Source organism: Diceros bicornis, chromosome 16 (assembly GCF_020826845.1).
Source record: "Diceros bicornis minor isolate mBicDic1 chromosome 16, mDicBic1.mat.cur, whole genome shotgun sequence".
In the NCBI taxonomy this organism is placed as follows: domain Eukaryota; kingdom Metazoa; phylum Chordata; class Mammalia; order Perissodactyla; family Rhinocerotidae; genus Diceros; species Diceros bicornis.
In genome coordinates, this window is record NC_080755.1 from 55,761,620 (window position 1) to 55,822,567 (window position 60,948).

A 60,948-nucleotide genomic window follows, 5' to 3' on the forward strand; every position below is an offset into this window, starting at 1 on the left:
GACAATGTCATGCAACTCATTCAGTACATAGGCTATTTTCCGCCAGGTCTTGTACTTTTATATTGGCAACAGGCTGGGAACTAACTCTTATTATGCGATGGGGGAAAATGAGGGATTGTCAGTGTTGGTTCTGGGGAGAATCCCTTTAGAAGGCAGCTGCCCAAGAGAGTAATTTAAAGATTTTTCAGGTAGGGAAAATCTGGTTCCCTCAGATAAAGGGGAGACAGACTGCTTCCACCAGAAAGGGAGAGTCTACCTAATTTGAGAGTTCAGTTGCTCAGCTTCAACAGGCCCATACTCAATATCAAGGTTTCAGTTTTGCCCATCACCTTTCTTACTTTAGCATTACCTTACCTGATGGAGATGAGCATTTAATTGGTGCTACAATTCTGCAACCTGTGAAATCAGACCTCTGATTTCTGTACTTGCCTGACCCTCAGTCTTATCTTCCGCACAGAGATTTTCTCGCTTTGCGTCCATAGTTTGAGTTAGACTTCCAAAGTCGTTATTTTGATACTTTTTCTATGTAACATTTCTAGGGCCAACAGAAGGAACCAGCTTACCCTACAATCCTTATATTTAATATGATCTCCTGAGCAACTAAGTGCCACAGCCACTTTATCTCTAGACGCCTTTATCTGTATCCCTTTTTCTCCCAGCAAGGAAGACATCAGATATGTCAGCAAACCCATCCCATAAACATATTTGAAGGTCTGTTTCCTGGTGCAACGCTTGTTACTATTCACTGTATCAAGCAAGGTCTCAGAAGGTGCTGGTGGTTGGGGGACAGATGTCACACTCAAGCTAAAAATGAAAAGAGTTTAATAAAGGAGCTAATTACAAAAGTATACCTAGTGTTAAAGGAACCCAATAATAAAGGAACTATTATCACACCTAGGACTGAAAAGGAAATAGGAGAGAAAAATGTCTGGAACCCAGAAAGAATAACCACAGATGAAGGGCTGAACTACCTCATAGGAGTAGTCTTGAGGAAAAGAACATAGTATCTGGACAGAGAGAGAGCCAGATGAATAAATTCCTCCTCCCACAAACCAGTCTCCCACTGACTGAACTCAATTGAGATTTGGAGCTCCTAGGAGTCCATAAAGGCTGGTTTCTCAGGGCACAGAACAAGTGAATGGTGGATAGTGGATCTAGAGAGGCAAACAGAAAGTATCCAGCCCCTACAATTAATTCTAGGATCCAGTCCATGAGAAGAGGAGAAGGAGTTCCAGAGGATAAGCAATGGCTTTTAAAAAATCATCCAGAATGTGAACACATTGATTCCTCTTGCATCTCTTTGGTCAAAATTTAGGCACATAGTCATATCATTTGCAAGAAAGACTGAGAAATGTAAATTCAAGCTCGGTGGCCACATGTACAGCTAAAACTTGGGGGTTTAATTACTAAAATAAAGGAGAAAATGGATATTGAGGGAAATTTAGTGAATTCTGTCATAGTTGATTGTCAGGAAAGGTCAATAATAATTATCATCAGTAGTAGTATTAGTGGCAAAGACAAAGTAAGATAATACGACTGGAATGTGATTGAATCAATCATTTAACACATATTCATTTATCGTCTACTTTGTGTCCAGAACTATGCATTTGACAGAGGCCTACAGAGAGATCTCATGAATGATTCTACCTTGCTGAAGTTGGTTGACTACCCATTCCAGCGACCTCTCTGCCAATAGTATAGATCATCTCTTTGGGGACAAATACAAGAAGTAACTAAAATATCAAATGTATTTTTATGGCAGGAAAAGGGAATATGGTGGTGAGGTAGAGCAAAGGTAATAGAATCTCACCGAATTGGCATGACATCTGCTCAATTGGTATCATTAAAGCCCCTATAATGTGCCAACAATGATGATTTAGCAGTTAATGAAACAAAAATCCTGTTCTCTTGGAGCTTATTTTCTGGTTGGAGTTACGGTAAAAATACATATATTTCAGGGTGAGAGATGTAAATGACATTTTAGATAGGACTGTCAGGGAAGTTCTATCTGAAAAGGCAATACTTGAATTCAGTGTTGGGAAAATCCATAAAGATCTGTGAGAACGTTGAAGGCTGAGGGAACAATAACTCCACATGCCTTGAGACAAAGGTATGGTTGGTAGAGACAACAGCCAGTAGCCCAGAAGAGGAATGAGTAAATAGAGAATGACAGCAAACGAGGTCTGAAAAAGCAGTGAGCCTGACCATGTAAGTTCTTGTTGTCCATTAGAAGACTTTGGACTTTATTATGAGTGTGGAATGTATTTTTTAAAGAGGAAGGTGGTAAAACATAATTTTCATTTCACATGCATCATTCTGGCTTCTGTGAGAGGATCAAGGAGGTGTGGGCATGATTGTGGTGGTTGGTGGTGAGATGAGAAGTGGTTGGATTCCAGATGTACTTATAAGGTGTGGCTGGTAGAATTGACCAGTGTATTTGTTTGGGATATTTCAGTGAAAAAGAAGTTAGGATGACTCCAATATTTCCCAGCTAAACAACTGAATGGCTAGGTAACACTGAGGTAGGATTAAAAACGGGCAGGAAAATCAATTATTTGTTTTGGTCACGTTAAATTTGTGATACAGTTATACATCTATGTTTAGACATATTTAATATCCCATTAGATATATGAGTCTGATGACAAAAATTGGGGAATCTTCAGCCACAGAACTGGACCATATCACATTGGGAGTAGTAAGTATAGATAGAGAAGAATACTATCTTGACATTAATCATTTTGAGAACTGCAAGTTAGAATACAGGTAGCTCTGGTTTATGAAACACACACACATATTGCACGTGTGTGTGTGTGTGTGTCGGGGGGGTAAGATGCCTGCCCACCTGATCTCCCCTGTCCTCCTGATCCTGTCCCCAATCAAAGACCATTTTGTTTTGAAAACAACTTGGCACCTTAGAGTATATCTGTTTGGTCAAAGTTAAACAATGGTAAGAAACTAGGTAATATTTACCTAGGAAATTAGGAAAAGAAAGAAAGACATAACACTCCAAATTTTAGAGTTATTTAATGTCATTCATTCCACTGTCAATTAACCTAATTAAAGATTAATTTATATTAATAAACATCTCTAAAATGCAAATGACACAAAGGGGTTCAGAGATTTTCAATATTTACACTAGTGTTAATTACTACAATAACTTTATTTTTCTTTCCTTGCAAACCTTTTTATAAACGAGCTGCACTGAGAAGGGGAATTTTAAGTAATTAGAGTAGAAGAACCAGGAAGGTAAGTGGAAATTATTGAGAAACTTTCAGCATAGAGAAGTTCTGAATGGTTTAAGACACAGTAATAGTCAGAGCAGCATAATGTATCTAGAAAATTGGTAGATGCAGATTTAACAGTCACCAGCATTAATTATAAAGGTTAGAACCACGAGCATGGCTAAGAGGGAGTACATGTAGGTTGAGAAATTCAGAGAGCCTTGGACAAAATCCCAGGAACACCAGCAAAATACCTTCTCTTCTACTTCTTTCATTCCATTTCCTGTTCTCAAGATTGAGAATCCCAGAGTCATTTTGATAGTATGATAATATATTTTCTTTATTATTTAATGGGATTTGTAGGCTAGCTTGGAATTCTACTTTGTATTTCTGTGGGAATATCTTCCATGTTCTAAAAATAGGATTATAGGCTTTAAAATAACAAGCTATTGGTAAACTTCAAAGGGCCAGTCAATTCTTTACACATTCTTTTAACGTGAAAGAAAATTAACTTAGATTTAAATACTTTTTTCCGGATTCAAGGATCAGGAACTATGAATATGGGTCAGTATCTCAATTCTGAGGAATTAACTTAACCAAATAGTCTGAAGTTAGCAAGATTAAAGAAATGATTTTATGACATACTATAATACTTCACGATATCATTGAATATATATTCTGACATTAGCCTGCATGCTTAAGTGTTAATTTCAAAATAGAAAAGAAATAAAATGTAATAGTCCAATATTTAAATAAATACATTTTAACTCATGCAGTGTGAGTTATTATAGCCATTTTTTTCCAGCTAGGATTGTATAAAAAGTTCAAACAGTTGGACATAGATAATTTCTATGAAAAATACCAGAAAGAATATTTCCAATGCATTTGTCTTTCAAACTCCATGATGAAAGAAAAAGTGGTAGCTTTTTACTGAAAATATAATACTGTCAATTACTAGCCTTAATTCATCTATTTTTTTTAAATCATTCAAGTTCTAATGAAAGATGAATTATTTCTCTCGACAGATATGATTTCCTAAGTCATATTTATGTTTCAAAGAGGTGAATGGTTCAAGAAAGGTCATGGGGGTGAGCTCATGTCTTCCACTGTTCTATTTTAGTTTATGTTTTCCACAAAAGACAATGTTCATATATTTGAAAAAAAGAGGGTAATTTGACTGATTTGGGTAACAGAACTGACATCAGCTTAAATTCTTTGGTGCTCAGTGATTTTATATCCTATATTTTGGTTTTACAATAGTATGAATTAATTCAATTTGTAAGGTGCTATAATAGAACAAAGGTAATTATGAAGAATGTGTCAGCTTGAGTTAAAATATTACTGTTTTAATGTGCCTCTTGAAAAATATTTCTTACCGTAATTGTGGTGAAAGAAATTATATTCGTTATAAATCTCTTTTTGGGGGTAAAGCATATCTAAAGTGCATGTTGTTACACAATAATATGCCAATAATAAATAAAAACATGCAAAATAATTTTCTACCTTGCCTTATATGCAATCAAAGGGAGTAGGCAGAGCTGTAGATTAGTCTCATTGGAAATAGCAGATAGAAGTGAAAAAATATATATGTAAACTTATTTATACATGTTAGAAGGTATAGCTAACTGCAGAAGCACTATGTAGAAATAAATTTTAGTTTAAGTGCTTAAAGAAGTATAGAAAATACCCAATGAAGAAACCTCAACACAAATCACTAACTAAAGGAGTTTAATTTCAAACATGTGCTCTTCTTAAAGAACTCATCTTTAAATATTTTACTACATATTCATGAAACACACACACATATTTTTTCCTCTACACTGATTCTCTATTTCCAGCCTCCATTGGCTATATCATGTTTGTGATTTTGCCTAAACAAAATCATAAACAAAAAAGAAATAAAGTAAAACCAAATCATGTCCATTGTTAGTGGTATATATTTAAGGCTGTGAAAATGAAATGCTGGGTATTTACTTATGATACGATAAATATATTCCTCTGTGATTCTATTATTTATGGTTTTGTTTTCTAGTTTCATTAGCATAACTCCTATCAATCGTGAGGTTTCAGGGCAGAATGTGTCATCTGTTCACACTTCTGTGAAGTGACTCTTGCAGGAGTTAATCTCTTCTTCTTCACACTTTGCTGGAGCCCTGGAAGTTAGTGATTCTGGATATGTGTATCTGCTATGCTAACCCAAACTTGACCTTGAGCTGTTCCAAACTCTAGACATTGGTGGTGTGGGGGGGAGGGTGTGATTAAGAAATTCATGTCCACAGAGCCAAGCCACATTCCACAATGCAGCTTTAACAGAAGTCAGGATTTTATTTTGATTTCAATTTATTCTTTTTCTAGTTATCTATTGCTGTGTAACAAATTGCTTCAAGATTTAGTGTCTTAAAACTAAAATAGCAAATGTTTTTCCTACTCCTGAATCTGTGCTTTGGGCAGGACTCAGGGAAATGGCTCATCTCAACTCTACAGAGCATCAAGTAGGGCATCTCAGAGGACCTGCGGATCTACTATCAGGATGGCTCCCTCAAATCTTTGGTAATGTGGTGTTGGCTGTCAACTGGGAACTCAGTTGGGACTTTTGGATAGTTTGTCTCTATGTGGGCTTTTTTTAATGGGATTCTACATACTGTGGTGCTTGCAATTCCTCATAGCACGGTGGCTGGTTTCCAAGATAATGTGCTCCAAGAGACTGGAAGTGAAAGTGTACTAGTCAGGGGTCTCCAGAGAAACAGAACTAATAGGACTGATATATATTGGAAGGGATTTATTATAAGGAATTGTCTCATGCAATTATGGAGGCAGAGTAGGCCCACGATTTGCCATTTGAAGCTGGAGAACCAGGAAAGTTGGTGGTATAATTGACTCTGAGTCTGAAGGCCTGAGAACCAGGGGAGCTAAGGGCAGGAGAAGATCAACGTCCCAGCTCAGCAGTCAGGCAGGAAGGGCTGAATTCTTCCTTCCTCAGCCTTTTTGTTATATTCAGGCCCACAATGGATTAGATGAGACCTACTCACATTGAAGAGGGAAAACCACTTTACTGAGTTCCCTGGTTCACATGCTAATTTCATCCAGAAACACTCTCACAGATACATCCAGAAATAATGTTTAACCAAATATCTGGTCACCCCTTGATCCAGTCAAGTTGAAGCATAAATTAACCATCATAAGAAGCTACTTGTTTCTTAAGGCCTGGACCCAGAAAATGGCAAAGCATAACTTCCACCATATTCTGTTCATCAAGTAGTCCCAGAAGCCCATACAGATACCCTGGGAGGGGACACAGACCTCTATCCTCAATAAGAAGGTACAACATTTGCAGCCTTCTTTAATCTGCCACAGTTCTCAACTCACAAGGGAATAAAAGAAGTGTTCTTTTTCAGGTGCCTGACAATATCATCCATTATTAACTCTGGTATTCTTGTAATATAAATTGGTCAATAATAAAATTAATGTTTTGTTTATGCTTTTCTTTATAAATGGTGAAACTAGGGCATAAATGATTAATTTACTCTATCTAGTTCTCCCAATGAATCTGTGGCTCAAAAGCAATTAACATATTAGATTGTGCTCTAGAAGATTTCAGAAATAAATTAAAAGTACATGTTTGCTTAATTCAATTAAAAAAGACATATATTGAAGCTTTATCATAGATTTTATGACATGCACAGCCAGAAAGACATGTGACTTCAAGAAGCTGATGATATGGGGGAATGACTCGTGAAAATACCCATAATAAGGCCTAAAAGAAATAAGCACTACATTCAGCTGTATTACATGATCAGGGGTATTATATATTTGTATTTTCAAACAGAACACATGATAAAATTTATTTTTATAGTTTTCATAATGATGATGGAGCTCCTCAAAGACCTTTTCTCTTCTCACTTTTTTTATTTGAAAATCCCATTCATGATGCTGCTTCAACAAACCAATGACTCTTCAATTTTTAACTCCCGCCCTGACTCCCTGCCTTAGCTCCAGACAATTTATAGCCAACCACCTACTTAATGTTTCCACTTCGAAGCCTTAAACACCCCTCAAATATTCCCAAACTCATTCACGTTGTTTGCCCCCAAACCTGGTTTCCCTCCACTGTTCCTTATCCTAGTTCCCATGGGATTGCATAAGACAAAATTAGGAATTATCTGTGTCAATCCTCTATCCCTCAATCTCCATACTATATTTATTTGTCTCTCACATTGTAAACCCCACAAAGCAAACCCCATGAAGACAAGGATTATACCACCTTTTGTTTATCATTGTATCCCCTGTGCTTCGCACAGTGTCAGTGTTCAGAATATTTTGCTGAATGAAATAATTGTCCCCGATTCTGTCTTTATTTTAGAAACATTTTTGATGAATTCATAAAAGAAATGGAGTTCTGAAGTGCATATGGCAAGAAGCATGTAAGAATCTATTTTCTTAAGTTTGAACATTTTTAGGTATGAATCAGAGTGTAGTAGGAATTGTTAAGGACAGAAATATATATATATATATTTGTGGAAAGAATTACATCTTATAGATATTGTGGGTAGTTTTAGGATTCTTTAGGGACTGTACAGGCTTTTTCCCAAAGGAAGTACTAAATTTAGGACATCTCTGAATTCACATCACAAAATAGTCAGGAGATTTTATAGTTCAGTCACCAGCAGAGAGAAATGGCAAAATAGCACAAAAGACTGTTTCTCACACAGTGTAAATCATGTAGCAAGAATAAGATTTTCTGTTTTCTATATTATCAATAGAGCTGATAGAATTTCCTCTGAGACAGGTAACACAGAAGTAGATAGGCCATTCAGATGCCATTTAAACTTTAAATACTGATGGGCCAGGTACTATTATTGCTTCTTTTCCCATGTTTCAAGTTTCAAGTAACCTCATAATGTTTTTATCCATTTTCGTCAGAGAATCATTTCTCTAGTCTCTTGATAAAATTTCTTTACTCCTAAATTCCTTTAAAAAGTGGGCTTCTGTCAATTCTTTTTCATTTGTCCTCAGTTTCAATGAGTTCTAATGATGCCTCTAGTTGAGAAATAATTTTCTATTTACTCTTCTATTTTCCCCAATAAATTATCAGGTTTTTAACAGTGAATATTGTATTTTATATATATCCTTGTATCTCCAGTGCTTAACACAGATCCTGACACACTTAAGAGGACTAACATATGTCTACTTAACAACAACAACAACAAAAAAGGAATGTGGCATCCAGATAAAATTTAGGAGGTGAAAACAGAAAGCTACTCCTCTGAAGGAAAAAACAGAGAATGTTACCATAAGAGGAAAACGATAGGGAGAATATGGAGTCCAAAAGCTCGTTAATGATTTTGCAAACTTTCATTTATTTATTTTTCTACTCTAGTTTTAAGAAAATAAGCTCATCAGATATATTTTCAGTTCATTTAGAGTAGTGTTTTTCAAGCATTTTGACCACAACTTAATAATGCATACAAACTCAGTATTCAAATACACACAGAGACACACACACACACACAACTGAAAAAACATACATAAGCCTATGTCTGTTTTGTGAATTGATTTCACAGGTCATTAGTGGGTTGTGACCTGCAGGTTGTAAATATGGTAGAGGAGCAGTGTTCTGGAGGCACACATTCAAGGCAGCATGATGGTGTGCAGAGCATCTATAAATAACAATTGGCAGCGGCAGTTAACCCTGCAACGTGGTTCTTCATAGCATCGGAGGTGATACAATAGCTAGGGAGGCGAAATGATGAGCCCAAGGTTTCTAAGTGTCCAGGCTTTTGTGGAATTCCGCCTCTAGCAAAACCACAAGAGTCATATAAAAGGACTTCTTGACTCATTTAGTCATTTATGTTTAAGGTTAATAATTTAGGTAAATGACTTGAAGTCAACCTGTCTTGAATCAGTTCAAAATATTTTAGAGAGGAAAAAGGACGTATTTGACTAATGGCTGATTTATGAAGATTAAACAAATATTTTTCTTTTCTCATCAAAAGGATCCTTTTTAAACCTAATCTATTTATCGTGGTTAAATTCTACCTTACTAAATTTCACAAATTGATTTTATATCACAAAGAAAGATTTTATGCATTTATAGTATAATAGAATTTTTAACTGAAACCACTGTCAGACATTTTACTTTTTTCAGATAATATTATTGATGTAAGAAAAAGTCAAAATTTTTTAGAGAATGTTTTCTTTATTTATTTATTTTTAATTTTTTGTTTATTGCAGTAACATTGGTTTACAACATTGTATAACTTTCAGGTGTACATCATTATACATCTATTTCTGCATAGATTATACCATGTTCACCACCCAAATACTAATTACAACCCATCACCACACACATGTGCCGAATTATCTCTTTCACCCTCCTCCCTCCCCCCTTCCCCTCTGGTAACCACAAATCCAATCTCTGTCTCTGTGTGTTTGTTTATTGTTGTTATTATCTACTACTTAATGAAGGAAATCATATGGTATTTGACCTTCTCCCTCTGACTTATTTCACTTTGCATAATACCCTCAATGTCCATCCATGTTGTCACAAATGGCTGGATTTCATCTTTTCTTACGGCTGAGTATTATTCCATTGTGTATATATACCATATCTTCTTTTCTCCATTGTATGTTCTTGGCTCCTTTGTCAAAGATTAGCTGTCCTTAGATGTGTGAGTTTATTTCTGGGCTTTTGATTCTATTCCATTGATCTGTGTGTCTGTTTTTGTGCCAGTACCATGCTGTTTTGGTTACATTAGCTTTGCAGTATATTTTGAAATCAGGGAGTGTGATACCTCCAGGTTTGTTCTTGTTTCTCAGGATTCCTTTAGCTATTCGGGGTCTTTTGTTGTTCCATATAAATTTTAGGATTCTTTGTTCTATTTGTGTGAAAAATGTTGTTGGAACTTTGATAGGGATTGCATTGAATCTATAGATGGCTTTAGGAAGTATGGACATCTTAACTATGTTAATTCTTCCAATCCAAGAGCATGGAATATCTTTCCATTTCTTTGTGTCTTCTTCAATTTCTTTTAGCAATGTTTTATAGTTTTCCGTGTACAGCTCTTTCACCTCTTTGGTTAAGATTATTCCTAGGTATTTTATTATTTTTGTTGAAATTGTAAATGGGATGGTATTCTTAATTTCTCTTTCTGCTACTTCGTTGTTAGTGTATAGAAATGCAGCTGATTTGTGTATGTTGATTTTGTATCCTGCAACTTTACCATATTCGTTTATTACTTCTAAAAGTTTTCTGGTGGATTCTTTAGGATTTTCTATATATAAAACCATGTCATCTGCAAATAGTGACAGTTTCACTTCTTTCTTTCCAATTTGGATCCCTTTTATTTCTTTCTCTTGCCTGATTGCTCTGGCTAGAACTTCCAGTACTATGTTAAATAGGAGTGGTGACAGTGGGCATCCTTGTCTGGTTCCTGTTCTTAGAGGGATAGGTTTCAGTTTTTCACCATTGAGGATGATATTAGCTGTGGATTTCTCATATATGGCCTTTATTATGTTGAGGTACTTTCCTTCTATCCCCATTTTATTTAGAATTTTTATCATAAATGGATGCTGTATCTTGTCAAATGCTTTCTCTGCATCTATTGAGATGATCATGTGATTTTTATTCTTCATTTTATTAATGTGGTGTATTACGTTGATTGATTTGCGAATGTTAAACCATCCCTGCATACCTGGAATAAATCCCACTTGATCATGGTGTATAATCTTTTTAACGTATTGTTGTATGCGATTTGCTAGTATTTTGTTGAGGATTTTTGCATCGATGTTCATCAGTGATATTGGCCTGGAATTTTCTTTATTTATGTTGTCCTTGTCTGGTTTTGGTATCAGGGTAATGTCGACTTCGTAGAATGAGTTAGGGAGCTTCCCCCCCCCCCCCAATTTGTTGGAATAGTTTGAGAAGGATAGGTATTAACTTTTCTTTGAATGTTTGGTAGAATTCACCAGGGAAGCCGTCTGGTCCTGGACTTTTATTTCTGGGGAGGTTTTTGATTACTGTTTCGATCTCCTTACTGGTGATTGGTCTATTCAAATTCTCTACTTCTTCTTGATCCAGTTTTGGAAGGTTGTATGATTCCAAGAATTTATCCATTTCTTCCAGATTGTCGAATTGGTTGGCATATAGCTTTTCATAGTATTCTCTTATAATCTTTTGTATTTCTGAGGTGTCTGTTGTAATTTCTCCTCTTTCATTTCTGATTTTACTTATTTGTGCCTTCTCTCTTTTATTCTTGGTGAGTCTAGCTAAAGGTTTGTCAATTTTGTTGATCTTTTCAAAGAACCAGCTCTTGGTTTTATTAATTTTTTCTATGGTTTTTTGGTCTCTATTTCATTTATTTCTGCTCTAATTTTTATTATTTGCCTTCTTCTACTGATTTGGGGCTTGGTTTGTTCTTCTTTTTCCAGGTCCTTTAGGTGCATTGTTAGATTGTTTATTTGAGATTTTTCTTGTTTGTTGAGATAGGCCCGTGTCGCTATAAACTTCCCTCTTAGAACCGCTTTTGTTGTATCCCATAAATTCTGCCATGTCGTATTTTCATTTTCATTTGTCTTCAGGTATTTTTTGATTTCTTCTTTGATTTCTTCGTTAACCCAGTCGTTGTTCAGTAGCATTTTGTTTAATCTCCATGTATTTGTGGCTTTTCTGATTTTCTTCCTATAGTTGATTTCTAGTTTCATACCGTTGTGGTCAGAAAAGATGCTTGGTATTATTTCAATCTTCTTAAATTTATGGAGACTTGTTTTGTGGCCTTATATGTGATCAATCCTGGAGAATGTTCCATGTGCACTTGAAAAGAACGTGTATTCTTCGGTTTTTTGATGGAATGCTCTGTATATATCTACTAGGTCCATCTGTTCTAGTGTGTCGTTTAAGGCCAATGTTTCCTTATTGATCTTCTGTTTGGATGATCTATCCGTTGGTGTAAGTGGAGTTTTAAAGTCCGCTACTATTATTGTGTTATTGTCTATTTCTGTTTTTATGTCTGTTAATAATTGCTTTATATATTTAGGTGCACCTACATTGGGTGCATAGATATTTACAAGTGTTATATCCTCTTGTTGGATTGTTCCCTTGATCATTATGTAATGGCCTTCTTTGTCTCTTTTTACAGTTTTTGTTTTAAATTCTATTTTGTCTGATATGAGTACTGCTACCCCAGCTGTCTTTTCATTGCCATTTGCGTTGAGTATCTTTTTCCATCCCTTCACTTTCAGTTTGTGAGTGTCTTTAGGTCTGAAGTGTGTCTCTTGTATGCAGCATATATATGGGTCTTGTTTTTTAATCCAGTCAGCCACCCTATGCCTTTTAATTGGAGCATTTAGTCCATTGACGTTTAAAGTAGCTATTCATAAGTATGTACTTACTGCCATTTTTTAACTTTTTTTTTTCTCAGTGTTTTAGTAGTCCTTCTCTTTTCCTTTCTTCTTCTATACAGAATTGATGGTCTCTTTCATTTGAACTCTGTCTGAAAGCTCTACCCTTTAACTCCCCTCCTCCCTCCTTTTATGTTTTTGATATCATATCTAACCTCTTTTTTGTGCATTTGTATCCATTACCCTCTTATCATGGAAATAGATAATTTTTCCTATTTGTGGTCTTCTCTTTTCCCCTTAAATCAGTCCCTTTAACATTTCTTGTAGCACTGGTTTCTTGGTGACAAACTCCTTTAATTTTTGCTTGTCTGGGAAATTTTTGATCTCTCCTTCCGTTTTGAATGATAACCTTGCTGGGTAGAGTATTCTTGGCTGTAAGTTTTTTCCTTTTAGAACTTTAAATATATTGTGCCATTCTTTTCTAGCCCGTACGGTTTCCGCTGAGAAGTCAGCTGATAACCTTATGGGGTTTACTTTGTATGTAACTTGACTTTCTCTTGTGGCTTTTAGGATTCTCTCTTTATCTTTAATTCTGGACATTTTGATTATGATGTGTCTTGGTGTGGGCCTCTTTGGGTTTATCTTGTTTGGGGCTCTCTGTGATTCCTGTACCTGGATGTCTGTTTCCTTCCTTAGGTTAGGGAAGTTTTCATCCATTATTTCTTGAAATAGATTCTCTGCCCCTTTGTCTCGCTCTTCTCCTTCCGGGACACCTATAACATGGATGTTAGTGCGCTTGATGTTGTCCCAGAGGTCCCTTAGACTATCCTCACTCTTTTTAATTCTTTTCTCTTTTACCTGTTCAGCTTGGGTAATTTCTTCTAGTCTTTCGTCCAGCTCGCAGATCCGTTCTTCTGTATCCTCTACTCTGCTTTTGAGTCCCTCTAGTGAATTTTTCATTTCCAGTATTGTATTCTTCATTTCTGATTGGTTCTTTTTTATATCTTCCATTTCTTTGTTGACATTCTCACTGAGTTCATCTATTCTTCTCCCCACATCAGTGAGCATCCTTAACACTCTTTGTTTGAACTCTCTGTTGGGTAGGTTGCTCATTTCTGTTTCACTTAGTTCCTTTTCTGGGGTTTTGTCCTGTTCCCTTACTTGGAATGTATTCCTTTGCCTCCTCATTTTGCCTCTTTCTCTGTGCTTGTGTCTATGTATTAGGTAGGTCAGCTATGTATCCTGCAATTGGATAGGTGACCTTATGTAAGTGATGGCTTAGGAGGCTTCCAGTGTTCTTCCCTCAGTTCTCAATGTTCCAGGGGTGACCCCTATGTGAGCTACGTGTGTCCTTCTGTTGTGGCCTGTTTGCTCTCCCTGCAGGCGCCCAAGGAGGCCGAGTTATGCTCCTGGCCAGCTGTTGTAATGCTCAGCTGTTTGTAGTTGTTGTGGGCCCTTCAGTCTCTTTATCAGCTGGGGGGGGCGGCCAGCACAGTTGGCTGCAAGTTCTAATAGCACATTTGTGTTGCCGTATTTCTTTTAAGTGAGTAGGCCCCCAGCGTGGCAGGTTGTTAGGCTCAGGTCCTCACAATTGCTATAAGCCTCTAGCCTTTAGGTCTCTTGTCAGCTCTCTGAGGATTGGAGCTGGGTGGGGCTGGCCTCAGGCATAGGAGCATCCAATCATTTCAGGCTTTGGAAAGTGGGGCAGACCCCCTATGTGGTCTTTGAGAAGCACAAGTCTTCTGCAGCTGACAAGCCCTGCCGCCCACAGGTCCACACACACACAGTCAACACAGTCCTGCCCCGTGTGCGTGCCCCGACCTCCCGAAGCGGACCCAGTCTCTCCACGGCGGGAGCCCCACACACTGCACCACCGCCCCACACTCTCCACCCGCTCCTTGTGCACACCCTGCCCTGCTCAAGTTGGCTCAGTTGCCAGGCTGCAGAGAATCCAGTCACCAATCTATGCAGGCCCACAAGTTGCCTGAGGGCTTGTTGTTGGGTGGGGCCAGTCTCTAGGGTGGGCTGCCCGCCCTGGCTGAGCTGGATTAAATTGGTGCTCTAGTGGGTGGTGCAGACCCTGGGCTAGCAGGCCTCAGGGAGAACTCCAATGGCATCTGTGTCAGCACGCCCACACCAGGCCACAACAATGGCCGCCGCCAATGTCCCAGTTCCTGGAGAGGTCTCACCTCTCACCGAGATGCACTTAGGGCCTATCAGGTGAGTCTTTTTTCACCACAGCACTGTGCACCTTTCTTTCTGGTGATTTTAGGATGCTTTCTGAAACAGGTGAGTTTGCGCGTGGGCCCTTTAAGGGCCAGTTTTAATTTCTTTGTGAAGCAGCTTTTCTGGGAGTGCTCCCCAATGTTTTAGTGGCAGGCACAGTCAGATATTCTGCCACTCGTCTGGATTGTGCTGGGTCCACAAAATGCCCACAGCAGGGGCGCTCCCGGCTCAGGGCCCCGCGTCTCCAGGGAGGCTGCGCACCTGTGAGCTGCTCCCGGCGCCCGTGAAGCTGGCAGCTTGTGAAGGCGGCGTTTTTCCTCTCCAGAAGGGAGTCTCTGCCTCTTCCACCTCAGTTAGGATTGTCCATTGTTGCAGGAGTTCCTCTTATCCAGTTTTCAGTTCAGTCGCAGGGGTAATTTTTCCACGAGTAGTTGTAAATTGTCTGTGTCTGCGGGAGGAGGTGAGTTCAGAGTCTGCCTACGCTGCCATCTTCGAGAATGTTTTAAATTTAATACAAGATTTTTCATTTTTAGCTTAAGTTCAATTTGCATTTTCTAGGATAAAAACTGAAATAACTTTAAAGAAGCTAAGACACTTAGAAGCTTATAGATTTCTTTTTTGAAGTTTTAAATAAATGTTGAGGAGTTCACAGAAATAAATGCAAGGTGGCCGGTGAAAAATGAAGAATAAATATAATTACTCAAGCTGCAGTAAGTGAGGTTTTGGGCAGCACATTCAGACGCATACACTGCAGTAGTCTAATTTCCAATACGTAATTCTTGAGATGCTCCTTATATTTTCAGTTCAGATCTAGAATGCAAGAGCATATCCAAAAGTCAGAATTGAAAATGTAGTCTCAATATACCTCATTATGGCATGTTATGTTTCTGATGGTGTGCTCACTTTAGATGTTTTTTTAAAGGAGTAAAGCAATATTTTGTAATACAATATAACTATTGCTATAAGAAGAATTGCTGAAAAATGTAGGCCCCTCAAAGAGCTGTGAAATTTATTAGAAATCAATAGATCAAAATGTAATGGTCTAGAAGTAGAGGTGACAATTTCACTAACAGCCAAATTATGTACTAATATTTAGAAAAGGTAAGGCCTTTCTCCACCCAAGTTCTCATCAGATTTCCACTTTGCCCTTGACTTATTATATACTGAATATTGACAACACCAGTTAAAAATAGACTGTATTCCTTCCTTCCTTCCTTCCCTCCTTCCTTTCTCTTTCTTTCTTTCTTTCTCTCTTTCTTTTTTTCTTTCTCTCTCTCTCTCTCCCTCTCTCCTCCCTCCCTCTCTCTCTCTCTCTTTCTTTCTTTGCTGAGGAAGATTAGTCCTGAGCTAACATCTGTGCCAATCTTCCATTTGGTACTTGTGTCGCTGCCAGAGCATGGCTAATGAGTGGCGTAGGTCAATGCCCAGCATCCAAACCTGTGAACCCGGCCTGCCAAAGCAGAGCATGCAGAACTTAACCACTGTGCCATGGAGCCAGCCCAATAGGCTGTATTTTTGAGGCAGAAATTAAACATAAATATGTTGCAGAAAATAAGTTACATATATAAACATAAAAAGAGTTCATAATTACTTTCACCACATTTTAAAATATTGTTAAGAAGAATATCAAATATTAGAAAAATTATGGGAAAACTTTTTAAATAATAAAATATGTAAATTTATGAGGATTGTCTGTATATTTGAGAGGTTTTGTCTACCTGGTGTTACATGTGTACATGTTAGAAAACTTTTGATTAATTTAAAATGCAAACAAAACGTAAAAATGATCAAATAGTAAAAAATATAACAAAACTATGAATAATAGTTTTATTTCACTTTTTTGTCCATCGCTTTGATATTATGTAACCAAATAAATTGACAAAGGCTTAAATATCATAAAAATTTTTGCATATGTTTAATTAAGCTTCTAGTTCAATCATTGAAATAATTGAGGATAGTGGTTAAGGGCATAATCCCTGAGTCCAAATCTTGGTTCCAAGCAGGATTCCTGGAATCTGAGTGTGAATTTGAGTAATGTATGAGTTAATCTCTCCATGCCTTCGTTTTACAAAATGCAAAATGTGGACATGCATTTGCTGGGTCAGTTCATAAAAGATATTAAAGTGCTTAGAGCAATGACTAGCACATATTTAGCACCAAATGTCTCTGCTTTTATTGTCTATTACAGCATTAGGACAAAGATGAAATAGATGTCTGTCAATCACTTTATATGCTCCATCAATCTACAAATATATAGTAAATGCACTTTAGATTTTTTTAAAGGAGTAATACATTATATCATAATATAGTGTAACTGTTAGTATAAGAATTCTTGAAAAACGTAAGCTCCTCAAAGAGCTGTGCAATTCGGTAACTGGATATTTGTGGATGATGAAGCATATAAAATTATAACAGAAGGAGGTACATTTACAGTTTGGGTGAGTGTGAAATTACACTTATGTAAATTACAGAGAAACTAAGCTAGAAATATTTCTATGTTAATAATATTTTGTCATTGTATGATTAACTTCATAATAAATTCTTAAAATAATAATTGATTTTAAAATTAAGATTTTTTTTCCCTTTCTTCAGTAAATGTGGCCCAACAACGTTTGTCACACATTTCCACCCTGAAACTTCAGTACACAGATATGGTCCTGTAATAGTATAAGAAGTAATGGATATTTAGGTAGCAGCCTATCTCATGTCTTGGAACAAAAAGTAAAATCAGCGTGGTTTGGATATCTTGATAAAGCGAATACTCTTGGCAGTTTCAAGAACAACCCTAAAAGGATGAAGGAGCCAGGGATTCCCACTGCCAAATTAAAAAGAAATCAAAATTGAAATAATAATTATAGCTAAGAGAAATAAGTTGTGATTTTGAAATCACAATTTCATAATGACAAAATGCAGTTGAAATGAATAAGAAGGTAACCTGTAATATGATTGTTTTTACTACTGTTTATTTGCTGTCTTAGAAAATGGAAAGGAAAGGCTAACAAAAACTATGATTAAACCAAATTGTCCTGAAATAGAAGACAGAAGAGGAGAGAGGACAGAATAGTATCTGTAGCCTCGAATAATAACTACATAGAAAGTTTTTCAATAATTGATCAGTTCATGTGGATATTCACAGATGTAACTACAGAGATCTTACTCCTCATCTCTCAGGAGACATACACGGATGAGAGCAAAATACATATAGACAGTACGACAGCTTATGTTGGCCAACTAGACAGAAACCGTATTCCTATCTTTCATTCTGCAAGAAGATTGTAACTCTATAAATGTACTTGAGCAAATATGTTCCTAGCCATAGAAAAGTATCAAAAATAACTAGGAAGTCAAATCTAGGAAGTATAAAATAATAATAGTAATAAGAATAAGAATAAGAATGGAAGTACATAGTAGTAATAATAGTAGTGATTTGAAAAATGCAGGTATAAAAAAGTAAATATTAAATTTGTGATATTAATACTTTTGTAACCAGTTTCTTTTTGCTTTGTAATCATTGAAAAATTTTACAAGGTTAGACTACTGTTAAATGCATCTAAAGTAAATTTATAATATTAGTAAAATTAAAGTTTTAAAATTAAATTACTTAAATTAACATTAAGAAAACTCTTATATTGGGCCGGCCCGGTGGCGCAAGTGGTTAAGTGCGCGCGCTCCGCTGCGGCGGCCCGGGGTTCGCTGGTTCAGATCCCGGGCGCGCACCGACGCACTGCTTGGCAAGCCATGCTGTGGCGGCGTCCCATATAAAGTGGAGGAAGATAGGCACAGATGTTAGCCCAGGGCCGTCTTCCTCAGCCAAAAAAAAGAGGAGGATTGGCGGATGTTAGCTCAGGGCTGATCTCCTCACAAAAAAAAAAAAAAAAAAAAAAAAAGAAAACTCTTATTAAATAATTTTTAAACAATGTTTACACATCTGGGAAATTTAAATGTTAACTATAATTTTTTTGCTTTATCACTTATGTTACTTGTAGTTAAATTTTAAAGGAATACTGGTCAAACAATTTTGTAAAATGAATCAACTGCAAAAAAATGTCTTAGGTTAAAGAATCTATTTAATGATATACAATTTTCCTATAACTTAACAATCCTAGGAACGAGTTCATAGTATCAGTATATGAATAGCCCAGTGTCTTCCTGTCTTTTTTTTTAACCTAATAAAAGGTTATATAAACAGTTTTGAGATGGAGAGAAGTAATCAACCTTACAACATTGTGATGATGATGTCTAATAGATTTTTATTGGTGATGGTAATTATGGTACAAAGAGAGTAAGATTCCTAGCAAATTATAGCTGATTTGAAAATTTTTCACTTTTGAAAGTGAAATTCTGGACTAAGTTTTTTAAAGTTCTCCTGCAATCTCTCTCTCTGTTTTTTTAATTCAAGAGCAAAATTGAGTGACTACCATTAAAATGAATACACTGTATAGCAATGAGAATTCAAAGTCTGTTGGATTTAGTCGGTTCTTTGATATGTACATCTCGTAATCATATTATACATTTGTTTTCCAAGAGGAATAATTGATACATCCCTTTGCATTTTATAACACTTAAAATATAAGTAACAATAGTGATAAAAACATTAATACCTGCCTTCTCTCTTGAAGGATGCAACATGATTTTTAAAGTGTTGAAAGGAAATCTTTTGCTTTTAATATGACCTTTACCTTGGCATCTAATAATTGTAATATTTAAGAATAATCCACCAAATCATGGTTATGGTATTACAGGCCGATCATTCCACTCCATTTAGAATGTGTGAGGAAAAAGTAAAATAAAAGATTAGGCTTTCTGGAAAGTACTTCTAGAGCCTTCTAAAAAGTTTTTACAGAATTGTGGCTATCATTTGAAAGCACTTGGGAAGCCAATTCGCCTTCCTAAAATAATGTGGGTCTCTGCTTTCTATGACATGTGCACGGCATATCACCCTGAGATGTCTAGTACCACACAGACAGTATTTCTTCCAGCCTGCAAGAAGACGCCATTTGAATAAAGGAAAGTAGACAAAAGGACAATTTGAATTTATTTGCCTACTACCCTCACATCTACTTGATGTGGATTATATTTAGCTACAACCTGCAGCAGATCCTCTTTTGGAAGGACCTAAGTGGTAGTCAATGCAGTTGAGAGCTAGAGTCAAGAGACTCAGCTTCTGGACCTGGCTCCGCCTCACATCAAGCCACCAGCTTTGGTAAATACATTAATCTTTGTGATACTCAGTTTTGCCATCTGGAAAATGACAGCAAGGTTAGATCAGCGGGTTTCAATCTGTGCTCTGCAGAGTTCTGAAGGTTTCAGAGCGGCGATCTAGGGGCCCCACGTAGGGAGGATGCTTTGATCTGATTTTTATATTGGAGTTTGCCCAAAGATTTTTGAAGTTTGAAAAGAGCACAAACTGGTGAAAATAATGGATTAGATGGTATCTAAGGTTTCTTCTGGCTTTCTTAGTCTATGAAATGTATTTCCATTCTCACTATAGTTGTTTCATAATATTAAAAGCCTTCACCTTGAATTTGATTTACTTTATCTGCTTTAGCAGCATGATATTCTCTTTTTTTCGGTGCACGTTTCCTAGTGAGGTCTTCCAAAGACCTCCTGAGACTTATTACATAAGGGATATTCATCTGAGAGTGGAATACATTTCACAATGTCCATTTTTTAAATTTAACTTTAAATAAAATGATATCTTTCTCCATATGTCCTATAATTATCCCCAAAGAAAACATGTTATAACATATGCCACTTCAATTCACCACTTCTGTTAGTCTTCAAAATTTCTCCAGAATTGCTTTGTTTTAAAAAGATGAGTTTTTATACTTGAAATATCCCATTGGGAAATCAATCCAAAGCATGAGGACAATTTAAACTTTTTACAACTGTCTAAATATAAAGTTACAAATCTAAAAGCATTTATACATCTAAAGTAGAGTAGCAGAGTTCCTAGAAAAATAAGTTAGACAATATTTATATTTCCTACTCAGTGAAGTTACTGAAATATTTTTCTGTGGTGTTTGACATATAATATATAGCATGTTTAGAGTATCAGTTATTTGTACCAACAGGTGTATCTTTTGAATAACTTAACACATTTTCAAGTATACAAACTTACTGAGACTTTGCCCCCTAAAATTAAAAAGTAAAAAAGAAAAAAGGAAACTATAGAGGCAAGTTAATGTTCATTGAAATTAGCATGACTAGTTTAATGTTTTAGAAATAAAAAATAAAATTTAAAGTGAAAAATTCAGTCTTTCTGATATATTAATAAGAATTCCTGGAAACTCTAAAAGTTCCTAGTTCAGTTTTTGTAAGAATAGCCCCTGTGATTTCTAACTTTGAGTATTTAGAAGAAATACTAAAGAATATTAAGGGGGGATAAACCACTTTGTATAAATTCTTCATTATATTCATATAAACATTATTTATATATAAACATTATAAAAGTATATATACGTATATACTGTATAAAAATGAAAATATAAAAATATTTATAAAATATATATTAATATATAACATATAATTTATATAATATTAATATAAATTTATATATATAGATATATATAAAGGTATATATATACAAGTGTATACTTTGTACATTTGAATTGAATTAAGCTCTAATTTTTACCACTTTCTCAGCTAAATTCGAGCAAGTACAATCTGATGTAGCACCCCTGTCCTTGGCCCTCTCCTGCACAGGCCCACCTCAGGCCTGAAGCTGGACAGATAACCCTCATTCACCCTGATAGCTTTTCACCTTAAGGGCCTGTTTCTCTCTGTGTCTTTGCCTGAGGGCTTTCTCCAGCCCCACTGACAGTTTTCTCAATCTTCCCTCAAGACAGCCGAGAGAAGTGCCTGGGATTTAATCTTCCCCGGGAGCAGCCTTAGACCAATGAAGGACAGGAAATTTTAAGGCATTGTTGAACTTGGTTTCTCAGAGTGTCCCATGAGACAGCCCTTGTTGCCCACAGTGGTAACCTGATCACTAACACCATTTCTTGGCTTTTATCCTCTCCCTACTCCCTCGCTTATGCTTCCTGGGATTATGTACCAAATGAACTACCTCCATTCAGATCCTGTTGTAGGATCCTGACCTAAAAAACCAGTTTTACTAAGTTACCAATATACTTCCAAATTTGTGAAATGGGCCATTGCCTATGCAAATATTACTTTAAATGGAATCTAGGGCTATTCCTTTGACTGAATTTTGTAGAAATGCTAGAGGAACCTATAGCTGGAAACACATCAGCAATTATCAAATACAATTTACTTTCTATGTGAAGAAACTGAGAGCCAGAAAATTGAAATGTACATGGTACTCAAGGGCAAATACTAATTAGTAACTGAACAAGAATCTACAATTTTCCTGTCCAGAAGAATTTTGTCCATTCTCGTGAATCTGTTTTAACTATAGATATCCTATTTTTATAGAGGGATAAATAAATATAAAGTATAGAAATACTGTTTAGTTTCCAAAAAAAAAAGACACTTATTATCTTAATTTCCTTTTCTCTTTGGTACATAGTGCTATCCATAATTTTAAGTGGCCTTTTTCAAAAGTCATTATTTAATGTTTGGAAACACAGATCCATTTGAATGAAAGAGTCTGTGTACGTACACATCACTGTAAACCAAATCTAAAGCATGTGACAGCAGAGAACTATTAAAAATAACATTATTTATTGACTGTCCTTTTAGCTGTTTTCTTCTTCCTATTATTTCTCAGTGTCTTGAATGACAGTCTTTCTAACATTCCAAATCTATCTTTGATAAACCCAACCTCTCTCTTTAAGATATACATGAAGATAAACATACTTCAGGGCATGTTTTCCAATCACCTTTGGGAGAATATAACTCCAGAGGCCTGGCAACTGGACCTAAAGACCTGAGGCTCTATCTTTTCTGCAGTGAAACAGCAGAAATTTCTATTCACTTCCTTTAGCCTCAGTTGGGCTCCTTGGACTGTGCTCCACCATGAAATATTTTGGGGTTGTCCCAAGATTGAGTAGAATTTATTTTCAGAATTTGAGGACATCCCTCTCTAGCTTTATCCTTTCTCAGATTTTTATTGTCACATTCTAGCTACCAAGTTCACCCTAAAATGCCCAGTATGGTTTCTTGAGATAGTGTGAGGTTCTATCTTATTTGGGTCTACCATCAAACAGGAATTCACAAAAATTGGAAAATGACCTCCTGTTCTTGTTTTCAGTAACAACTCTCCTCAAGTTTCTTCCTGTTTTTTTTTTTTTTTTTTTCTTCACTGTCCTATGCCTTTAGATAGTTGATTTTTCAAAACATTTTTTCAAAGTTGTTGTTTCTGGAAGGGTTGGTTTGGCAGCACTATCCCTTTATTACTAGAAGTGGAATACCAATTCTGTTTTGATTGTCATTTTTAGCCCATAATGAAATCTTTTTCAACTAGCTGATTTGGATTTGATACCACTAAAGCTTTGTTAACTCTATAGGGCAGATGTTAATAAAACATTCTAATAAGTTTTAGCCCTTCCCTGCTTTTCTTCTATCCAATTCATTTAACTCGTAATAACCCACTGAGCATGTTCCTCATCAGTTACTTCTTTGCTCAATCAGGTGATTTAGCTCTTTCTAGGGGTCCTCCATCGCTAAATGTTTAACACCACACATTTTTTCCTGGTTCTACTAACCCTTATAAGGAATTCTATCAGTAAGAAATCTCTTTTCCAATAGCTTTCCTTGCAATTACATGGCCTCTGGGATGTCATTTTTCTAGTTATTTATAAGACCAGAATATCCTCTCCATTAATGATTTAATTAATTAACTAATTACTAACTAATTTTATCTAATACCTCTTCAATCCTCCACCTACTCTTATGCAGATATTTCATTCCAGAAAAGAGTTTAGGTGAAACTTTTATTTAATATTCTTCTAAATTTTCAAAACTAATTAAAAATCCAACCTATCCAAGTATCTATATTTATCTCTCAGCCAAGAAAATCCTTTTATATCAATGATCCTGAAAATTCCACCAATATATTTAAGATAATAATTCATTTTCATCGGAGTTTTTAGGTCTTTTAAATTTAAGAATACTTACAAAGCATGTAAGCTGTGAAATGCCAACTCAATAGCTGACACCCTGTAAGATGTTCAACAAATAATAATAAAATTCACAAAATAAATTAATGACTTTGTAGTTTACAAAAACAAATAAAAAGTAATAGCCGTTGTAATCTAACTTGGAAAACTGATTATTATATAAGTTCTTACGCTTTCTGCAACATGTTCTTGCAATTGTCAGGTATCACAGTAAAAACTGATCACAAACACAAAAATGAAACAATTACACATTTTGATAGCTGCCACAAAAGACACTAGGATGCAGAATAAAAGAGGATGGTGTATTTTAGGCAGGAGGGGCAGAGAAGACCTACTGAGCTATCACTTCAACAAGGGATAATTTGTGTTACCAATTCAGCCGTGCACAGAAGGATCAGTAAGTGAGGACAGGGAAGAGGGTTAATGGAGTCAACGCACTGAAAACCACATGTGGCTCAGCATTTTACAAGAATCTTTTTTTAAATGCCAGAGTGTCTATATTCCAGATAAGGAGGAAGAAAAGAAGGAGGGTAATAGGAATGAATTGCAGGAGCTGATTTTGAGGGTGGGTAGGAGCCAGATCATGACAGGACTTGTAGGCTAACATAAGGAATACAGATTTCATTTTAAATACAGTGATATCCCTTTAAATAATTTTAAGGTGGGAATGATATGATGTGATCTCCATTTATATCGAAACTTCCTGGCTTCTGAACGGAGAATGGACAGGAGAAGAATCCGATGTAAAGTGGGAGATGATCAAGTTCTTGAAATTTCAGTTATGTGCTTCTTCCCTCTGTGGATATCAGACATGCCCACCCTTGTAGCCTGTTCCTCAGAGAGTCATACTTATTCACCCATATCCTTAGCCATCGGGTCCAAATTTGTTAAATTAAGCTTTTATCTCAGAGGATTTGGTGACCACAGTAACATAGCATACACGGTATCAGTTATAGTTCTTTTCTCCAAATGCCCCACTTTGTTAGAATTGCCTGGATAAAACTATTGGTTGAGAAAGAAAAGTCACGCTCTCTAGTAGATTATTCTTTAAAATATGCTATTTTCTACACAATGAATGTCAAGCAGGACGGGAGAACTGCATTTAGTTTTAAATATATGTAATAGTTACCCATGCTTTACAAGTATAATGTATCACATCAATAATGTAACCCTGGTTTAGGTTGGACCTGCCTTATCTTTCCCACACAGTGATGACAAACAATGTAGGGCTTCCTCTCGTAGTCTCTGAAGGTCCTTTTATAGCCCTAAAAACTACTCCTGAGTGGTGTTGTTAAGGAAAAAGAATTTTTTATTCTGGACTGTGATATCCTTTGCATTTTCTACAAATGAGTGAAAGGAAGATACTGTGTGAAGGGATTTGATTTGTAACACAATAGCTGCTTTTCCTCAGCTGAAGTAGAGAGCATGGAACAAATTTACATTAAGTATGTGTTCTTATGAAGGAAGAAATAAGCATTTGGATTTGAAATATGTCAAACACTATTTTTACGAAGGGAAAATCGTTTTGTTCAGCTGTGATTTTAGTTCTAAATACAAAGGCTCACTCCAAGCATTCATTTTCCACTTCTGGATGTCTTGTTGGTTAAGCTTTAAATCTTTCACATTGTCCCTTTCTTCCCTAAGAGGTAGATTTCAGACAATGTTGGCTCTGCTGTTAAATTTTACAGCTCGGTGGTAATAAAATATCAAGGAAGCTATTTCATGGCCTTTTAGCAATGTAGATGGATGGATTCAGAACAGAGAAATGCTATCTGGTCATGCAACTCATCTAACATATGCTCTCATTTAATTGATGATAGATCTAGTAGTTGCACAGCATAAGCCTCAATATGGATTTTGTGAGTTCATCCTAGTTACAGTTGTTTTGTTTGGTTTCTTTCTGTCAATGAAACATTTGAAAGATACTGAAAGGTTAAACCACTGGTGGTCATGGTTAATAGGAAACATTTGAATAGCAGATGGTAGGATAAACCACAAATGCACAGCTTGAGTAGCTTCTTGGGCCCCAGGAGACAGAATAATGGACTCAAGCATAGCTGTGTCTCATTTACTAAAACACATGTTACCTTTCTCGCTCTCAATAAAAACGGATTCTTAGTAGTATGACTATATCAACAGCAATTTATTCCTATAAATATGAAGATGATACTATGATCTTATTCTCATTGTCTTTCTGCTTGTGCTGTTGATTGTCAGCGACCCTGAACTCCTTTTATGATATTTGTGTCAGACCAGGCGATATGGTTACCAATGTAGCTTCTGGCAATAAAAGAAATTGTTTGATATTCAAGGTCAGCTACATAGGTCAGTGTGCACGTCGCCATACTCTAATAGTTCCCTCACACTGTGGAAAAATTAGGTTGCTTTTGGCTGTAGTAAAATGAAAAATCCAACTCAAATTGCTTTTAGAAAGGAAGGAAATATAGTATTGATTCCTATAAATGGAAGTCTAGAGCTAAGAGTCACCTTTACAGTTGACTTAATTATTGAAGGTTTCAAGCTCCATTTAATCACGTTTCTCTTATCTCAACCCTCATTGTTCTTGGTCTTAACCTCAGTGTGCCTGGCTTTAACCACAGACTCTCAAAATGGGCTACAGAAATTCCAGGTGGCACATCTGAATGACAGGGACTATCTCTTCCTGTTCATCTCAATTCCAAGTGAAGAAATATTGCAGAAGCCCAGTAGAAAACTTCTCACATTTCATTGCCCCAAGTTAAGTCAAACACTAATTCCAAAAGGATGCTCTTGGTGTGGGGAACACCACACACAGATTGGCTTAAGCCTGATTCCTGAGCAAATCAGTGGCGAAGATCAGGACATTTTCATAATTGACTTTAAAGCCCACACAGATTGGAAATGTCTACTAGAGTGTCAACGTGGCCGCATCCTTGCCTTAAAAATGAGCATTTCTGATGTGGGTGAACAAAACTCCACCATTAGGATATAAAATTTTCATTGAGCATTGGGGAAGGCAGAGAAAATAAAGTTCCCTCCTCTGTATAATACTCCTTTTGATCTGGTCTACCTTTTATTCCATGTAGCAGCATAATAAGTTCTGTTGTCTTCTGTTTTTGAGAGTTCTCCTGCCACCAAAAGGCCTAGATGGGCCTGGATGTTGTAAAAGCAGGCATATAAATATGCCATCTTCTTTCTAGACCCATGGGCTAGCAGTCTCTTTCCTTGCTTTCTCTAACAGACATAGTAGGAAAATCTAGAGGAACAAAAACAGATTACACCCTAAAAGACACTCGCTAAAAAGCAGAAAAATTAGCCCATTTCCTATGTAGGTCAAAGGAGAACATGCATCTTTTATGCTATCAACCACATATTGAGAGAATACAGCACTACACAGAATTTGGATCATCATCCATAACTAACAATAAGGGTGAAATCGCCTTTACGATTGTGAACATATAACCCTTATGAGTTTGGTGCAGGGGAAGGTGGGGAATACAGGATCCTAACCCAACTGTTCTCCTTTGTAAAGCCATTTATTAGCCTGTCTATGTTAGTATATACAAAATATGGAATTTTATTTATACTGATCTACCTTAAGTTGTAAAATGCCGTTTTAGGTAGTAAAATGATATACTCAATTTTTATTTACCCTGATATGAAACATCTTTTTTTAATTTATTTTTTAATGTTAAGATGTAACCTACCCAATTATTATACAGTTCTGAGCATTCAGCATTGCTGGTCATGGATGACACATTTTTGATAGATTTTCTAAAACAGGAGAGATGAGTAACAAAATCTTGTCCTTATAATTAGTATTCTTTTGCTAGGAATTCATAAGTTTAAATATTATTTTGCTGAGAATCAAGGATAAATGAGTCAGAACAGAGTGTAGTATTGAGTTTCCACTTAAATAAAAATTCCAATGTCTGGAAATAAAGTGTAACAAACATTGGAGGAATTGACAAGAAATAAAGAAAGATGAATAGGGAACAATAAATTATTATATCCAAACCCCTACTTTCCTTATCTGAAAAGATTCTGTGTAGGCGTCTCCAGTTCTAATATGCTATGAGTCAATGATTGCAATCCAGACTGGATAACATTTGATCTACAATGGACTGGAACAAAGTGGGTCTCCCAAGGTCCTTGCTCTCTTTTGGGTGTAAATATCTTTTCCCATCATGCTCTTAATAATGTCCCAAATCATTTGCAACATGATATCATGATTTTCTTTTTTTAAAAATTTCTCCTTAGAAAGCACATTTTAAGTTTTGACAAATCATGAGCACCAAGATATAATTGGTTTATTAACATTAGTCCCCTTAATCAGGGCTTGGCTTTTCGTAGGAACAGGAAGAGATTCTAAATCAATGCTGCCCAATAGAAACAGAATGTGATCCAGCAATGCAAGCCACAGACATGATGTTAAATTTTCGAGTAGCCACATTAAAAAGAGTAAAAAAGAAATAATTGAGATTAGTATTAATAACACATTTTATTTAAACCAATATATATTTTAACATGTAATTAAAATTAAAAATTACTAATGGGATCTTTAACATTCTTTCTTTTGTGCTAAGTCTTCAAAATCCAATATGTATTTTATACTTACGGCACACCTCAATTCAGCCACATTCAAGTTTTCAATAGCCACGTGTTTTGTGGCTACCTGACTGAATAGGGCAGCTCTGATTAATGAATTCTTAACTCAACTTACAGCGTCACTGAAAAATAGAGTAAATATCAGGGTGGAGACAGAACAGGGAGGAGAAGGAGACTGTCTTAGCTCGGGCTGACATAACAGAATACCATAGCCTGGGTGGCTTAAACAACAGAAATTTATTTCTCACAGTTCTGCAACTGGAAGTCCGAGATCGAAGTCTCAGTAGGGTCAGTTTTTTGTTTTTTGTTTTTTTTAATTTTTATTTATTTATTTTTCCCCCAAGCCCCAGTAGATAGTTGTATGTCATAGATGCACATCCTTCTAGTTGCTGTATGTGGGACGCGGCCTCAGCATGGCCAGAGAAGCAGTGCGTCGGTGCGCGCCTGGGATCCGAACCCGGGACGCCAGTAGCGGAGTAAGTGCACTTAACCACTAAGCCACGGGGCCGGCCCAGTAGGGTCAGTTTTGATGAGGACTCCCTTCCTGGCTTGTAGATGGCTGTCTTCTAGTTATGTCCTCACGCAACAGGGAGAGACAGAGAAGTTTTCTCGTATCTCTTCTTACAAGGGAACTAATCCCATCATAAGATCACCCCTATGACCTTATCTAACCCTAATTACCTCCCAAAGGCCCATCTCCAAATAGCATCACATTTGGGGTTAGGGCTTCAACATATGCATTTGAGGGCAGAGAAGCACAAACATTCAGAACACAATACTATTGCTATGGTTCCATGTCATTATAATTACTCCCCTGACATGAGAGTTGAGGGTCATTATAACCCTGGTTATGGTTTTCTCTTGGCTTTCAGGAAAGAGGATTTTTCTTCGAGTTGTTTTGTTTTTTATAAGTGCTTTTATAAATATCTGTAACTGCAGAATATAAAAGAAAAGATGGTTGAAGGAGTTAAGTAGAAAGATATGCTCTCTTAAAAAGTGTTAATTTGAAATTAAATGGAAATTGTTTTATCTGGGAAATGGCCCTATCCTCTTTGGTCTACTTATCTTCTTTATTGTTTTTAAAGTAGAAACAGAGAAATTATCTTAATTAAGAAATATTTTAATTAAGGAGAAATAGATCATTTGGGGAAAATTAGCTGACTGGTTTGTGATATAACTTTTCAAGCACAGCACAGATTTTTTTTTCCTGAGCTCCCAGATTTTGTATCAAATCTTTTGTAGCAATTTATTTTCTGTAGCTTACAAAGGAGGTTGGGATAAAACTGGTTTAACATCTTTATTTTGTTTCACATTATTTGTTTCACATCACTGTATACTGATCTGGAACTCCAAATTCATTCACAAGTATTTAGAATATTTGATCCAGGGCTAAATTTGTTCTACTTTACAAATAATGAAGATCATAATAAGTCTGATAATATGAGTTGTAAAACAACTATATATGGCTGAAACAGTAACTTTCTTCAAATATATCCTATTACTCTGTAAGTAGATATACAGAGTTTTTATTGTTATATTATAATTGAAGAAACTGAGGAAAACTGAGCATCTGTGTAAGATCAAACAAATAATTTGTACGGTGTGAATGCTTAGGTCTCCTGGTTCCCAGAGTGGTGTTTCCTCCCTGTGTAACACTGAACATCCAGATCATTGACATCCAATTATCTTTCATTGTTGGCATATTGCTGCTAAACCACATCCTAAGGCTGGGTGATGTGGATATGTAGATGAGCTCTAATATAGGGTCCTCAGATTTCCCACCACTTCATTTGCAATCAGTGTTCACTTAGACCCCACTACATAACAAGAGCTAGACAAAAGGCTTCTACCTTTGTCTCATGAAATCTAAAGAGACTTGAGTGCAATTGAATGAGATTAATCTTCCCTTTAATAAATAGGTATTAATACGTATCTGAGTTGCTAAATGATCATTTTTCTTAGGAAGCATATTTTCAAGAGGAAAAAGAAGATAAAGAAGAGAAGGCGGTGGGGAAGGAGGAGGAGGAGGAGAAGGAACATATGAAGAAGAAAATTTAGGTCTCATAATCCTAGTAAATGGTAGGGAAATCTCTCACTCTACAGATTCAGAAGTTTGATAATTTAGGGGCATTCAAGGAACACATCACATCACATCAGAAAAGAGATGTTGATTGATGAACTAAACTAGCAGATTCTTGCTCTCTAGTCTTCTTTATTAAAAAGTCAGAGTCTTCAAAAAAAGACTCAGAATAATAATCTTTCTGATCCACCGTTACCAAATTAGCAAATTATCCACCTGCAGAAAGTATAGTCACTTTCCCAAATTACTAAATCATTCAGATGTTTTAAGGAAACAAATAAATCCAAAATATTACAATTTTAATTGTCCCAAGTAACTTTACTTTGTGTTTTATTATTTTGATATTTATCTTTTAAGGAATGAAAAAATAAGAATTGAAAATTGTTATTTAGCTAAAGTTTTAATAGATTTATCTTTAAATTAATTTTCAGTTATTTGTTAATTAAAAAAAAAAATTGGTTTTAAAAAAGTGGATGATAGGGGCCAGCCTGGTGGCGCAAGTGGTTAAGTGTACGCGTTCCACTGTGGCGGCCTGGGGTTCACCGGTTCAGATCCCGGTACGCGCACCAACGCACCACTTGTCAAGCCATGCTGTGGCGGCGTCCCATATAAAGTAGAGGAAGATGGGCATGGATGTTAGCCCAGGGCCAGTCTTCCTCAGCAAAAAAAAAAAAAAAAAAAAAAAAACAAGAGGAAGATTGGCAGATGTTAGCTCAGGGCAGATCTTCCTCACCAAAAAAAAAAAAAAAAAGTGGATGATACATTAGATCAAGGACTCCATTTAATCCATTGCCAGGGGTAATATTTTGAGTATTTCATTCTCCTAAAAAGCACTATGATATGTGATTTGAATTGAGTGTTTACAAAAATATGTATTTTTTCTACCACATCTATTTTAATAAGCCAATGAAAGTTTGTGAGAATGATGTAGCATTTTTTACCACTTCCTAGGTCTCTGGTATGGAGGAACAAAGTCAACCAAATAAAATCAGATTGTAAAAATGAAATAAAAAACCTCATTAGGATGATTAGTTCTTAAGGTAAGTCCAGAGAACAAAGTCCCCCATTCCTCGTCAAAATTAGTGTGGGCCTAGGGAATTTAAAGGCCTAATTAATACATTTCTTCCTGTATACATATATTGAATTTATGAATTCACATTTTTGAGTACTTGCTGTATATACCAGATACTTGTGTTTTCTCATTTCATCTCTTCAAATAAGCAAAGTAATTTAGTGCTATTATACTAATTTTACAGACAAGCAAACTGAGGCTAAGAGAGGAAAAACAAATTCCTCAAGGTCACAGAGTCAGTATCTGTTAATTCTGACCCAACTGGATCTAACTCCAGAGTTTAAACTCAAAAATCTTGCTGGGGCCAGCCTAGTGGTGTAGTGGTTAAGTTCGCGCACTCCGCTTCAGTGGCCCGGGGTTCGCAGGTTTGGACCCTGTGTGCAGACCTATGCACCGCTTATCAAGCCATCCTGTGGCAGGTGTTCCACATATAAAGTAGAGGAAGATGGGCACAGATGTTAACCCAGGTCCAGTCTTCCTCAGCAAAAAGAGGAAGATTGGCAACAGGTGATAGCTCAGGGCTACTCTTCCTCACCAAAAAAAAAAAAAAAAAAAAAATCTTGCTAAATTTCCTCTCGATGTCCTCCAAATCTTAATCATGACTAATTCTTTGAAAAATTTTTGTTGCTTATATCCAGAAAAAATGTACATTTGAATAAAGATGAATTGTACCCATCCATCATCACAAGTGAGAAAGCAACTTACTTGGAAATGAATTATAATGGTGCCATACCCTTTGACATACTAGGAATACCATAATTTTTCCTCATTCAAATAGCAAACATTGACATAATGGTTTCGTTGTCATGTTGAGTAAGTCCTGATCAGACTTACTTAAAGAAACTAAAACTTGGCCTTTCAGAATACAGAGAGATAATTCATGTTAGAATCCCAATATTTATTATGAGTGATATGGCATAATCAAAATGTTAAACTGAGTTCAGTTAAGTAACATTACAAATAAAAATCTGACATCTTTCCAAAGGATATCTTGGCTACTTTCAACTTGCTACATGGCTAGATTTTTGCCAAATCTTTCTATCCTCCTTATATTACTTCTACAATAGCAACAACAAATATAATACACTGTCTCATTTGGAACAATACCTTGTAATTTTACTTTTGAGGAATTGACAACTTCCAAGTGAAAACATATTTTAGTGAAGAAGTACGCAGGTTTTCAATACAAGTGAAATAGAATTTAGTGGCCTGCTTTTAAGGCTGTATCATTCTTGTGAGTGAGCGAAAATTCCAAGAGGCTACTACTCTTTTCTCTTTGAACCAGCTGTAGAAGTTGAACTGACCTCTTCATTGTACATGAAGGATGAGGCACTGTGCTCAAGGTGGAAAGAAATGGCAACACAGAAGGATAAAACCAAAGCCCTTTTTATTTTTCAAGAAGATGATGTATCTATCATTTCTTAAAACTTGCTCTCAATTAAAAAGAGAAATTCAACAACGAATATTTTTTGAGCAGAAAATATGAGCCAGTTTCTTTGGCAGGTGCTAAGATTACAAAAATGATTATGACATAATCTAAGTATTAGCATAGCTTAATCTTTGGACAAGACAAACAATTGGTGAGTCCATGTCTTGTAGATTGGACATCTCTGTATGTTTGGTGAGTGAAGGGCTTGCAAAGTCCAAGTGATGCCCAAACAACTTCCCTAATGAAATTTTCGCCACTGACACTATCTTTTTGAATATTGTCACCATTTCCAAGATATCACCATTTCCAGGAAGGATTTAAGCAGCAAGGCTGTGCTCCTCCCAGAAAATAAAGAAGCCAGGAAAACTTGTCTATTTTCATAGGAAAAATAAGAATGACAGACCTCCTGAAAAACAAATGCAATAGAATTTGCTAGCAGAAGAGTCATTATCTATGGAATGCTTTTAGCACAATATGCCTGGTTCTTTATTTTTTTCAGCTTTATTGAAGTATAATTAACATATACAATTGTAAGATATTTAAAGTGTACATCAAGGTGGTCTGATATACATATACGTTGTGAAAACATTCTCCTCATCTAGCTAATTCATACATCCTTTTACCAACCTCTCCCTATTTCCCATCTGACAACTGCTTTTCTATTGTTTCGATGAGGTTTTTTTTTCAGATTCCACATGTAAGTGATACCATGCAGCATTTGTCTATCTCTGTCTGACTTATTTCACTTAGCATAATGCTCTCAAAATTCATCCATGTTGTTGCAAATGGCAGGATTTCGTTTTTATCATGACTGAATAATATTCCACTCTGCATATATACCACATCTTCTTTATCCATTCATCCACTGAGGTACACTTAGGTTGTTTCCATATCATGGCCATTGTGAATAACACTGCAATGAATATGGAAGCACAGATATCTCTCCAAGATCCTGTTTTCATTTCCTTTGGATATGCCTGCTTCTTTAGGATGGCTTATGATAAACAAGTTCCTAATACATGGTTTGTAAGATCTGACTCCCAGGAAAATATTCTATCAGCTATGTAACTGAGTATAAAATAAAGATGTTTAATGAACTAAATGACTTTCTTTGTGTGTAAGTGAGGTGATCACACTACCAACTAGAAACTGCATCTATTATCTTGGGCCAAAACACATCAGATACACAAAGAAAGGACCTGAGCACTCCCACTGGCAATGCGTGGTACTGGATATAAGATCTCTGACTATGGTTAAGACTGACTATTGTTAATTTTACCCTTTGTATTATCTCAAACTCTTGAGAATATGGGATATAGCTCATCTAGCACAATACTGTATTGAAATATGTATATGTGATATTTTTCTCCATGTATTTTTGCCTTTTCTCCCTGCCCAAGCTCGTACCATCCCACATGTCAATCAACTGTCTAGATATTTTCTGAAATTCCTTGACTTATACATTTTGGTGGAGCATAAAGCAGAAACATACTGAAGAAATTTTTCTTTCTTAAGAAATATATACTTTTTTTTTATCCTGGAGGAAAATGAACTGTCTTTAAGAAGTAAAAAGTTTACCACTTGCTGTAGAATGAGGAGAAATTGTTGTGACTTTCCAGAAAAATGAAACCTCAGCGTGTCACAGAAGAGTGCTTGATGAGGAAGCCATAAGGTGATTCCAGGCAAGCTGGTCTTTAGGCATAATATTCCTAGCTTTGGCCAAAAAAATTCTAGTATCCCGCTGATTTGCAAGGAAACAGACTGCTGATAGATTTAAAGACACTACAGTTTTAAAATAAAGCTATTAAACACTGGTGATCAGAAGTTCTTCCCATGTTCTCTATGTATTACCCAATGTATCCCAGATAATGGTGAAATTCTAATAGTAGAAGAGGGTCACAGTAACAACTAGCATGGAATTTCTCATCAATCTAGTGGAAAAAGGGGCTTCAATATACACATAATGTTACACACAGAGAATAAAGGTAGCGTATTTTTTCTACTGAAATTTTTCAACTGGTACACACATTAACCCATGAGCAATTTACTACTGAGTCAGAAATAATTAGAAAGAGGATACAGAGGTAATAAGCAAGAGGGTAGATATGTACTATTCTCAAAACAAGAGAGACAGAAACACCGAGAGGGGAGAGAGTGATCAGCATACACCAATAAAGTGATTTTTAATATTTGTTCTGTGGAATCCTATGGTTCTATGGAGGTACCAAAGGGTGTGGATTGTGGGGTATAAGTGGAAAAGGCACTGAATATCCTGTCCTGACTTTATTCCAAGGACCTCCAATTTCTCTTATTTTACATGTTAGAGTTTCACGTCTAATTTCCTCTAAGAGAAAAAAAAGATTCAACTGTTTTGTAATTTCCGCTATAGACCAAGTAATGTAGAAACAGGTAATTCAGAGCACTCCTCTTATGGAAAATTAGAAGAGAAGAAAACTCTTTTCTTTTAAAATATAGATAAAGTTATTGGAAATCTGTCAAGATAGTTAAGAATTATTGGAACAGTTTTCAGAGGAGGGTGGAGGGATAGGGGAGTGAATCCAGAAATGGAGGCCAATTATTTCTCGAAGGCATGGTCAATCTCAGGGAATGCACACGGAAGCTCAGAAGCCATGAGTTGAGCTCTGAAGACATGACAGCCTCACGATGCTAGGAGGACAGGAATTGGAGTCTAAGGCTCACCATAAGACAAATTTCCTGAGAAATTCTACTAATTTGGGTGCTATCTTGAAAGGTTGCTCCATAGGAATATGGTAAGCTCGAAATAGACGTGTACTATGAGGGACTTTAGAACAGATCTGGATCATTTCCCTGAAACCAAGTTACTTTGTAATGCATCAGAAATACAAAATGGATTGATAGATGGATATATATATATGAACAGGTATATACTTGGGACAGCAAATGCAGTAAAACTATTAATGAAAGAATCTAAGTGGTAGAAGTGTGGGTGTTCACTGTAAAACTGATTTAATTGGCTTTCTTTAAAATTTTCATATTAAAATATTGTGAAAATATAGATGAAATTAGGACTTTTGCAGGCAAAAAATAATAATGTAATATTTTGTGACCAGCACACATACACTAAAGGAAATATTAGAGGATATAGGATCCTCTGGGGGAGGAAAATGAAGAAATGATAACTATTTGTTATTTACGAGAGAAATATCTAAAATATAAGGTTAAATAAAGGGTAAAAATAAATGTATGAATAAAGATAAGTTATACAAACGCTAATTAATACTAATGTGAAAATATTAATGTCAAACAAAACAGACTTCAAGGCAAAAAGCATTATCACAGATAAATAGACATTTTATAATCCTAAAGCATTTACTTAATCAAGAAATTATAAAGTTTCATAATTATACAACAAAAACTGACATAAAGAATGGAAAAATAAATAATTATAATGAGATACTTTATCCCAACTCTCTCGTTAACTCATGAACAAGCACATCCAAATCATAAGAAAAAACGATCTGAAAACAATGTTTAGTAAACTTGACTTAATAGTGAAGCTATTGCACTCCCAAATGTAGAATACAAATTATTTTCAAGTATGCTGAAAATTTACAAAATTGATCATATGTTGTTCTGTAACACAGGTCTCAACAAAATTCCACTGTTTGAAATCATACATATCATCTTCTGTGACTGAAAATCCACTAAACCAAAAATTAATTAAAAATGATAACTAGAAAACCTGTATGTTGGGATACTAAGTAACATACTTCTAAACAACTCATAGGCCAAATAAGAAATCACAATGAAAGCTCAAAAAATTTTTAATTACCAGAAAGACAATGAAAACAAGAAATATCAATGTTTTATCATCTCAATTGTGTAGTGGTTATACGGCTGTTTCTTTGTGACAAACCATTGAGTTACAGATGAATCTTTTGTGTGATTTTCTGTACCTGAGTTATAGTTTTACAATAAAGTGCTAAAGAAAAGAATAGTTCTATGGTATTCTGTCCACAGAAAGTGAGACAAGGGATTCAAGACATCCATGAGCCAAAATGATGACACCAGGTGGTGAAGAAACAGAGTATTTTTAAAAACTCTATCTTTGTTTATGTTTTATAATGTCATCTAGGCTGAAAGAAAATTTACCTTTATGTTGTAGTTTCTCATAAAATTATGGAAAACATCTCTTTATGTCATACACAAACCCACACACACATAAATAATAAATAGTGTTTAGACCGTAGGCTCTGGAACATGGCTTCACATTCCAGCTTCACCGTTCACTACCTCTGTGGCTTTAGGGAAATAAACATAATTTCTCTGTGCCTCAGTTTCCTCATCTGTAAAATAAGAATAATATAATAATAGTAATCACCTCATGAATGTTAGCTGTTTTCTTCTATATAATATTTTCAATTTTCAATGTGTTTTTTATATAAGAACATTTCTCTACCACATCAGAAGAATTTGTGTGACCATTGAATTTGACTACAAAGAATCTGATATTTTTAATTAAATAAAAAACTATAATTGGATGGCCTTTATTCAGTTTATTTCTGCCTAAGTTTCCAATACTTTTTATTAGAATATGACTGACTTCCTTCTGGAAATTCTAAGGATTAAACAGCTACGCTTTTCTTCACATGAAATACCAGTGTTTATGACAAACATATTACATTTTTTATGATTACAGCTTAATTGAAACATTTTCCTTTGAGGGAAAGACTATCGGTCTCGGTGAAATTTTAGGAAAAACTTTAGTCATATCAGTACCTCATTTACACATAAACTCTGTGCCACATTATTTCTTAGATGATGTGTTATTTTTCTGTTACTACATAAACAAATTACCACAAATTTAGCAGCTTAAACAACATCCGTTTATTAGCTCACGGTTCTGTAGATCAGAAATCTGTCAGGATGTGACTTGGGTCTCTGCTTAGGGTGTCGCAAGGCTGCAATCAAGGTGTTTCCTGGGGCGAGTTCTCACCTGGAGGGTCTGCAGAGGTACCTGCTTCCATGATATCTGGATATCCCATGCAGGTTGTTGGCAGAAGTCAGTTCCTTGCAGTAGTGAGACTGACGTCTCCGTTTCCTTGCTGGCTGTAAGCAAGGGGTCACTCTCTGCTCTTAGAAGCCACCTGCATTCCCTCTCACGTGGCCCCCTTCAAAACCAGGAAAGGCTTGTCAAATCCTCATACTTGGAATCCCCCTCACTTCTTTTTCTGTCACCAGCCAAAGAAAGCTTTCTGTTTTAAGGGTTCATAGGGTTAGGTCAGGCCCACATTGAAAATTTCCTTAGCCTAAAGTCGACTGTACCGTATAATGTAACTGAAATCGCCGGACTGATATCTCATCATATTCACAGTACTGGGGATCAAGATGTGGAATCTTAGGGTGGGGGCATGCTTTATAGAATTCTGCCTTCCATAGATGATGCAATGGTTGGCTAAAATGGCCCCTTTTTTGAATCCTTATCTCCTCAAAGCTGTGACCATGACAGTATTCCACAGTTCTAGGGGTACATTCTTTGGGGTGTCTAGACACTTTTAACTAAGGATGGGCAGGAGATAGAAATGCAGATGTAGGCTGTAAGGATTTTCTGATAAGCGATCTTGTCCAACAGTGGACTATGTTAAGTTTTGATGTAATAAACTCCTTATTGTAGAGCATAATTGACTGATAGAAAATGACCCCCTGATATGGGCATTAACGTGAAGTTTCTGCTGTGAGAAGAAAAACTAGACTACATGGTCTCTAAGTTTTCCTCCAACTCTAGTATTGTATGACTCAATGACTTTGAGAGTGATTTACTACATAGCCTCCTAAATGCTAATTTTTATGGTTCTAGTATTAAAGTAGAACTTTAAAAAAAAAAAAGGAATTTCAAGAAGCAAAGAACATAGATATTATCTAAATTTCTCACATTTTACTATGTGAAAACTAAAGCTATTTTACTATGTGAAGTCAGATGACTTTACCAGCTTTCTCAACGACAGATTTTGGACTCTAAGCTAGATATTATGCTGCTATTCATGTGAGGCTTTGAATATGTTTGGTTTCTTCTTGGGTAAATATATCCACAGAAAAAAATTTCAGGATGAATAAATGCCTGATTTTGACCGTGGACTTTTTAATTCTCCTTGCAAATCTTTACAACTGAAAATTTATTTTAAGAAACTTGATGAGGTTGGCAGATTCACCTCTATTCTGAGTGTACAGAGACTCAACAAGGACGAGATGGACTTTTAATGAGAGGTCAATAAGGGAATTCTGTGCTGAATGGATATGAAAATAATTAATTAAAAGAAGACATATTAGTTTTTACTAAGACATTCCTGGAAGAATGCAGAAATTCTATGCAATGTAGTCTATATGACCTAGGATTTTGTAATTGAAAATGATGGATTATTTGAGAAAAGAGATGATGCAAGCAGAAGGCATGAAGTGTAGTTTAGAATATTCAGCAAGGTGAACTTGGAGGAAAATGTTTCATCGATATTCTTTCTAATATGTCACAAAGGCAAATGGGCACTGATCCCAGAATAGTAGATATTAAAAGGAAACAAACCCTATGGCATGAAAAGTTAACTGTGTATGGCCTACATTTATGGATATTAATTCAATTCAACAGCATTAATGAGAGCCTACTGTTACACATCGTCAGATTAGGCACTGGCGGAAAAAAAAAAGGGGGTCTTGACCTAGTAGAAGAGGAAGTAGGTTCACAACTAACTAGAAAACATTACATTTATAACAAATTCTGTAATGTAGGTATAAATAAAGTGTTATAGAATCACAAATGAGGGAGTAACCACATCTGCCTAGGAAAGTCATGAAAGAACTCACAAACAAATGAAATTTGAGCTGATCCTTAACGAGATTTCAATGGGCTAAAATGAGTGGAATGAAATGCCAGTTAGATGGAAGAGGATGGAATACAATGAACAAAATCATCGAGCCATTCCAAGTGCATGCTCAGGTCAGAGAGGAAAGAAATGCGAGGAGAAAAAACCAATAAGGTATTTTAAACCTGGAATGGGAAAGTTCTTGATTATAAAATAAACTGAATTTTCTTCTCTATTAATTAAGAGAAAATCTGACTTTTGACCAGAAGAGACACAAAATAATACTATGTCTTAGAGTAACAGCTTTAGTGGAAGTATGGAGGATGAGCATACGAAAGACGTAGAATCTGAAGGCATAGAGGCCTGGTGGGAAACTAGTGCAGACGTTCGGGTAGCTTGTAATAAAGACTTCACATCAGATAATGGTAGGCAGTCTGAAAAGAGGCTGAAGCATTGAAAATAGCTCATTTCTTCTTGTCTGATCCTATATTACCTTTTGACTTTCTTGCGTTCAGTTTTTATTTTGAGTTAACCCAGTTAACATAAAAGATGCAATCAACACAAAGAAGCAGCCCTGGACTTGAGAAAGCGTGTATCGCCTTCTCACGTTTTCTCTCCACTCTCATTGGATTTCCTTTTAGCTTCAATTATGTGAGACCATTTTCTGAAGATTTAAAATTCTTAATAAAAGACAACCAAGGTTCCATCCACAGGTAGTTAAGAAAACAAGTTTCTTTCTTTATTCAGAATCCAAGTAATAATAAAGCCTTTAAGTGAGCAACAGATATGCTCTGTGAATTTGACTTATACTGGTTGATAGTCACATGCTATGTCAATGCCTTCAACTAACAATTAATTCTTCCTTATAATAATACTGTAAATTAATATATTGTAGATTTTAATCTGCCATCTTTGTCTACCTATTTCCAAAGAGATGCTTTTTTTAAATAAGGCTCATAAAAATATAAATGACTGGCATTTCACTATTTTATATTACTGTGGCTGTATTAAATACAATAAGAGCACAATATATTTAGCATTAATTCTTAATTATGTTTTCTGGAAAAGTAATGAGAAAAACTTTTTCATACCAGTCATATGCCTTTAACAACGTTTGTTTGTTTTAGAATATTTTCTTATTTTTATTAATTTCAGCCTCATCTACTGCCAAAAAAACCCCTCTAGACATTTAATATACATAAACCCTTGTATCTTCACAAGCCTAACCCTTCATGTAAATCAGCACAATAATGAAAACACAATATGATTCAGGTATTTCACTAAATGATTGACACTGTCTTATTAACTTCTCATAACCACGGAGATAGACAGATATTATTTCATCATTTAATAGATGAGAAAATTGGTTCAAAGTGACTAAAATATCTATTAAAAGTCTATGTTAGTAAATTGGAGCATCAAGATTCAAATCTAAATCTATCTGCTCATTGTCTCCCCAATATTCAGATCTCAATTTTCTTTTCCAACAGACCCCATTTTGTTTGGGGTTAGAAAAGTGTACATTTGCAAATACCTTGAAATACTCACTTGTCGCCATCAGTTGCCCTTTAACCTAGTTACAGATAATTACATATAAATGAAAGTCTACTTTTTCATTTGACTCAGTGAGATTTTTGGAAAAGCTATCCTTTTCTTGTTTAAAAAGTAAAAACAGTTCGAATAAATGGTCAGCATCTTCCTACTTCTCCTCAATTGTGATAACTAGATACAGCAACTGTACTGACAATGTGAATACACAAGCCACAAACTAAAGACGACAGAAAGGAAAGAAGAGCGAGGCCCTTGCGACATAGCGGAGTACTGTTCAGTCCATGGGCTGCCTGACTCTGAATTTCTTTCTACGTGAGAAATATGCATCTTTATGTTGTTAAACCATTGTATTCAGATTCCTATGAAATGCAGCCAAAAGTAATGTAGATGATTGCACATAACATTAAATAGGAAGAAAGAGATTATGAACTACACAGTTGAAATGAGTTAATTAACTTGAACTGAACAATTCTTAGTTTTTTGAGTGTCTGAGCAACCAAAATTATCAAGGAAACACATTGGTTATATAACAATAAGAAAATATAGAACATCATGAACAGCCTAAAATTTAGAGAACCTACTCTCTGGGAAAGGAACACTAAGTGCTAATACTTGGCATCTTTAATCCTCAGCACAATAGAGACTTCACACTAAAAAGTAAAGAAGGATAGTAACAAATAATACATATAGTAGGACTCAATGCACATAGAAATATAAACACACATATATAGAGATCTATATAACGAAAATGTTATCTGTGGGCATTTTTGTATAATGGAATGACAAATATTTCTTTAATATTTAATGAGCATCTTCACGTCATTAAGTATTCCTCAAATTAAAATTATTACGTTTGCATAACTGATTTTTTGCTTATGTACAAACTGCACTGAGATAAAGATAACAGCAGCAACATCAATAATGATGGTACTATCATGCATAATTTTGTCTACATCTCAGTTCTCTTCATAATCACACGAATTCATAGACGCAATTATTTAATCAAAGTGAATTAAGTGTTCAGTTTCTGTACTCTACCAACTCTGAAATTTTATCAATGCTGTAACGTTCTGTTAGTCATCGTGGTTACTTTGGGGTAACTGAGACACTATATGGAAGTAGGAATGACACAAGTTGTCAGAATCTAGGGATATACACTGGCCAGCATCACACATATATGCAGTCAATTTCCAGGTACAACCTGCCTTTATAAAAGTTTATTATCCAAACCTGTCCTCATCCTATAACAGACAGTTGAAAATATCAGAAATGACTCCATAAGCCCTTCCCTAAATGGAACCAAAATGGATAAGGGGAATTTACTGTCAAAAATTTATGTTAGAACTTAGTGTTTTCCCTCTCTACCCTGCCCAGTTCTTTATAAGAAATTTGGTGATGGTTTTATTTGGAGTCAATTGTTCAACTTTTTTTTTCTTTTGAGTTATATAGAACATGGCATCCTTGAGGTATTTGGTCTCGGCCAATTAACATTTCAGAGCCTTTATGTAAATCAGGAAGCTGCAGTGTTATGGGACCAAAGATACTTGACTTCCCAAATTTCAGCATAAGTATATCAAATATAAAGGGAACATCAAGAACACAGGAAAGTGTCAAGACAGAAGAAAATGCCAAAATGATATGTAGCAAAAATCACTATCATCACCACCTTCATTATCATTATCATAATCAAGGCTCTAAACACACACTCTGAGAGAGATTAGATAAGGCAACCTGGTCTAGCCACATTTCAAGTGCTTAATAGTTACATGTGGCTAGTGGCTACTATATTGGCACAGTTCTAGATAACCTCAAGGTTATCAGGCTTATCTCAGTAAAATTAGGAATTCATCTTTTAAAATCCCTTAATAAATATTTTTGGGTTTATTATCCTTTAATGTATTTTTATATGTTCATAAGTTTTACATTTTTATGTAGTTTACTTTTTCGTTTTTATTTATTCCATTGCTTTTACACTTAAAATGTCCTTTCTAGCAGAGTATTGTTTAAATAATCAGCAATACTTTCTTATTTATAGTTTACTTTTTACTTAAGCCTCTTAATTTTATCTTGGCTATATTAGGGTATATGATGTAAGGTAAAGATCAGTAATTTTCTAAAAGTTTAGATAATTTTCTTAGCAACATTTTTGGAATAATCATTTATTTCCCCATTAATTTGTATCGTCACCTAATACATGAAGTCTAGTAGAGCTATCCTTTTTTTCCTCATATTGGGCTATTCTTTCTGCTTACTTTTAGAATCATTTTGTCTAGGTAAATATCACATTGGAATTTTAATGGGAATTACAGTAAATTTGTAATTGACATGGGAAGAATTCTTACCATTTCTTGATCACCCTATATTTCGCTGGCCGCCCCAACCATTACACCTCAATATGTCATTATTTTTTTTTTATGAAGCTCTTTCATTTTTATAATTTTATTTACTTATTTATTTTTCCCCCCAAAGCCCCAGTAGATAGTTGTATTTTGTAGTTGCACATCCTTCTAGTTGCTGTATGTGGGATGCAGCCTCAGCATGGCCGGAGAAGCGGTGCGTCGGTGCGCGCCTGGGACCCAAACCCCGGCCGCCAGTAGTGGAGCGCACACACTTAATCGCTGAGCCACGGGGCCAGCCCTCAATATGTTATTCTTTAACCTGTGCCCTATTTAACTTTCTTCTTGGTACTCTTCCCCGCCTGACATTGTATTGCTTATTGTTTATGATTGATATGACCAGATAGGTTTCATTAGGGAAGTCTTCTTCAAGCACAGTATCTTTAAAGCCTAGAGCAATGTAAGCATGTTGTAGCTGCTCAATAGGTACATGCTGGAGTAGGAAAGAACAGATAATTGGGATTTTTACAATGTTTTGTTTCTGTCTCCAAGAATCTGGAATTAGAATACTATCAACTGGGCCGGCCCGTGGCTTAGCGGTTAAGTGCGCACGCTCCGCTGCTGGCGGCCCAGGTTGGATCCCAGGCCCGCACCAAGGCACCGCTTCTCTGGCCTCCCACGTGCAGCAACTAGAAGGATGTGCAGCTATGACATACAACTATCTACTGGGGCTTTGGGGGAAAATAAATTAATTAATTAAATTTAAAAAAAAAGAATACTATCAACTGCTGAGCAAGTATATAATAAAAATACATATATTAAATTATAATCTAAAATTTTTAAGGACAATAAAAATTGTCGGGCGAATAGAAAGTGACAAGAATATTTCTGGAAGCTGTATATATATTATTTCTCTTTGTGTTCTCAATTACCTAAAGAAATTATCTTAGGATCAGAGACAATATGTAACTTTTTCAAATTTAAATTAGCCTATAGGAGAGATCAAGTCCAAAGCTTTCTTTACGTTTTTTTTTTTTTAAAACCTGTTCCATGTGCAAATACATGAGAGAAACAAACCTGCAAGAGTTTGGCCTCTGAGAAGTGCTAGAGGATATCACATACATCATCTCATTTAGCCCTCATAACAATCCTCAAAGGATTATAATCTCTGTTTTTTTCTAATAATTGAAGGTAGTTTGAAAATCATATAGTCCTAAAAATAGGAAAGAGTCGCAATAGAGACTCGGCCACACATCTAGTTTGCAGGTGACAATTTACCACAAAGACCATTTTAACACTTTCAGAAAAATACTTACAGCCTAATTCTTTTATTTGTTGCAAAAGGATTTTAATGCAAACAGAATTTCCTTGATGATCAATTCCCTTCTGAAAGTGTACAACGAACAATAGCTCTAGCTAAAGAAAGTTGAAACAACAGAGTTCTTCAATCCCATGTAGACCTTCAAAAATTTTCCAAGTTTCCCACCCTTTTCAAATTAATTGAAAGGAGCCATTTTTAGAAAAATACATAGAAGACAGAAAACATCAAATCTTGGTGTGTCTTCCTCCTTGGTATGAACAGGACTGCTTCAGCTTGTTCCAGTTTATGTACAACTAATAATCCACTCCACAAATTCATTCAAGCTGCAATAATTTAACAGGGATCTGCATCTGTAAGTTTTCATTATCTGTTTAATCAGGCTGTGAATAAACTAAAGTAGGCTAATTTTTTAAATCTTGGAACAAATGCTTTGACTAAATTTGAAACTTAGCCAACACCTGGTGAGATTATAGGAAAGAAGTAAAACAGACAGACTGACTAAAATTATGTTTGCCATTATCCATCAGTTGGCTTTGTTTTGATAAATCAACAGTTTTCTAAATACAACCCTTGCAATTAATTAAAAGGAGTCATTAAACCAAATGCTGTGCTTTTAAAATGTGATTATTTGTTAACACCGTGTTGTTATGTTATGTTAGTTTCAAGAACAGACACTTGGAAATGTTAGTTGAGACGATATTATGATGTACCAGCATAGTACAGTACACTCTGAATAGATAAGGGACCATGTCCTTCTATATCCTGGTCCTCTTAGGTTTGTGGGTGCAACTGATTTTTTTAGTATATTTTGACTGTTCAAGTACTACGTATATTTAAGGCCTAATAGTGCAAGGTGTCCCTAATGCGTGTGGTTAATCGGAACACTCATTATTGCAATCTTCCAGGGACGGCAGTGCACAGTGCAAGGTGAATGCTAATTAATTTCAATATTCAGTACTTAGGGAACTAGTCTCTTTTCAAAATTATTTAGCCACAACTATCATGTGGGAAAAACAAAGCAATTATTCTCAACTACAGAATTAGGAAAGAAAACTCAAGTTCACTCAATATTTCACTGAACACTAGGGAAAATATTGAACATTATTGCAGCAACAGATGATACTGAAGTTCTGTTCTTGAAAGTAATACACTGATTCCCCAGAGAAGCAATAACCAGCTCTTTTAGTATGATAAAGGAAAGAGTTGTCTTGTTTTAGTACTTGATCGAGGTACCTACATTTGGAAACTTTATGATCAAAACTCAAGATACAGCATTTTATAGCAACGACTTCACTTAGAAGCTAGAGGCTGGATTCTCCAGGCACATTATTCTCCTTGTTGTGGAGAACATCTGTTGACTGCAAAGAGAAATGGCATAAAAAGAAAATTAAAATTCTAACTCAGGCTGAAGAAAATTATACAAATTTTTTTATCAAGAATAGACAGAATAGGGGCTGGCCCGGTGGCAGAGTGGTTTAGTTTGTGTGCTCCTCTTCAGTGGCCTGGCGTTTGCAGCTTCAGATCCCGGGTGTGGACCTACACACAGCTCATCAAGGTGTGGCAGTGTCCTAGATACAAAAAAGTTGAGGAAGATTGGCACAGATGTTAGCTCAGGGCCAATCTTCCTCACAAAGAAAAAAAAAACACAAAGAATAGACAGAATAACCTATTAAGTGGATTAAGTGGTAGTAGGATAGTTTATTACCTTTCAATAGGTGGTATATACTATAGCTGCATAAAGCGAAATATTATTTTAATAATATAAATAATAACTATATAAATTATTTTGGAAGCTGTATACTTAAAATGACTATAATTAATAAGTTCTTATATTTTATTAACTAAAATTACCAATTTAATAAAGAGTGGAAATTTTACTTACCTTGAATATATCTATTTCCTGAAAAGGCACATAGTGTGTACTTTATAGAATCAGTTATGTGTTCACTTGAGATATTTCTCTAGACTTTATATATAATTACCATAGGTTTAGCCAAACAAACTCTGATTTTGATAGATTTTTAAGTAACCCTAATGCTGGTTATAAATTATTTTGATTTATAATATCTGCAATATGGTTCAAATTTATAATTTTGCTTGTTGCGATATCTGTAGTTGACTTCAAAACACCTTAATTTAGAGAGTATGACATGTGTTTTGTTTTAAGTTCACCCAATGGGGGATCCACTCTCCAAATCAGAAATATGCACCACAGAGATGATTAGCTAGCGTTCAATAAGGAGAGAGCGTAAGCTGTTGGATGTGCTTCATTTTCTTTTCTCTCTAATCAACAAAAGAGGCCTTTCTAATTAGCAGCATAAATATTAAACATGAATTTTTGATGGCGAAATTAGTGTCTTGTTAGTCACCACAATGGGTATTAAAAATGGTTTTCGTTGATGAAATCAGTGTCATGAACTGGATATATAAGAATCTAGCTTTTTACCTTCACCCTTAGGAAAAGCAGCCTAGTTTTCATCCCTAAATAGTCCTGTGACTCCTGATCACCTGAGCTCAAGTAGATGATTAATTGAATATTGATAATTTTGGCTCATGGGGACTCTTCATTCTAGGTGCTCTCAGAGTAACCTAGCAGGCAGATCACTGAGACTTCAGGGAGGTTATAGGCTGATTTTATGTCTACTAAAGACTTCTGGCTAAAATGTCTTATGTGGGCATAATTTGGTGTGAGATTTTCTTCCATTACAACCTTAGAGTGAGACTGTAAAAGAGTAGCTCATTTTACATCGACCTGCAACTATATCTGCACACTGATATCTACCAAGAAACACTTAATATTTTGTCTTCCAAAACTGGCTTCAGTTATTTCTCAAACACATGACAGAGCCTTTGGTGTGGTTTCTGCACAGAGTCTGGGTTGGGAGGGGTTAACTTGGAGTTCAAATCCAATCCTTCCCTTTCTCAATAAACTTTATCCTTTCAGAGTTACATCTTCCCAAAGGGAAGAACTTTTATCAATTCAGATAAAGGCCACTGCATTTTCATTCTGGCTCACTATTACCTTCTCTTTACAAAGCTTAGTCACAGGCCTAAATCTTCTGAAAGACCAATAGTCACAACAGGATTTAACCCTTTACCTAGTACCCTCCAAGCTAAACAAATATTGTACCTTATTTTCTAAAGTGAAGTAGTTAAATTAGTGAAGAGAAGACCCAAAATAGATTGTTGAGGTTATAAAGTTGTAAGAGAAGGATACCTGGGTAACCATGAAGAAAATAACTAAAAAACATACAGAAAAGGAAATGAGAAAGCAATCAAAACAGTACACTACAAAAAATCAATTAAGCATAAAAGAAGGCAGTAATGGAGGAATTGAGGAACGAAAATACATGACATATACAGAAGAAATAACAAAATGCCAGAAATAAGTTCTTAATTATCTGTAAGTACTTTAAATGCAAATGGATTAAACTCTCCAAGTAAAAGATAGAGAATGGCCAAATGGATAAAAAAACAAGATCCAACAACAAGCTGTCTTCAGGAGACTCAATTTAAATCCAAAAACACAAGTACATGAAAATGAGTGAGTGAAAAAAGATATTTTAGGCAAATAGTAAGCAAAATAGCATTAGAGGGGCTGGCCTGGTGGCGCAGCAGTTAAGTGCATGCCCTCCGCTGCTTCCGCCTGGGGTTCGCCAGTTCAGATGCGGGCATGCACTGACGCACCGCTTGTCAGGCCATGCTGTGGTGGCATCCCATATAAAGTGGAGGAAGATGGGCATGGATGTTAGCCCAGGGCCAGTCTTCCTCGGCAAAAAGAGGAGGATTGGCAGATGTTAGCTCAGGGCCGATCTTCCTCACAAAAAAAAAAAAAAATAGAGTGGCTCTACTAAAATCAGCCAAAATAGACTTTAAGTCAAAAATGATTACAAGAGGGGGCTGGCCCAGTGGCGTAATGATTAAGTTCATGCACTCTGCTTCAGTGGCCCAGGGTTTGCAGTTTCCAATCCCTGGCATGGACCTGTGCACCGCTCATCAAGCCATGCTGTGGCGGCATCCCGTAGATAAAAAAGAGGAAGATGGGCACAGATGTTAGCTCAGGGCCAATATCCCTTGCCAAAAAAAAAAAAAAAAAAAAAAATTAAATTAAAAAAATGGTTACAAGAGACAAAAAGAGGATATGACAACTATATATTGATAATATAATCAATCCATCAAGAAGATATAAGAATAATAAATATCCATGCACCTAACAACACTGCATCAGAAGATATTAAGCAAAAATTCACAAAACTGAAAGGAGAAGTAAACAGCTCCCTGATAACAGCTAGAAACTTCAATATCCCACTTTCAATAATGGATTGAAACACTAGGATAAAGATTGAGAAGAAAATATAAAACTTGATCAACACTATCAACCAATTAGCCCTAACAGAAAAATACAGAACACTCCACCCAAAAACAAAAGAATACAGACTTTTCCCAAGTGTATATGGAACATTCTCAATGATTAACTATATGTTAGATCACAAAACAAGCCTCAATAAATATAAAAAGATTGAAATCATACAAAGTATTGCTACAACCCAAAGGAATGAAATTAGAAATCAAAAACATAAGGAAAACTGGAAAATTCACAAATATATAGAAATTGAACAACACAATCAATAGGTGAAAGAAATTTACAAGGCAAGTTAGAATATATTTTAAGACAAATGAAATGAAAACACAACATATCAAAATGAGAGGATGCAGTAAAAGCAGTGTTCAGGGAAATTTATAGCTGTAAATGTCTACATTAAAACAGAATAACTCTAGTGGCCGGCCCGGTGGCTTAGTGGTTAAGTGCTCGTGCTCCGCTGCTGGCAGCCTGGGTTCGGATCTCGGGCGCGCACTGAGGTACCGCTTCCCTGGCCATGCTGAGGCTGCGTCCCACATACAGCAACTGGAAGGGTGTGCAACTATGACATACAACTATCTACTGGGGCTTTGGGGGAACAAATAAAAATAAATAAAATTATAAAAAAAAAAACAGAATAAATCTCAAATAAATAATCTAATTTTAAATCTTAAAACCTAGAAAAAGAAGTACAACCTAAACCCAAAGCCAGCAGAAATACGCAAATAATAATGATAAGAGCAGAGATAAATGAAATAGAGAAAGAAAAAAATACAATCAGTGAAACCAAAAGTTGGTTCTTTAAAAAGATCAACACGGGGCTGGTGCTTTGGCATAGTGATTAAGTTTGCGTGCTCTGCTTCGGCAGCCCGGGGTTCGTGGGTTCCGATCCTGGGCACGGACATATGCACTGCTCGTCCAGCCATGCTGTGGTGGCCTCCCATATACAAAATAGAGGAAGATGGGCACAGATGTTAGCTCGTGGTAATTTTCCTCAGCAAAAAGAGGAAGATTTGCAATGGATGTTAGCTCACAGCCAATCTTCCTCACAAAAAAAAAAAAAAATATATATATATATATATATATATATATCAATGCAATTGACAAACCTTTAGCTAAACTGACAAAGAAATAAAGAAGGAAGATTCAAATTATTAAAATTAGAAATGAAAGTGGGACTTTACTACCAGCCTTACAGAAATACAAAGTTTTCTAAGATAATACTATGAACAACTGTACACCAATAAATTGGATAACCTAGATGCAATGATCAAATTACAAGAAACACAAAACATACCAAAATAAACTCAAGAAGAAATAGAAAATCTGAATAGACCTATATTAAGTAAGGAGACTAAATCAGTAATAAAATCTTCCCAATAAAGACAAACTCAGGACCAGATGGCTTCACCAGTGAATTCTTCCAAACTTTTAAAAAAGAATTAACAACAATTCTTCTCAATCTCTTCCAAAAATGGAAGAGGAGGGAACATTTCAAACTCATTCTAGCATTACCTTGATATCAAAACAGGATAAACTACATCAATATTCTTTATCAATATAGACGCAAAAATCCACAACCAAATACTAGTAAACCAAATCCAGTAGCATATTAAAATGATTGTACACCATGACCAAGTGGAATTTATCTCAAGAACTCAGGTGTCATTCAACATACGAAAAACAATAAATATAATGCACCACATTAATTGAATAAAGGAAAAAACATATGATCATCTCGATAAATGCAGAAAAAGCATTTGACAAAATCCAACATCATTTCATGATAAAAGCACTTAGGAAAGTAGCAAGAGAAAACTTTCTCAACATGATAAAGGGCATTTATAAAAAACAAAGAAACAGCTAACATTGTACTCAATTGTGAAAGACTGAAAGCCTTCCCCCTAAGATCAGGAAGAAGACATGTCTCCTTTGCCACATCTATTTAACAGAGTGGAAGTTCTAGCCAGAGCAACTAGGCAAGGAAAAGAAATAAAAGGCATCCAAATTGGAAAGGAAGAAGTAAAACAGGCCTCTACACAGAGGACATGACCTTAAATGAGGACAATCTTAAAGAATTCACACACACACAAAAGTTATTAGAGTTAATAAATGAATTCAGCAAAGTTGCAAGATACAAAATCAACAATCAAAAATCAATTGAAACTCTATCCACTAGCAATGTACATTCTGAAAAGGAAATTAAGAAAACAATTCTATTTATGATAGCATGCGAAGGAATAAAATATCTAGGAATAAATTTCACCAAAGATGGGATAGACTCATATGCTGAAAATTACAAAACATCGCTGAAAGAAACAAAAGAAGATATAAATAAACAGAAAGACATTCCATGTTAACGAATTAGGAAACTTAATTTTGTTAAGATGACAATACCAAACAAAGCACTTTACAGATTCAATGAAATCCCTAACAAAATCTCAACCGCCTTTTATGTAAAAATGTAGAATATGATTCTCTATTCACGTGGAATTGCAAGGGCTTAAATATCCAAAACAATTTTGAAAATTAGCAAATTGGAGGACTCACATTCCCAATTTCGAAATTTACTACAAAATTATTTTAATCAGAACACTATGGTATTATGGTAATGGTATAAGGATAAACATATGGACAAATAGACTAAATTGAGAGTACAGAAATAAACCCATACTCTCTGGTTAATTGATTTTCAACAAGAGAGCAGAGACCATTCAATGGGGAAAAGAATTGTCTCTCCGATAAATGGAGCTGGGACGACAGGATACTCACATGCAAAAGAATAAAATTGACCTCCTACCTTATACCACTACAAAAATTGACTCAAAATGTTCAAAGACCTAAATATAAGGCTAAAACCACAACCATTAGAAGGAAATATAGGGGTAAATCTTTAAGATCTTGGATTTGGCAATAGATTTTCAAATATGACACCAAATGCACAAGCAACAAAAGAAAATATAGATAAATTGGCCTTAAATTGAAAAACGTTTGTGCCTCAAATGACTTTATCAAGAAAGGGAAAAGATAACCCACAGAATGAGCAAAATATTTGCAAATCATATATCCGATAAGGGTCTAGCGTCCAGAATATATAACGAACTCCTAAAACTCAACAACAAAAAGAAAAACAACCCAAATGTAAAAATTGACAAAGGACTTGATAGACCTTTCTCCAAAGAAGATATACAAATGGCTGACAAGCACATGAAAAAATGCTCAGCATCACTATTCATTATTTGATTTGAAATGCAAATCAAAACCACAAAACTACTACTTCATAACCACTAGGATGGCAATAATATTAAAAAATGGAAAATAACAAGTGCTGGTGAGAATGCGGAGAAATTAGAACTGTCAAACAGTGCTGATGACAACGTAAAATGGTGCATTTTGGTGGTACCTCAAACAGTAAACATAGAATTATCATATGATTCAACAATTTCACTTCCAGGTATATTCCCAAAAGAATTGAACACAGGCACTCAGACAGATACTTGCAGCACAGTGCTCATTGCAACATTATTCATAATAGCCAAAAAGTGGAAGCAACCTAAGTATCCATCAACAGATGCATGGAAAAACAAAATGTGGTATGTACACACAATGCAACATTACTCAATCTTAAAAAGGAATTAAGTTTTGTTGCATACTACAGTGTGCATGGACCTCAAAAACCTTACGCTAAATGAAAGAATTAGACTCAAAAGATCACATATTTATGATTTGATTTATATGAGGTATCCATAACAGGTACATCCATAGAGGCAAAAAGAAAGATTGGTTGTTGCCAGTGGCTGGGAGGAGTTGGGAATGTGGAGCTACTTCTTAATGGTATAGGGTTTGCTTTTAGAGTGATGAAAATATTTGGGAACTTAATAGAGGTGATGGTTGCACAACATTGTGATGTACTAAATGCCACTAATTGTATACTTTAAAATGGTTATTTTTATGCTATGTGAATTTCACCTCAATTGAAAAAAGCAGTTGTTCATGTTTTGTGTTGTGGTGTGAAAGGCAGCGATGGCAAAGCTTTTGGGTCACTTGACTCATGTCCTCTCAACCTTTAGAAAAATATTTGAGTCTATGCTCAGATCATTGTCAGATGCCGATGCCAAATAAATAAACTATACAAACTACAAACCCCCTTTTATAAAAATACAAATTTTTCATTTGTTCTTTTACTCTAATTCAATAAGACTGCCAAATGTATAAACATTTCCCTGCACGACTTCTCTTGCCATCAGTGTTTCATTAACACTAAGTTGCATTCAGTGTTTTACCTTAATGAATTTACTTTTCAACCATCTAGTCAACAAACGTTTATTGAGCACTTATTCTCTGTGCTTGGGACACTTCAGTCAATTAAAGAAAGATCTCTGATTATAGGGAGTTTACATTCCAGGGAACAGAGATAAACAATAAAGAATGAATATAATAAATAAGTTATGTAATATGTTCATTGAGGCTACAGAAAAAAATTTAGACTACAGTAAAGAGACTGGGTGATGGTTCTGTGTATGATTTTTAATAGAGTGTAAGGTCATAATTGGGCAAAACCAGTGCTGCCTTTTTTCATTTATAACAGTTCATAAATTACCTTAAAAAATAAACTGTGTGACCCTTAATCTTTTATTTTTTTACTTACAATATTCCTCTTTCGCATTTTGGAAAATTCTGACCAATTTTTGTTTGTTTCTTTTCGTGATATTTTCCTCCTTAAATTGTAACATAGATTATATAAAAAAAATATTTAAAACCCGCTAAATCAGCAAAAAATAAAGAGTATACTGGTACAACATTAAAATATTTTAAAGTAGTTAATAATGAGGTTGAACCAATCTTTTTATCTGCTTATTTGTCTCTTGGATTTTCACTTTTGTACCATACTGGTTTATTATTCATCATCAATTAAGAGGTAGATTGCCTTTGAAAATGTGAATATTTAGATAAATATAAATTACTAATTAACATATCATTTTACTTTATTTGCCACTTCCTTTAAGGAAGCCAGTGCAAATACAGTTTACCCGCATCTCTAAATCAACATCTTACGTATGTATGCTGCACCTGCATTTGGAACTTTTCTAGGGTCTTCCCAGTCTGTTGACACAAATGATGCTCCATTAGAATCAATACCCCAAGTTTTCTGTTTTTATTCCCACTAGCAAAGAAAGGAACTTCAGGACTCCAGAAAATTCTCACTATTACCATCTGAGGAGGTATTTTGAAGGCTCACAGCCCATTCCACATACTGGAGTTCCCACTCTATTTCTGCCCTATTCTTTCCTCTGTTCTAATTCACCGTGGGAGCCGCCTGGGGCTGCCTCAGTGCTCCACTTGCTTTTGGAACTCACAAGGAGAAGACTAGTATCCATGCCAGAGATGATACATACCAAGACTTTCAAAATTTTCCATCCTCCACCTGTCAGACATTGTTGAGTTCTTTCCAGAAGAGCAAGGAGGGCCGGCCCCGTGGCTTAGCGGTTAAGTGCCTGCGCTCCACTGCTGGCGGCCCGGATTCGGATCCCTGGCGTGCACCAACGCACCGCTTCTCCGGCCATGCTGAGGCTGTGTCCCACATACAGCAACTAGAAGGATATGCAGCTATGACATACAACTATCTACTGGGGCTTTGGAGAGAAAATTAAATAAATAAAATTATAAAAAAAAAAAAAAAAAAGAAGAGCAAGGAGTTCATTTCCCAATGATTTTTCACACTGTCATCATGGTAACCTGAAGCACGTACCCTGGGCACACATTCTAAAAGTTTCTCTCAAGAAAACAACTTCTTGAGCACTTTACCTCTAATTCCTCCTTTCACAGGGAATGAAATTCTGTTTTAAGAGGTCAGGCAGGGCACAGATCCCATGCTTTTCCATCTATTGTTTTTACTTTGTCTCAGAGTCTCCTGGCTGGTGCACCTCCTTACCCAACATGACACAAAGCATTCAAACAAACACCTCTCATGTTTGTGACTCTTGTCAATAGATTTTGAGGCAGTGTCCACTGGCTCACCATTCAGCAGGCACTCACGCTTTGAATCTCCATTCTCCAGCAGGTGCACACTTGTTAATCTGGACAGGTTGCGATCAGAGGCTGCCACTGACCGGTTGTGTGAGTTGATAAATTTCCTTATCTCCTTGTTTCTCAGTTCCTCTCTTTAAAAATTGAAGATGGAAATAATGATGTATATCAATGGAATTAAGTAAGATAACTTATAGGCCAGCTACATAGTTTGTATTTAGTACATTTACTTTGAATAAAAATATGAAATCATGAATGTGGACGCTATTAATTTTGAACGCTGGAAAATACAGAACTGTTTTGCTATTTTTGTTTGTCTTTATTATAGTTTTCTCCTTTAATTGTGAAATATAACATACAACAAACATATTTAAAACCCATTAATTCAGCAAGAAATAGTCTAATGGTACAACATTGAAATATTTCATGTAATTAATAATGAGGTTGAACACACATGTTTATTTGTTCCTTGGATTTCCACTTTTGTAAAGGGCCCTTTCAATCATATTGTCCAATTTTTATAAGGTTGTTTTTTTTCCTACTGATTTATAGGAGCTCTTTATATATTTTATATACCAATTCTTTTGTCCATTATGTTTGTTACAAATATCTCCTCCCACTCTCTATATAATTTTTATTTTCTCTATATATCATGTCTTCAATTTAATGTGGTTAAATTTATCAATCGTTTTCTTTACAAAGTATTTTCTTTACTTTCTGACTCATTTACTTTCCAACTCTAAGATCATGAGAATATTTGCCTATATAATTGTTTCAAAGCTTTTCATTTAGTTGGGACTTTTCATTTAGTTGTTTAACCCACCTGGGATAGTATTTTGTACAGGGTCTCATAGGGGTCCCATTTTTTCGTTTGGTGGGGATTTTAGATACACATTATTTTCAACACTGCTCTCCAGTGTCACCTCTGTCATATAACGAAGGGCCCATGTGTGGATACATCTCCAGGCTTCTCTTTTTGTTCAGTTGGTCCATTTGTTTCTACTTGTCCATAGCCACATTTATCAGTCTTTAAAAATAATTATTTGCTGATAAAGAAAAATCCTTCTACCACTTCCCTCTATTCGAAAAAGCCTTACCTATCCTTAACTTTTGATATCACATACAAATATTAGAATTAGTTTGTCAAGTTCCACCAAGTCCATCTAAGCAAACCTGAAAGGACTTTGGTTTCTACCAAATTTAGAAATCATTTCGAGTTGAATGTACAATATTATCTTATATTTTTGTGCAGCGACATGATAAGATCCTCCATTTACTTACCTTCTCTATTATATTTTAATAGAATTTTATATTTTCCCCATAGAATGCTTTGCAACTTTCAAAAATATTTCTATGTAATAATACTTCTCCTTATCTAACTGGCATCTTTCTTAATTTGAATTTTATCAGTTTGTTCTGAGTATATATCAGAGTCTGCAGATTATAACCTATGGCCGAATCTGGCTCTCTGCCTTTTTTTGTAAATAAAGTTTCAGTGGAACACAGTCAAGCTCAGTTGCTTATCTCTTGGCAATACTACCCTTGTGCTACAACGACTGAGTTGAGTAGTTTTGTGAGACACCTCATTGATTGCAAAACCTAAAATATTTACTGTTTGGTCATTGAGAGAAAATATTTGCCAAACTTTGGAATATAGGGATGTATTGATAATGCCTTTTTTTTTTTTTTTTTTTTTGGCGTACAGCAACCCTTCCAATTCCATTAATTAATCTGTATGCAATTATATCATCTGCAAGTAATAACAGATTTGTTTCCTTTTTCTAATTCTCTCTTTCTCTCTTTCTGTCTCTCTCAGCTTACTGAGCTGGCTAGAACCTCTGATACAATGTAGAAAAGAAAAGATATGAAGTCTATCACATGGACAGCCTTGTTTTTTCTTATATATTTTTTACATTTATTTAAGAACATCTACTCTTAGTTTGATAGAATATTTTCTTTTAAATTTGACTTTTTCCACACTAATTTTTTTTGTATTGGTTGAGAGAATTACTAGATATTTTTCATTTAATCTACTAATGTAGTAGAATATATTAATTGATCATTTGCATTTCTGGTATAAATCTAACTCCATCAGGATATATTTTCTTTTTTATCCCTTTGTAATCTGGCCTAGTTTATTATGATTTTTTTCAAATTTTTGATGTTTTTAAGAATTCTATTAGCTATTTTCAGAATGATGATTAGTCAAAATGACCTAGTCTGTATTACCAGAAATGAGGTCTTTTTTTATGATTTTGAATACATTAAAATGTTCAAAGCAGTATCTTCCTCTGTACAATTTTATCTTTAGAACCTTCGGGAAGGGGAGGCTGACTTAAAATCAGTAACTTTTTCAAATTAAGAGCTCAATAAGGAATTCCTTCAGCTTATGGCTCAAACTTTAGTTTAGGAATGACAAAATCATTTCCTTTTTATATTAACTAAAATGTAGAACTATTGCAAATTTTATTTTCCATGTATGTATTTCAAGATAAAAATAAAGCAAATATCATTTACAAAGTATAAAACGTTTAGAAATGGTAATTTTGTCTCTAAAATAAAAACCTGTAACTTACATTTTTGCTAAACTCTATTGATCTCTATGTGGCTGATGATAATTTTGAGTGAAATTATTCTAAGTACATTTGTCCTCATAAAATTTGCCTTCTGTGAGTGGTGTTTCCATTGTTAGTTCCATTTTCAAACCTTTTGCTCTGTGCTTTGGGTCATTTGTCTGCAAGCTGGACTGGAGTAAGCACCACAATTGACTTCTAAAAGCCTATTCCATGCTTTGCATATGTTCCACGCATGTGCAGTTTGGATGTGCACGTGGGACACAGTGCCAACTCATATCAGAATTAGATTCTCCTGCCTGTCTCTCCTCTCAAGGATTTCTCCGACACTCACCAGAGCATCTTTACCTGTTCATAAATATGGAGTTCTCTCTGAGTTGTCTTCCCACACTGTTGAAGAGTTGTGTGTGATTGGGCCTGAGCTTGGGACAAAGCAGTGAGAAAAGAAAGAAAAAAAAAATTGGAGATTCTCTTCACGTTCTTCAAACAATAGGAGGGACTTTTCCCAATTTTTCTATCCTAAGGGGTAGAATTTTGCTTTGTTTCATTTTTATCCTACAGTTTTATGTGTCCATTTTACTGCTGTACTGCTGCAGTGTAGTTCTTCAAAGAAATCTGTCCTTGGGGAAGGGCCTGCTCGCCATCCTCTGGACAGACATTTAGTGTTCCCCTAGAAGTCTTACTGACTGTGCTCACTGTGCAGTTCTGCAATTTGGCCTGCCCTTGGGTCAAAGCCAGGAGATAAAGGAGGAAAACCCATTCACTCCTGCCACCATATTGGTTGTTCTTAAAGATTGATCCTCCTCTTCCTTCACGAAGTCTGCCTATTATTTATTTTTTTGTGTCTTTACCTTTTTGGGATTTTTTAATTTGTTCTGTTTTTATTTTTTGTATTTTGTCCAGGCTTTTTCATTGCAATCATTCAATGGAGGAGATAGCCCGCAGCAAGCTTTCTCCATTTTGACAGGAGCAAGAAACCTACTGCTTTATTTTGAATGTTTAGTTCTTAACCCATATGAATAGGTGTGAGAAGGACATTTTACTTATTACTTCCCCCCAATTTTCCCATTGGTTACATTATTTATTAAATAATTAGTCCCATTATAACTAATTTCTATGCCACATTTACCATATATGAAATTATAATATGTACACATGAATCTGTTTTAGGACTTTCTCTTATATCACATTGATCTGTCTATTTGTAATGCTGTTCAAATTACTGACGTTTTGAAACATCAGCTACAAATACAATATCTCATGAAAAATGGCTTCACTGTTCTTCCTTTGCAAGATATCTTTGACAGTATCATTATTTTATTTTTCAGAAAACTCTAGAACCATAGTTAAGATTCAAAAACACTGTGTATTTTGATTAAAATTATTAAATGTTTAATCTATCTTAGAGAACTGGCATTTCTTTAATTATTTTCCCCTTAATAATTATCTCTCCATTGAGTAAAATATTATTTATATCTCTTGAGAAAAGTTTTAAGCTTTCTTCAAAAATATTTAAAATGTTTGAACTTATTTATTACGTATTTTTTCCTCAGGTGTAATCGAGAAGATTTTTTTCCCTTTTTGTTTATAATCTACAATTCACCAGTGGTTTTGTCAGTATGAAACACAGAAATCTTTGTCTAAAATTAAAATAAATTTAATAAACTAAAATAAAGCTATGCTTTGTAATTTATGACTATCTTTGTTGTGTTAAGAATTTTAAGACACTGACCCTAAAATTCAGCACATTTTGCTATAAATATTTGCATTTGTCTGAGATGTCTACTTTTCTTTTAGTCATCATCATAAAGGTAATCTATTTCTACTAAAGCTACTATTTGACTTATACTCTTCCTTAATATATATATCAAATAAGTATATAAAAAAAATAATAATAATATGGAATTTAATATTGTATTTCTACCTAAGTCATGATAGCAAGGTGTTGATGCTTAAACACCTCACAGGCAAATTTTGAACCCTTCATGACTAACTAAAGCATGTGTTTATAGATATTAATTTTCAAATTCTTTCTTGAACTATTGCCATTGTCTTGATATCTCTTCCCTCTCACAAACTAGATCTTTATTCATGCATGACTTCTCCTCATTTGGGAATAAGAAAAGCAATTATTTCACTATCTTTTCCCTTTGAAAATCTCTAGTGTGAGCAGTTTTACCCACCAGCTGTTGTGGGCACTGCATGCTCACCCTAAACACAATTCCAACCACTTACTCCCTTGCCTGCTCTTTCTATAGAGGTTGTAAATGCTAAGTATTTCCTTATCCTGCCTCTCTTGCAGATGGCAGTTACTTATGACACAGATCTGCAAGTGAGATAAAGGCAGGAGACTCTTGGCACTACCATGGAGACATAAACATGGTGACCAGAGCGATAGCAGCTGGCCACACCATGAAAGAAAAGCCAAAGGAATCAGAGAAATGAGACATGGACATCCGGGAGCCACAGAACCAATGGTGTAGTTGGCCAACCCACATGCTTCTTGTTACATGAGAAAATTAAACCTCTACTTCCTGAAGCTGACATTAGTGAGACATTCCGACTGACCCACCAGTATTAGTCTTTCTTGAGGGGGTTGTAAGATGCTATTCCCATCCTGTACTTGAGTAGTTGAACAATATAGTGAATCAGCTATACTCAGTAGAAAAAGGCTTTGAAAATATAAGCTATGCTTTTTATACCTCTGGGTTAAAAAAATTAAACACAGTATTGTAAAAATTCTCATTAGAAAATGTGATCTGGCAAACCCTATATAAAGAATTTGAACTCTAAAATTCAAGCACAGAAATTCAAATACATTTTTTAAAAGGCATAAAGAATAAAATGATAAACAATAAAGATTAATTTATCTTAAAACTTCAGCATTTATCCTTCTATACAATCTAAAAA

The 60,948-nt window shown here is 35.4% G+C and overlaps 1 long non-coding RNA gene across 1 annotated transcript; it reads left to right on the forward strand.

Annotated features, from left to right (window-relative positions):
- The first annotated feature begins 31,505 nt into the window (after nucleotides 1-31,505).
- LOC131415189 (uncharacterized) lies at nucleotides 31,506-60,399 on the forward strand. Its single transcript, XR_009222349.1, has 3 exons — nucleotides 31,506-31,573; nucleotides 55,497-55,555; nucleotides 60,341-60,399. It is a non-coding gene; the product is annotated as an uncharacterized LOC131415189 (long non-coding RNA).
- Nucleotides 60,400-60,948: the final 549 nt, after the last annotated feature.